Consider the following 59339-nt stretch of genomic DNA (forward strand, 5'->3'; position numbering starts at 1 on the left):
AAACTCTGATCAGCTGGTTTCAACAAAATTCAAACAAACAGAGAAAATTGAAGAAATAATGTTTCATCCTTGATTTAGTCGTGCAACTTTCTGTCATGTTGTAACCCAAAAAAATCAATCAAAATCTGATCAGTGAGCAACAAAAACAACAACAACAACAAGGAAACACATTAAGGGAAAACAAACAAACCTCTGCCTCGACTCCGAAGGTCTCGACCGGGTGTGAAGAACACATTCAATTACAGCAACAGTGGCCACAGGAAATGATTTCAGTCAAAACTGTCCCTACCACAATTAAGCTGTGTTAATTATGTATTTCATTAAGTAAGTGGATTAGAAGCAGTGCTGATGAAATCATAACAGGGTTTGCCGGAGGCCAGGCTGCAGAGAACAGACAGGAAACGACTGATATCTCTCTCTCTCTCTCTCACTCTTACTTCTCTCTTATACCCTGAAATAACCCTATAAATACTTAACACCTTTACCGGCCTATTTAGGCTGTCTTCACCCGCACACAATCACCTGGTCCCTCCGTATCTGCATACCTTCTCCCTGCGTAGGATCATATGGTGTAATTGTGCCATAGATACTGTTGACATCCACATGCTGTTTGCAAGTCCGCTGGAAACGATGAAGTCTCTCCATTTCATCTAAGCCAGTTCATTACCATTCAGGTGCAAAAAGGAGATAAAGCAAAATGCAGATCGCTCTCTCCGTCTCCCCCCTCTTTCTCACCCGTCCTCTCTCTCACTCACTCACATGCACTCTTTCATTCTATCTCTCTCTCTCTCTCTCCCGTTCTCTGTGTTCTCTGATGTTTTATTTGATATCCCACAATAAAGCCTCTCTTTGAACTGCCATCAATTGTGTATGGATTTTTCCTCTGAGGAGAAACAGAGAGCTGTCTGAAAGGGCTCCAGTCCCGCAGGCTGCCTTCATATTGATGCAGAGGAGTATTGCCATCTTCATTGCTGGATCAATCACTCACGTCACTGTTGTTTTATGGCTGGGGCCACTTCACAGAAAGAAGCCTGACAACATCACCGCAGAGGTTTGCAAAACGATACGGCTCTGATAGTTGAGGAGGGTGGAGGGGGCTGCGGGAGGCTTTCGGAGGCAAGAGGGGATGAATTTAGATTCTGTAACTGTCACACACATGCGCTCGCACATATCTCTCTTCTCTACAGCTGTGGGAGCCTCTGGTTTTATCGCTTGGTGTGGTTAAGGCAAATGGGGAGCGTAGAGAGGACTACGGGATGTCGTCAAAACTTGATGTGATCTGTGTCACCCTGTGGATGCAAAATCCTCCTGATGTCCCTCCACATCCACTTCTTGTTTGTGATTTCACTTTCAGTTTTTCATCTTATGTCTGGTGCTTAACCTCCGTGTAGCAACAAAGTCTAAGGCCACAGGGTTAGGGTTAGGGTTAGGGGAAGGGGCTCACTAATCAACTATTTGAAGTATTTATTACCATTTGACCCCTTGTATTTTCCTTCAAACATTTTATCTTCTCACAACCACCAGAGGATGTGTGAACAAAGACTCAGTCAGGGTTTGAATGCTGCTTACAGTTTTATGGAAAACATGAACCCTCAACTGTCTTTGAGTCCATCCAGATGTAAACACAGAGAACCGTCCCTAGCTGTTGCAAGGAAAGGCAAGTTTATTTCTGTAGCACCTTATCTCACACAGGCGTTATTTACAGTATTTAACAGGTTTAAGCAAAGAATAAAGTCTGATAAGATTAATAAAAATAAGATTTCATAAAAGTAAAGGTATTAATACAACTAAACCGTGAGATCAATTAAGAGCATGGGTAAAAACAACAATCTTTAGTTTTTAAAAATGCCTGCAGTTTGGGTTTTATCTTAGATCCAAGTGATTCCAGCAGTGGGCAGCGTGACTCAAAGCCATTTGTCAGAGCTCCTCGAGTGGCTCTCTTGAATCTACAATAAGTTAAAGATGTTAGGTGGATGTTTTCTAATCTTAGTAAGTGCTGGTAGTCAAACACTTTACTGGAAAAAATGCCCCACTTTACAGATAAATAAAAAATGTTGAAAACAAGGTTTGCTTGTAATAAATGGAAATGGAAATGGTTGAAACTGTTGAAGAACGAGCGTCCTGGATCCCGCTGAAATGCTACTTTCTTAATGACTGTGTTCAGATATTTTGACTGGAAATAAGACAAATACACTCGGTAAGATTTTGAGTTTTTGCAGTGAGTGCAAATTATTTGCTACATACACACTCTATTCCAGAGTGTCAATTATATGATGACAACTGGGTGGGGGGTCAACTTTTTCTCCAGGGTGTAAAGGGAACCCAGTATACCGCAGGCGCATGCTTCATTGAGCTAAAGTCTTACAATCCTTACAGTATCTTGCTTGTTCAACATAATGTCTGCAGTCTGAAGTTGACGTTAAGTCAAATCCATTACACCAGCTCACAAGGTGAAAGTACCGCACAAACACTTTTCCAGTCAGGGGTCACCAACAACGTGCTCTAGATCAAAACTGCCAGCAAGACCATCATCTCCACTCTCACACAGACCCACACGATGGTGTACCAGAACCAACGACTCTATCAACAAGCCACAGAGACAGACAGATATGTCTCTACTATACAGCATCTCAGCTTGTGCCTGACAAGCATTAAAGGCACAGAAAAATAAATCAACATTTTACATTGTAGATCCAATACTGGTCCCAATACCAAAATGAATAGATAAGGCAGGACTCAACCTATAAGCTCAAACGCCTCGGCTAAACCTAGGTATAAATTCAAGAGAGAAACATATGGATCCTGTATGGATTTATTTTTTCTGTTAGGTTATTTTCAGGCTAAGATTTGTGGGTGGTCTATGCCTTTAAGTTGCCGCTAAGCTAATCTTTCGGTCTTCAAAGGAGCTTAATGCAAAAATAATTGTTAAAATCAGTCTTACCTTAAACAAATGTACCACAGTGGTCTGGGTTGACTCTCCTCGGCTCCTCCCTGTCACTCACGACGTTGAGATAATGAAATAATCACGCTCAGTATTAGGCCTGCACAAAATAAAGGTTTGATTATGAAAAAGAAAAAGTGGAATAAGTGCCTGATATCTCCTCCTCTCCTCTGGCTCATTGTAACTCTGTGAATTAAATCCAATCTGAGTCCAATAAAGTCATCATACATTTGGACTAATACAATTACTTAGCTTTCAGCACACATGGATTTCAATATTGTTTAACTCCTGTATTCCTGAGTGAAAACAAACAGGATGCTATCATAAAAGCTAATATCAGAAAAAAAGACTGTCACAGCTACACAAAAAGACTATTAGAATTAAATAATGAACTCTATATTCAGTGGTGGAAAGTAACTTAGTACATTTACTCATGCATTGCACTCGAGTAAATCTTGTCTTGTGGACCCTTACAAAAAAAGAAAAATCAGTGTGTATTTGTCTTTATCATGTTTCAGGAATCTAAGAGGTTGTTTGCAGTTCACCAGAGACATTTCCCCTCACATGGTTTCAGATAAATAATTGTTTGAGGCCTTGAGCAGTAAAATTCTCGAACACTTAACACAAATGCAATGATTCATGTAGTAGAAGTGTGTTCCCCCCCCCCTTCTTTTCTACCAAATCTATCATCTCACGACCCCTCAGATTTATCCTGTGACCCTTTCAAAACAGTTCAAATTTACTCCACCTCCTATAACAATAACATGCTGTAACGTTACTAAATGAATTGTAGTATTAAAGTAGTATTAAAGGTATCAAAAAATGTTTACTGTTTAATGCATTTAACATATCACGCACTGCAAACTGAGAACTTAAATATTTTATACTGTTAGCTTAAAACTAACTGCACCTGGCTAACACCAGTGTTAGCGAACATTAGATGACATTTTATATTGAAATGCTAAGTCACAGACACATGTTAGCATTCCTGTGTTGCCCCTCGACACAATCTAATTTTAGAAACTATGAAGGTAAGACAGTAAAGTATTAGTAAAGTGTATTAAGTCTAGCTAGGTGACGACTTTCATTATCTTACAGCATTTGGCGCGACGCGCTTGAATGTAGCTCAGCAACGGTTGGGAGTGACGCAACGAACGTGACGCAGGAAGATGAGTCATTCACCTGAAGTACGGATGAGAAATGGTACAGTCCACTTTAGGGGTGTCTGAAATCACATTAACTGAGTCTTTTAGGCTTGACCATGGGAAATATGTAGTTATGTTTGCAGTCACAGGTAAGACAGATAAATGTTTCAACCCCTCCAGCCTGATGTTTTTGCCTCTTTTGGGGCGGTCCAAGTCTTATTTGCGGGGGACAGACACCCCCAATCACCCCTGTGGTTTGAACCATGGTCCATTTATATGTAGGTCAAATTTTAACAGCCATTAACTAGCTGCACTCTCTCTTTAGCAGGAAGATTCATCTTTAGATTAAAGAGGTCATATTTAGCTAATTTTAAGGTGCATGCTTTCCCTACTAGAATAGACCTATATAAATTAATTTAAAAAATTTAAAAAAAAAAAAAAAAAAAAAAAAAAAACATTTTTTTTTAATAAGGTGCATTGCTGCAGGATACGGGCAGGATGTAGCCAATCAGAGGCAGAGGAGGGCGGGTCATACCAAGCAAGGTAGTGTGATCCAAAATACAATGTCGCTACAGCTGCAAACTATGGCTTCTGTACATCAGTATAAATATGATAATAAATATAAAAATATGTATATTTAAGTAATCCTTGTTTCAGGATCTGCAGGAACAGTGTTTTCCTGTGGGAGAGAGACATTTTACATGCACAAAAATGCTGCATAACACAGTACAGTAAAGGTAAAAAACACAAAAGCATAGTATGACCTCTTTAATACTTTATGGTTTTATAAGACCACTCAACCTTTCAGTGTTTACCACTATGTTTCTTGCATGCACACATAGTAACACTGGCAACAGGCCACAGCCTCACACTAATGTGGATACAGCAGGAAGCAGAGCCTTGCGATGGTTCACGTACTGTAAAGCACAATAGTACTTATTATTCCAGTATTATTGATCTCAGCTTCCTCTTTCATGCTCAGTATCAGACATCATCTGTTTGACTACCTGCTGACTAACAACATCCAATCCCATTCATTCAGCTGCGCCAGCCAAGCTTTTACAAACTGTCATGTCTCACATCTCAGGCTGCTTATGACTTCATTCAACACCACCTTCCACCGCCCCACCTGCAATCTAATGTTTATGTATATTTACGCTTGATCTGATACCGCCGTGTTGGTGTTGTTCCTGGAACATCATAATTAATGTTGCTCCTTGAACATCACGGCAGCTGACCAATCACGTTTCTGTAATGTCACAGCTTTGTGATCAGGAAATAAAAACAAAAACAAGACATACACAGAGGGAGAGTTATACTTCATTACACATGTAAAATGTTGATAAATTGTATATTATAATGCAAACCATGTGTACTATATTACTAAACCAATTACTTTTCCTGTCTCAACCTAACAAAACAACAGAAAACAGAAGAGAAACGTAAAACGATAAGCTTATTGTTAAAATAATAAACATTGCTCGAAATGCCTCCTTTGTCATTTTCTCAAATTAGAATTGATGGCCTTCGTACAACATTAATTATGATATTCTAGGAACAACATCACCACCCTGATACCAGATATAATAATAACAGTCTCTGATCCACTAAATCCTTAAACCTCATCCTTTAGGTTTTAGAGTTCACCCCTTAGAATCACTGTCACCGGTTGAATTATTGAGAGCTTCCTCAAAGAGGAGAGCCTCCTCTGCATAATGTAACTGTATGACCTCAGTCAAAAAACAGCATGCGAGGTTTGCTGTTCAGGTGTAGAAAATGATGTCTGACAAGAAGTCTGACGCACTCAGAGGGGAGATATGATAAAAAACCTCATGAATATTAGAAGATGTTGAATGGTGGTAGTAGTTTCTCATGAGGAAGCGTGTTAGTAAGTTAGTTGAGGTATCTAAGGAATTTCTCTTTGCTGCTTTTCCTTGGTGTATTGACATATTAAGATGTTGTAAGATGTTCTGTATATATCAAATATCATCTTTAATTTGATCTTAACTGCCTTTACTAGTTATGTGATAACATCACCATATGGATCATGTGACTATTAGCTATATGTGCTCTAAGGTCCAGGGCGACCACTTTGTACTTTTGACTGAAATGCAAAGGCACGTTTGTTTTTGTTTTTACTGTTGTTACCATTCAATAGAGATGAGAAAGTAAAGCCTTTCTAGATTCATCATCACCATTTGAGTGCCGCAGACTTTATCAACTATTCATAACTGTACAACCACAGGCGTAAACGGTTCATTTCTATCAATAAAATTGATTTCATATGCTATAACAGGCGTAGGGATTTCAGAGGGACTACTTTTTGTGTTTACCAGTCGTCGGACACAAAGATTTCCATTAAATTTGGAGTGTTTTGGACAGCGTGAGAGGCTCAAGGTTCTTGTGCTCTTGTCAGAAAAAGTGTCTGCAAAATAGTTGGTGAGGTAAATTTTATGGACAAAATACCAGGATGAGCTGACGAACACCTCAGCAGTTTGTTCATAAACTTTTGTTGATCTCTTAGTGAGCCCTACAAGAGACAGATATATAAAAAGGATGGTGAAATTCAAAGTGGCAGAGGCTGACATCAGTCTCTTGTATGGGTCAAGCTCCAAAAACACTAAGGACTTAATAATTTTGGAAAGCTCCCTCGAAAGCCACAGAAGACAATCAACAACTGTGTTCGCAGGCTGAATGGCGCTCATTGTGATGAGTAAACTGAACTTAAGTGTGTAAAATTGGTGGACAGAACTTTAGTTTACAAAGTAGCTTCAGCTGGAAACACTAGTAAGAGAAGAAGACAGCTTTGGTCGACTTTGTACAGCTTGTACATGTCACAGTGAACAAAGAGGCTTCTTCCCTTAAGGTGTTGGTCCAGTTTGACAGCACACGTTTGAACACATCGGGCCTAAAGTTCAGTCCTGGTCGTCTTTGGTCCGGTCCCGGCTCACCGTGGCCTGTTAGCAGTCAGTGAGGCCTGGTCTTTGAGGTGCAGCAGCAGACACCAGAGTCCCTCTACAGCCATCAGTCATCGCGCTCACTCTGAACTCTATCTGACCTTCCCCTCTGCTCTGGAAGACTAGTTGGCCGTGTGCACTCTGGCATCTCCATATTCACCTTAAAGAGACAGAACCTGCTTTTTCCTGAATGAACCTCAGCGGGAAAAGTTCCCCCTCTCGGACACCGATTGGGTGTCATAGCTGACCTAAAAGGAGTGCGAGCAGGGCGAGAGGGAACAGAGTGGAAGTTGGAAAAGCAGTGGAAGTCTTCATGCCTGGTGAATGGCCCTTTAATTCCCTCTCCTGACAGAAGGCAATGGCAGCCTGGAGGAGGGTCAGGACACCAGTTGGCATGAATAGACACATTTTTGTCTCGTCTCCAACTTTCTCTGCTCCGTGCCTCCACTGACTGTAACATCTCATTTTTTCCCCCCAAGCTGGAAGTCTCAACAGCCATTCTCTTGTCATTGGGAGGCGGGCGGGCAGCTCTGTGTCTCTTCACTCGCAGATGAATAGAAAACATTGTGCCAAAAAGCTTCAGAATCACCAAGCTGTTTTCGATTGCATATAAAACACAGAATTTGAGAACATGTTTGAAAATGACAGGCTGATTGGCTGTGGTCATTTCAGGCTGTGTGGGCCTCATTTTTTCCTGTGTTTCATCAGTGGGTGCATTCATCCATTCAGGATAGATTGAAGCAGTAGCCTTTAATAAAGTCACTAGGCTTGAAAATATATGAATAAAATGACATCCACTGCCTTGGATGGATCAAATTGACTTATCCTGGTAATAGCCCAAGGATAATGTGTGCGTGTATGCGTGTGTGTGTGAGAGAGTGAGAGTGTGTCTGTGCAGAGAGCGGCAGAGAAAAAAAAAAGAGAAAAGAGCAGAAACAGAGATGGATATAGAGTTAAGACAAAGGCAGGAAAGACAAGAATATCAGGGAAATAAAACAAACTTGACCTAAGGGGACAGAATTCAATGAAAACCTGGAGCTGGACACATGACTTTGAATCTTATTTGTATTGGTGAAAGTGACCCATCACTGGCGCAAGCGTTATTAGGGATGCTGGGAAGGAGAAAAACAAAGCCATTAAAGGAGAGAGCAGAGGAAGAAGAGTGACAAACTTGATCCTAACAAAGTTAAAGGGTTATTCAACACAAAACATCAAAATTATGAGTCCAATTTCTCCAATTCTGCAGCAATTTGATCGCGCTGGGCCACTGAGGACTCCCAAATCCAATGATACACCAGAGGAGGCATAAAGAGTTGAACGCAGGGAGTAATGACGACAAAGAAAGTTTTATATTTCAGTCAATTACAAGAATAAAAACCACAGAAACTCATATCTTGACCCATCCTAATGCTTTCCTTCCACCCCCCCCCCCCCACCCCACCACCCCCTTCCTTTTTTTCCGTCCGTGCTCTGCAGATGGGTGTCGGACTGTGATGGTGATGGAGTGGTCGTGAACCACAATAATGACAGTCAGAAGCGATGGCTGTACAAGGAGACACATGTCTGTTCTCCGCTCTTCAAACGTCCAGCTTAAACTCCTGCTATGTGTGAATAAAGAGGACAGGAAGTGGCAGTTTGGCAGCTCCAACCAGGAGTGTCACTCTCAATTGCGTCCCCTGCCAGCTCCAGACACATCGCACGGCCGAAGAGGTCACGGGTCTGACTCCTGCTTTTCTCTCGCTCTCCCTCGCTTTTCCTTCTCTCCCCTCTTTCGCATGTTTTACAGGACATTCCATTTCAATGCCACCTACGCAATGCATAACAGTCAAGGAGAAGACAGAATGATGTACGGAAGACACGAGCCAGAGCGACGGCGGCACATTTTTTGAACGCTCCGATAAAACATGAGGCTTGTCTTGTCAGATTACTCTGACACCCTGTGTCAAAATCCCTGCCATGTCTCCGTGAAGCAGAGAAGCAGATGTCCTGAGTTCGCCTTCCTCCTCTGGACAGAGCTGTCAAGATTTGCTCGTGAAGGACACTGAAGACGGCGCAGATGGAAAGAATGAGTTGTCCGAGGGTTTAGCGTGTTTCTCTGTCAGGAACGAGTTTTATGATGAGAACACAGTAAGCTCCGTGCTGAAAATGTTGGTGGATTCTCTTTTACAGGATTTAATCATTTTAACAAATCCCAAAGCTGAAGCCTCAGTCTTAAGACTACAAGACACGTCTGCTAAATCAGCTTGTTTCGAGTAAAATACGTATAATATATCTTAATGGACCAGTGTGTAGGATTTAGAAATGGAATATAATATTTATAATTATGTTTTCATTACTGTGTAATCCCCCCAAAATAAGAATTATTGTGTTCTTGTGACATTAGAATGAGCTCTTTAAATCTGCCATAGAGTCCGCCATGTTTCTACAGTAGCCCAGAGAGGACAAAGCAAACACTGGTTCTAAAGAGAGCTTATTTGCTTTTTGTGCATTTATAATAGCTACTGTAGTTTTTCTGCACACTTGGAGGACGAGGGATATTCAGCTGGTTGCAACCTCACAGCTAGATGCCCCTAAATCCTGCTCACATGTCCAGTGACGCTTGTTTGTAGGAAAATCCTGAAATGTAATCTGTTTCCAAAAACCCTTAAAATGTAACTTAATAATGGCACTAAAAGGTGTGTGACTAAGTAATGATTTTACTTTACTTACAGTTGTAATCCTGGTTGATTCGCTGACTGCCACATAGTACATGCTGGAACACGCTGGAGTACATGTGTGGTTTCCTGGGAATCCGCTGTAACTGAGAGGGAAGTTCGACTACAGCGTGGGAACCCACTGATAAAGAATATATGGAGTGATAATTATGAAGGTAAATATATATATAGAAGGGCTATTGCTGAGAAAACTCAGAAAACAGGGTTTGCATGAATGAAGATCTTCAGGATTATAACTTGAAGGGAATGCAGGAATCTCATAATATTTTTACAGTGCAGTATTGCTTCATCTACTTAAATAAAAGATCTCAATATTTCTTCCTCTACTGCTGTGAACAGTTGGCATGTGTGTACACCCACACTGGAAAAGTCATACTAATGGTTCCTCCGCTTCAAATGTCAGTTCCTACACTCTCTGCTGATAAAACAAAAGCCCCACAGTTACAGCACCGTATGTATTAAATGCAGGAACCTAGATTTAAATCCACTCATAGATGCCATTTGTTTCTAATAAGAAATGGTTCTTGACGATAATAAGCCCCTTGACAAACAGAAGGAAAGTCAAATGGATTTTGATTCCACTCCAAATCAGTCAGTCGCTTCCCACTAATGTAACTTGATCAGAGCACTCTCAGACTGGAGCTCTATGAAATGACAGTTGAGATTAATTTTGTCAGGCTTGTAATCGCGCCTTATTGATGTGTTTCCTGTGAAATGGCACATCGGAAAGAGCAGCTTCAGCCACGGGGCAACTGTGTTTCATACGGTAGTCGTGGACGGACATTTGACGCTGACCCCCCGATCGCACACCTTCATACCGTCAGGCAGACAGGCACGCACACACACGCACAGGTAATGCTCTATTATGCTGATTTATTGAAGGTTAATTTAATCACTCTTGTAATACCTGACCAGAGGGTGTTCTTACCCGTGAAAAACCCAAGTAGCGGGAAAAAAAAGGAGAAAAACATGACAACAAATCAAAAAGTGATTTCATGAAGGTGGCACCAGAGACAGGCCAATCCATCAGAACGGCGGCAGAGTGTGGACGTGTTGCCACGCGTGGTGCCAGGCGAGGTGCCAGGCGGTCCAAGGCACATCCTCCATGCCAGCGCCCTGAGGCTGTGTGTCCTCGTCACAAGGACAGAGAGGTCGTTAGGACCAAATGCACTAAATCACACACCTCCTCCCACCCACTGTCATGGCCGACGAGGCAGGTTGATGCAGAAATACTGGGAGAGGCAGAGCGGCTACTGGTCGAATCCACTGGTCTGTTCTGAGCAATCATCACATCCTCTTATTCCAATTGATACAGTGATGTATGATGTTGTTATGACACTTCCCCCTGCTTTTGAGAGCACCCCCAATGTCAACAAGGCTTTACACAGAGTGAATGATTCCCCCTAAATGCATTTTAGAGTTTTGCACAAATACATTTTCAGAGCTAAGTAAACAATGCGGGCCATTATCTAGATGTATTGTTTATGCATTTTTTCGCTCCGTGGCTGGGATGAGCAAGTGAGCGAGAGAGCGGCACAGAGAGGGACAAAGAAACAGAGAGACGAGAGAGAGAGAGAGAGAGAGAGAGAGAGAGACAGCCTCCTTCTCCAAAAGACATCAGCTCTGTGAACAGCACAGGCAGATTTTCCATTCCGTCAGCATTTTCCTTTTTACGTGCCGAACAGATAGCTAAAGGTACCACTTAATGTGATGGGAGACAGGACTTAATGGATTGATACACAGGTTTTGACATGCTATTTGAGCATGTAGCTCGCTATAATTGGTCATGTCATTGTGCATTAAACTAACGATATATAGAGTAGTGCCCTGAGACGAGTGTCTTTAGCAAATCTGTCAGATATCACACCAAAATACCTCTGACAGCTATCTCGGGCGGCAGCGGCGGCACACTGCAACACGGCAGCATGAAAACCTGCACCCACTAGTGAAGGCACATTTGGAAATCAGACCATCTTAAACTCACCTCTCTGTCTCTTCCTCTGTGTGTCTCTGTCGCTCTCGAATCTCTGCACGCTCGAATCTTTTGTGCCATCCAAAGAAATTATATTAACGTCGATTTTCTTTAATGCCGTGCAGAGTGAAGGCAGTATTTCCTGTCTGGCACCGACAGAGAACAGGCCAGTGACCTTTATATTAGCTGTCATAGACGCGTGTGGACTCCTCCCATACATTAGGAGACAGGAGGTCAGAGGTCCAAGGTGAAGCTAACTCAGCTCTGTCCATGACTCCTTCGCTGCTGTCAGAAGACATCATGTCACCTTCACCAGAAACACTTTCCTGCATTGTCTTCCATCTTGGCACGCGACGATTTAGGATGACTCGGAGCTTGTTTGTGGCCGACGACGTGGTTGTTTATCAAATCGTGATGTCAAGCAGGGGACACTTTGGAACATTTGATTTGTCGTCCCCGTTTAATAGCGCTTAACCCATTTTATCCTCTTCAACCTGTTGATATTTTTAAGACTTTCTCTGATTAACGTGAAGTCATTAAAGCGCGCGACGGAGCCGGCTCCCATAAATCTTCCTGAATTCAGGATTTACGTATATTCAGGATCACGTGCTGCAGTTGTTGTGTGTGACGCAGCTGCCCGCGTCCGTTTGCACAACTGTGCAAGCACACGAAGACAGGAGCGATATATATCAATGTGCTCTAAACGACATCCACCACTATTTGGGCAGCCATTTTGTTTTCCTAAATGCATAGCCTCTCCTCCCTCAGCTGTCTGTCTGTCGGCGCTGTCAGCCACTCTTGTGTGATTGGTCTGATGGGCTTGATGCTCATCACTCTGTCAGGCTAGGCTCGCCTTTCATTAGTCTGGGCCCCTCCATCCGCCACACTCACACAAATCACATTGACATCCAAACTCCTCAGATCCACAGAGCAATTTAACTGATATTCATTAGAGGGATGACAAGAGCTGATGGGAGATCTGTGGAGTGGAGGAGTGGGGGGACTCATTCTCCTCCTATCCTATCCCTGTCCTGTCCGCCTCCTTTCTTCCCCCTTCACTGCTGACTTTGTTTTAGGAGCATTGAGGCGCATCGGCGTCTATAACTACCCAGCCCTCAAGGATATTCAAGACAAAAGAACAATGGATAACACATCTAATCTCCTCTTTATTATCACGGAAAAATACAATTGAGAGGAGTTTTGTGTCTTTCATGCTAAATAATTGGCTGCAGCAGATCTACAGCTTCGACAGTGCTCTCCTCTAGCAGCCACTATAATGCTCATCCAAGCAGAAGTCCAATCATTTAGCCCTCTCCCTCCAGCCCCTCATTAACCCCCAAAGTGTCAACTATCTCATTAACGCCCCCAACCATCCTCACCCCGAGTCCATCACCAAGCCTAAAGCATTCATCAACACATACCATGTTGAGAAAAAAAACAAAACAAAACCGATCGCGTCTGAGAGATAATTCTATATCTGCAAGGACACGGCAAGCTCGGAAAACGCACAAGATATTCAGTGAGGCAGCTCAGCCCCTGTTTCATTTGCATTATCAATGGCTACCGTTCTGAATCCCATCTTTCAATTATCATCCTTTGTTAAGGGCTTTATTCTGCTTGTCAGATGTGAGTCATCACTGGGTTCTCCCACAACGTTAGACCAATGTATCCTAAACGTCGGAGGGCCGGGAGCAAGTCTGAGGCGGTAATGAGTTTGTGTGAGAAGACGGGGTCAGGACACAGTGTGTGTGTGTTAATTAATCTGTTCCCGGGTGGGAGGAACTGAAGCGAGATGATGAGATTTAAGAGAGTAAATGGGTGTGCTGCACTCGGGCTGTCCTCCGTTGAGTGAGCGAGCAGGGTTAGAGGCTGGGCAAATGGCCGTCACCATAGTAACCAGATAACTTCCCCGGCCCCCGAGTCACTCAGTCAGTCAGTCATGACAAGCGAAGCCTGGGAACATCAAACAGAAAGAACATGGTGTCCCCAGGCATCTTCAAATAAGACAAAGGTAGATGGGTGAACATTTTGAAAACTAAATGTGTGTGTTTGTGTGTATATATATGGGTGTGTGTGTGTGCCTTTATCGCACTCTGCACACTGACAAACATAAAAAAAAAACTTTCTCATTACATGGCACCGAGCCTGAATTGTGACTACTCTGATAGCATCAACACCTGCCAGTAATATTGTTAGATCCAAAAGCCTGCTTTGAGGGAATAGCACCTGTCTGTGCATTCTGCACCACTGTCAGCTCGTCTCAGCGCGCGTATATAGGATCCGCTTTATTTTTTCCAAGGGACAGTCTTAGAGTCCAGGTGTGTGCCAGATCTGCTGTCTGTGCCCAGGGCTCCTGATGGCATCCAAGCCCCCGTGGTAATCAGCCCACTCTGCCTGCTGTTGCAGCCCGCCTGCCTCCTCCTCCTCCAGTGGCTCGTTTCAGAAACATCTGGTGGTTTACATGCAGCACACACCACCTGCCAGACGCCTTGCAGGCAGTGGCACCGCTCGCACCTCTCGAGTCCGCCCCACAACAACACGACGACACAGAAATCACCAGGAATATCGAGACAAATTGCAGTTGTGAAGACAACGGCGGATTAAAAATGCTGAGGGTTTTTTTAAGTTCTGCTCAGCATTTCTGCAGATGTGGCTTTCTGAGCAATCTGTCAGCTGATTTGTAAATGCTTAGTCATTACAATGTGGGACAGGAATTGGGAGGGGCTGGGTTTTTGGTTTTTTTTTGGTTTTTTTTTGATGATTTTCCAGTAAGCCAGGTGAAAAATTAGGTAACAGCTTGGAAATTATATGTTGGACAATTCTGTCAGTTATCTGTCGTGTCAGTTATCGCTCTTCATTAACGGACTGCTTTAAAATATCACCTGTTGTTTAAACTGGAGACCCACAATGCACCTTGATCTACACATTTCTCCGGTTGGGAAACACGAAAGAAAACAAATGAGTTATGCAGCAGTTAATTCAATTTAATCATAGAAGCACAAGGCATTAACATATTTGTATTGTTGTTGGGTTTTTTTTTTTATCAAATAACATTTATAAAACTATTGTGCAAAACAATGTCCTTTTAATCTTCTTCAAAGGCTCTGCACCAGTGGATAGTCATAGTCCTCTTAAATTAGGAAATATAACAAGTATGCATAATTTAAACAGCAAGTTGTAAGCTTATACACTTTATATACATTTTTACACAGACCTGGATTTTAAGTGCCCCTCACTCAATGATATAGAACAAGGCAGCTTTTACAATCAGCAAGAAAAATCAATCGGCTGTACAGAGAAAACTATAAAAACAAGCAATGAACTTTTGCTGTTTGGCAGATTCTTTTAAAAGGAGCGTTCCCAGGCGTTTGGCTGTTTTAAAGTGTTTTTTTGTTGTTGTTTTTTTTAAAAAAATGACCGGTTTGAAAGGGCAATTTTAAAATCTGGACAGGACAGGACTGTACAAATGTAACAGTAAAACTTGTTGAACATGCAGTCTACCAGCAAATCAAAAGCAAACTCACAAAAAAATAACAAAATAAATACAATAAAGTTAATTTTTTTTTCAAGTCAAGTTATTAGCTGACCTTCTAGTCAAACGAGCTTCACCGTGAACGTGAAATCATCCGTCTTCTGTTGTCTCACGTTAGCGAAGGTGTACATAGAGAGAACGGAGACAACAAAGCTGACGACAAATCAGGCTGTCTATCTTTGACCTACAGTATATTTTGATTTGAAATAAATGTCTTTTGAAATACAGAGAAATCAGAAATGTTTATAGGCCGAAATAGATGTAAACACCTCGCGCTGACACTTGTAACAGTAGTTCTTTGTGCACTTTCAAATATTCTCTGTTTTTTTTGTTTTGTTTTGTATTTTAACAGCCATTCTACATGTGTTTTCCAGCATGAATGCTGCTGAGAGCAATTTAGTGTTTCTCCAGTTCGCACACATATAGCAGATGGTCCTCTGGAGACTTCCCATGGCTCTTGCTGAGGTGAAGCTTGATGGCGTGCTTAGTGGCAAATTTACGGACACAGAGCTGGCAGCGGTACACTGACCCATTACTACTGCAGTCATCTTGTGATTGTGGGGAAAGGAAGGACTCCAGGGGCACTAGTTTCTCAGTGAGAGTGTGGGAGTCCCTGACAGTCTGTTTGGGAGACAGCTTGGCCAGGTCCCTGATTCTGAACCCTAGGTGGGCTTCCAGGTGGCATACGTACGCTGCCGGGGTTCGGATCTGTGAGGCACAGTCACTACAGAAGAATATGGGCTGGCCAGAGTCCAGGTTCTTGAGGAACTTGGTTCTGCCAGTTCTCCGTAGCTGATACTTGACATTAGCCAGCCAGTGGCTGATGGTGGTCATGGAGAGGCCTGTGAACCGAGACACGTGCATTCTCTCCTGCGGGCTGAGGTCGTTAATGATGTACTTCCCCTCTGATGTCTGCCTCAGGCTCGAGGCAAACTGGGCCTGCAGGAGGAGGAGGTGCTGGGGGTTCCAGTTGGAGTGACGGCCTTTGCGTTTGTGGCCGTGCACGGTCGCGTCATCTTCGTCGTGAGTAGAGCCCACAATCTCGGCTTTCTCAGTGACCCGGGTCCGTGAGGGCGGCTTTGGGACATGGTGGGACTGTGTCAGGTTCCTTAGCATGTCCGAGATATCCGACAGTGCGTTTTCATGCAGAGGGCTGCTGGACGTGTAGGGAGAAACCACTGTTAGCTTTGCAGGAGTAACGAGGGAAGAGGGGGAGATGGAGGAGGCTGTGGATGAAGGGGTGAGGGGGGCTGAGCCAACAGAGCCTCCTCTATCGCTTTTCCCTTTTGTCAGGTCCATAGGCTGGTCGTCACTGGGCTGGCAGAAACTATTATCAACTACACTTTCCGGCTTTTTGGTCTGTGAGGGAGGGGCGGCCACAGCAGCCCTCTCAGCCATGCTCTGGTTGAGCCTGGAGAGCATGCTCAGGGGATCTTGGTTTGGCAAGGCAGGCTTGGCTGCTTTCCCCAAATGAATGTTCATTACTGACTGAAGAGCACTTAGAGGGTTGACAAAGGGCTGCTCTGGAGGAGTATGGCCAGTGATAATGGCGGTACTGCATCTCAGCGTCGAGGTGAGTGGGGATTTGACTGCTGTCTCTCTCTTGGGTTCTGTTGTAGGGGACGCTCTGTCGCTATGGCTTCCCCTGTCGCTATTGGCTGGGGTGACTGCACGCCACTCCCGAGGCGAGTCAGCCTCTCCTCCCTTGTGAGATTCTCCAGCCTCGCTACTGCAGGGAGAGAGATGATTCTCCATCTTGGGAGACAACTGTTTCACCCTTTGCTCTACTTTTGCTACTTTCTCAGTCACTTTTTTCACTAAATCCTCCATCGCCTGGAAGTTGTTGCAGGGGAAGGGGGAGGACTGGCTAAGTGGCGGGGAAATGAGGGGCTGGTTCTTGGCGAGGGAGGACAAAGTGCTGTCCCCTCCGTTGAACAGGAACTTCACTGGGGAGTTCTTGTCCATGCCGCCCTGTTGGAGCTTGAGGGCACTGGGGAACTGGTAGGCTGCGTGGATGCTGGGGTATCCCCCCCAGCTTGGATTGCCACTCTGTGCCTTGTTGATGGCTGAAGTCACAGTGTTTTCCAGTGATTTGAGAATATCAAAGCCACCTTTAGGGCTCTCCTTCAGGTCCTCTTCAGTGAGATAGTTATACATTGAGATGTCATATTTTTCCTCCTTCTCAGTGTCCTCCTCCTTCCCGACTAGAGCTACGACTTGCTTCTCATTTCCAACAGCCTCTTCCTTAGTGCACTCCTCCTCGACCTCCTCCTTTTTGATCTCTTTAAGAGGAGGGGAGGTAGCGGGGGAGGTCGATGTGGTTTGAAGAGGTGGAGGAGAGAAGGTGGAGGGTGCCAGCGGGACAGACTGGACCCTCTGTTCAGTAGGTGTGGTGACCCTCACAGGATTGGGGGAGGTGGCCTCAGGAAGTGTTTTGATTCTCTTTCCCACAGAGCTGGTTACCCTCAGGAAGTGTCCTGTCACCATCATGTGGGTTCTCAACTCTTGTAGTGTATTATGGGAACTGCCACACTCCATACACTTGAGGATCTGGAATTTGTTGGATTCGAACTGCCACGCGTAGCTTGCACCATTCTGGTGGCCGTAGCGGTTGTTGGGAGTGCTGTAGGGGCTGGAGGAAGACTTCTGTGAGGTTTCACTCAGGTCTGCCTGTGAATGCTTAGCTTTGGGGGTTCCTTCTCTAGAGCGTGGTGACGGGGTGAGATCCAACCCCACGAGTCCCCTTTTCTTAGAAGAAATGATTTTGGCTGCCACGGGGGCCATGGGCTCCTTCAGAGGCACTTTCTGGTAGTGTTTGGTCTTGATCATGTGGACACTGAGGTCCTGGAGGGATTCGAAGGAGTGGCCACAATACATGCACTTCAAAACCTTCTGGGCATCCTCCTTCCCTTCCATCTCCAACAGGGAACGCTTACGTGGTTTAGACCAGCGCTTCCCACCACTTCCTGCCCTGTCCTGGTTGTCATCGCGATAGTGACCTGTGTCATTCATGTGGACTGTCAGCTCCACCAGGGTGTCATAAGCAGCACTACAGCCCTTACAGCGAAATTTACTGGCCCCACTGAAGATTGAGCCAAACAGCTTTGGGTTTTGCCTGTGGAGCTGGACTGTACTAAAGAGGCTGGGCTCGGACTGAGCGTGGTGACGGCTCTGGGGAGGATGCTGCTGTAGTGACTTTGCCACTGCAGACTGGTGCCAGTCATAGCTTCCGCTGCTGCAGCTGCTACTGCTACTGGTGCTGTTGCTGCGAGCTGGCTTCTCTGTCGAAGCTGACGATTGCGCCTGTGGCGGTGTGGAATTAAAGTTCAGCGGCGACCACAAGGGGCTGCTCAGGAAGCTGGAGTAGATAGCCTTCATTTGTTCTAAGGTGTCCATGCCTATGGGAGGTGTTTTAGTGCCACCATTCAGAGGTGCCGTGACCACGTTGCTCTCAGCTTTTCTGGAGGGGCTCTCGAAGTCTGAGAGACGGTCACTGGTCTCACTCACATGTGACTCACTGTCCATCTCTTGTCCTGAGAGCTCTGCGGCCCCAGCTGATTCCTGGTCACATGCCTGCTCCTTGGCAGGGTCTGCGCTCTGCTCCACAAACTCATCTTTCATGGGAAGGTCATCCTGAGGGGCTGAGGGCAAGTCGTCTGCTTCCACCTCCTCATCCTCCACAGCGTGCTCTGTCAGCTCCTCAGGAGAATAGGCTGCAAGGAGAATGGAGACAAAGAGAGAAAGAAAGAGATGAGTTAAATTGCAGGGAGTGAACACGCTATGTTAGAATAACTGGAGAAAAAGTTTCCCTGCTATGTGTGCCCGAGGACTCCCAGGGATAAATGAGCCATCTGTGTGGGAGCCTTTAAAGCTGAGCTGAGAAATTACAGTCATCCCATTTCACCTCATCAACCGTTGAGGTGTTATTTTCCTCTAGGCGAGCCTGTATTTATATACTACCCCAGCCACACGGAACTTATGCCTCCCCTCTTTTCACTCCTTCTATTGGAGGAAAACAAAAAAGAAATATCTTGGCAAAAACATAATGCGCCATTTTATTTATCTCAGGGCGCAACAGCTTGAAATGAAAACTAAATCTGAAATTAATGAAGCCCAATCTCACTGTGGCATTCTCCTCTGGGGTAATAAATGAGTTGGATCAACCTCCATCTGTCAGTTAATATGTCTGACGCCTCTTCATCTGCCTCTTCTCTGATTACACACACACATACACACACATGCGCGTGCAGACAAAGAGCGTATCTTGAAGAATTTCAAGAAAAGGATGTCAGGATTTTGTTGGAGAAAATTCTGACATGTTGAATAGACATCCGACAGTGTCATCCAGACCGAAGTGAGTTCATTAGTTTCTTAATGTGCGGAAGATAGTCGATACTCCGGGTTAAAGCTGAATTCTCAAAAGCAAATCACCACAGTCCAAACAGGTGTTGGATGTCATGCGAATGTAAAACAAAGACATTTCACTCATCGTTAAAAAAAAAAAAAAAAAAAAGGAGCTAACAAAATAAAGGGAGGAAGAAAATGAGGCCGCAGGAGAAGGATGAAGATGACGAGGTGAGAGTGAGGCGCGTCAACATGACGGCAATGCATAAGCGATCTGTCACTTTCCATGTTGGCTCCCACTGCTTACATGGAGAATGGTGTGTGTGTGTGTGTGTGTGTGTGTGTGTGTGTGTGTGTGTGTGTGTGTGTGTGTCCCGTGTCTCCTGTGGTGGTGAGCCTACCCACTCAACGCCAACTCACCCACCACTCGCCCCCTTCTTCCGCAGTGTCATCATGCCTTCCCCCCTCCCTCATTTCCTGTCCAACTCACTCACAAAACCGCTCAACTTAAGGAAAAACAAACAATCTCTTAAAAAAAAAAAGAAAAAGAAGCGGACGGCATGCAGACAGGTCTGAGGCCATTCGGACAATATTGTAAACCAAGACAAATGCCACAGAAAGAAGCTGTAGGTATAGTTACAGTTTGTGCGCTCACACGTTGTGGATGCAAAAACAGGCACACACACACACACACACACACACACACACACACACACACACACACTGTGACTAAATCCTTCATTCCCCCAACCGCCTCACACACACACACACGTCCAGTCTAAACAAAAATGTCATAGCTGAAATAACTCTCATTTCCAGTGCTAACAGCCAATCTCTAGGCAGCCATGCGGCTGGCGCTGGTCTGATTTGGGCCCTGGGGGCACAGTCAGCAGGCAGCCCCACTGAGAGGCCAGCCTAATGGAGACCTGGCAGGTGCGGCCCACTCTCCGTCCTCCCGGAGATTTGGTTTGTCACTGGGTATCCATTACCTGCCATTCTCCGCTGATAGGCCCCGACAGCCCTGATCAAAAGATGTCGTCGGGCCCCAGTCCGCTTGGCAGTCAGTGGCATGTCGTTTGTAAAAAGGGCCAAGCAGGGTGTAAATAAAATGACATGATCACTTCCCCGGCCCCTCATGTTCTGGACACAATTATGATAATGTGGATGTGGAGGGGAGGGAGGGGCTCGGGAGGATGGAGAAAGGGGGCGAGGAGGTAAATCGCTCACGCTCGGGAAAACACGCAAGGAGAGATATCTCACTGCTACCAGGGCTGGAGCGACTGCCCACACCCTCCTCTCTCCCCTCGCTTTACTTTCTCTTCCGCCTCTCCTCTGGAAGGATTTCGTGTCAGATTCTCATTTGAAAGAGGAAATCCAGCCAGGATGAGGCAGTTAATGTGTTTGTATCCTGACTAGCTGGTCACAGATGTCAGCTTGCATCAGGCGAGCCTGACACACCGCTTGACCAAGTTGTCAGGTCACCTTTCTCTTCCTCATCAAGAAAATATTCCACATATTTCTTCACATTGTCAAGCTATTTCATCAAACCATTGCTATATCCAATTTCATGCCATGTTATCACATTCGTAAGCCTTCCCAGGCCCCTCTCTGTGCCGGAGCTCGGTATTAAATGTTTTACATTTCATACTAATAGAGCTGCGGCCCTATAGGTTATTGTTCATTTGTCATTAAGCCTTGATAGCATGGAGAGGGGGAAAAGAAGTCCAAAAGGACCGGCTATAAAACCTGGAGAGTCTAGCCGTGCTCCCAGGCAATTTAAAATGCAAAACAAAAACCATTATGTCTGAGCACTATCTGTTAATTTAATCCCCAATGACTGATAATCCATCACACAGGGCGACAACCACATCCAATTATTCTCCCTGGCTTGACTGACAACAGAGGTGATTTATCAAGCTAATAAAAGGTGATGGCAGTATAGAGGCTCCCTTAGAATAAAAAAGAAAAAGAGGAGAGGATTATGAATACAACAATACTCTTGGATGCAGTCTTAACTATTATCTGAGCATATGGTGTCGGGCCAATGTATGAGTTTTCCTAGTGTGTGTATAAGTGAGAGGAAGAGCGATGTGTGTGTTCTTGTAATGATAAAGTGAGCCGATGCCATGTGGGGGAAAGACAAGAATCATTAGGTTCCATGAATGATCCCTTTCTCGGGGATGGAGGGAGGGTGGGTGGGGAGGATAAGAACGGTCGGAGGTGCACTTTCACACAATCAACATCTCAGTCACGGCTCGCACAGAAATAGCAATAACACATTCGCACAAACACACATGCTGACGAAAAAGCAAAAGTCTCACATGCAGAAACACACATTTCACCTTTAATATACGCAACCTCAAACACACACACACCCACGTAATTATAAATAAAGCTAGTCAGTCGGTTATGACACCAGCTCACCACCACCACCACCACCACCACCTCTCTCTTCCTCACACACACAAACACACGTACATGCACGTAGATGCAAGCGATGAGGAAAGACAGTGACATCTTGGCATGCAGGAGGCATTCCTGTGGAGTATCATTTTCATAAACATAAGGGCCGCAGACGAGGAGGGAGAGATCATCTGATAGAAATACTGCAGTGCTGCTCTGACGATCAGGAACAACAGACAGGGCAGGGACAGGGGGTGATTAAGCAGGAAGGTGCTGTGGCTGCCTCTAAAGCAGAGCCTCTCTCCGTCTCCTTCCCTCCGTCCCATGGGTTGTCTCTCCTCAAGTGCTGCTGAAAGCACGCTCTGTTTTTTTAGATGCTGCATTTTAAATAGGCCTCGTATGCAAGAGTGATAATCTGAAGACCTAAAAAGAAAACAATCAATCATCTCCTTCTCGAGTAGAAAGTCCCCGCACTCCTTTTCTCTTTGCTCGACGAATTAAGGCTGCGTGACACGTCCTTAAAATAATATGGCAATAGTTTTTTTTTTAAAGTTTTATTACGAGACGCTGTAATATACGTTGAGATTTTTAAAACCTCCTAAAGCACTTCAAAATCAAGAGGAGATATTTGTAGGGATCGCAAAATATTAACACAATGAGATTTTTGATAAATAATTACCAGTAATGAGCATTTAATGACTAAATGGTTAAAGGCAACATATCAGTACAAGGAGAACAATTCAGAAAATTACATAATTTTACTATAATGCAGATTTTTAAACCAGGGAAAGAAAACACTTATGCTATATTAAGCTAAGCTATCCAAACTCTCAGATCTCATATCACAACAACGCTGTCATTTTGATTTACAGTACTGTACAATATATATTTAGTTTTATTATAGTGCATGTGAATTTGTGAAAGCGTGATCGACCACCTCTTCATCAAGCTGTAACTAACTCCTGTCTCTTTTCTTGAATCTGTCCCTTGATGACCAAAGTGCATATATTCCTGCTCCGACCTCCACAGCTGGGAAAACAGTCTGGGAGCCAGATCACACCCAACAGCAGCGGGATAAACAGGATGTGTCATTAAAAAACTCTACCTATGTCTGACCCTCATCCCCCAATGACTGCTTGGTCTCTGAAAAAAAAGATACAACCTTGCCACAGGCGTCGTGATCTAAAAAAGGTGAGTCCTTTGTCGGCATGAGTGCAGTATTTAATCTGTGCCTTTTTTATGCTATAAAAGGTGCCGCATGGCTGGCAGATGTCTGTTTATTGTTTGTTTTTCTGAAATTATTTGGCAGAATATTTACATCCACACTGAGCCTCTGTTACCTGAGATAATCTCAGAGAAACTGTGTTTACCTGCTTCATCAGGCAACGTAACGCACAATGTAAATACAGTAAGTAAATGTTTTTATATTACACTGATAGAAACCAGGAACAACATAGCTTAAAGGTGCACTATAGTTTTTTATATTTACTATATTAATGGGGTCAAAATATAAACTCATAAATATGTGTAATAAACAAGCAGAACGAGGTCCCCAGGACACCGTTTGAAGTGGGAATAGTGGCAGGGTCCGCCACATACAAACAAAGTAAAACAGCATGAATTTTCAGTGTGTTTGAAAGATTTTTTTTTTCTCTGTCGATTAAAAATTGCTTCCCCAAAAACTAAGTAGCGCACCTTTAATTATCACACCAGGATTTTAAGCAAACACAACAAAAAAAAAAAAACACACTGAAACAAAAAGCTAACGTTCGTACGAGGGTTTCACAGCTTGATTGCATCTTTATTTATAACTCAATCACCGTATGCACGGAGAACTGTGCCGTGGAACAAAGACGCAACTGGGTTGATCCGGGGAGGGGAGAGGAAATTGTCTACATGGGTGGTCCCCGTATAGCTCACTGTAAAGATTACAAAACATATTTTATGGCCTCCCCCCCGAAAATAAAAATCAAGCAACAGGAAATAAAAGAAAGCAGCACAGAGATTTCAGCTTACTTACGACGCAGACGTCGAGCTGCATAAAAGAATTAATGCAGAGATGCGCGGAGGTTACACATCCGTCACGACCTTTTGATCACGTGTCGGCCTGTGATTGGTCAGGAGGCCTCTGCGCAGTTATAAACTGTGTCACAACACGACGAGTGCCTCTTGACATGTGCACGGTATTTCAACTGGACCCCGACGCCCCCTTAAAAAACCAACACGGCCCCTCAGCGGGGGGCTCTCACTGACAGGAAACGGCTCCAGAACACTAAAGGACAGGAAGTCACCTCAGTCTCAATCACAAGAAACCGCAAAACCACCGACTTCCACTCTCTCTCTGTGTCTCTCTCTCTCTCTCTCTCTCTCTTGAGTTTCCCAGCAGCCTAAAACTCTTTAAATAGATTAGAATAATTCAGTCCAAAACAGCCCCATTCTGTCAAAATAGCTGCAGATCAGTAACATACCTAAAATGCCTCTCTGTTGTACACATTTGTCAGAGTAACGCACTCAATCAAACTTAGTTCTCTCCCTCCTCTTCCCTTTGATCCTCACAGGCTGGGCTGAAAAGTCCCACGAGAAAATATGTAACAGGTGATCTGTGGCCACTTGAAAAATTAATAAGTCCTGACATAATTCGCTGCTTCAAGATATGACCACAGAAGGCCGTCATGTGCTGCTCGTTTCGTTTTCCAGGTTTGTAAAACGCCACATTCTACGTTTTGCTCATGTTACAGGCGATCGTGGACGTCTTTGTCAAGTCTTTTTTCTTTATTTGTGTGTGTTCTCTACCCCCTGATGGCATTGTGAATACATTGTGTCCGCCGATTGTAGTGCAGGATGTGTGATATGGGAGATGGGAAAAACAGAGAGATCATTCTGGCCCCAGGCAAAGCTTAGGGCTGAACCTTGTCAATGCACATCGTAAGAGAGTGGGAGAAGAGAGAGACACCCACAGAAAGTAATGCAGAGAGAGAGAGAGACGCTGAGTAGATTCAACCCTCGGCTGCCTGTTATGTTACGAGTGAACCTCAAAGCCACCAGCTGCACACACAGACCTTCAAGACCTGAAAATTCATCTTCTTTATCTGACACCAGATGAGCCACAAACATATAAAAAGGCCTCCCCGCTACTAAACTCTAATGCAGAACGAGCAGGGCAGCAAACTCATAGCTCCGGTCCCCCGGTTTTGAAACCTGATGCAGCCACAACAAGCGATAAACAAAATGGAAACAAACAGAAAATCCAACACAAACAAGCTTCCACAGGTGCAGAGCCAAGGGCAGCAGTGAGGTCTGAGACGGCACCGGGGGGGGGAGGCGCCGTTACACATCCAGCCATTTTCATTCTGACGATTCTTAGTTCCTTAAACTGCCCCACATCTCTGCCTCCGACTTCTTCCCATCAATCTTTTCTCGAGGACTCGTTCCCAAACAAAAACTCCACGAAGCGGAACTGCTGTTTGCTTCCCCATTCCTTCAACTGCCCAGGCCTCATACAACAGTGTTGTTAAGAAGTCACCAGGTTGTGTCAATGAGGCAAAAACACTAAATAAACTGACGCTGTTTTGTAGAGACACACCGAGATCGCATGCAACGGCTGGTTTGACTGGATCAGACGGGGTTTAAACACGTCGATTCAGACGCAATAATAGTAAATGTGCTCAAAGTACACGACAAAAAAACAAAAAGCATCAAACGACTCTGCAGCAGTCAAAGGTTTTTATCGGCTGCAGCTAAAACAGCAGGGTGGACACGTGAATACTCACCGCTGAAGACACGACGCTATGAACATCGTTCAGCCGGCGTTGAGTTTGAAAGTATGTTACTGCACATGTGCAACTCACAACAGAGGTGAGAGAGACACAGAGAGAAACGAGACGTCTCAACTTTCCTGTTATCAGCTCCGGGGGAAAAAAAAATGGCGCGTATAATTCAGAATGTAATAAAGACTTCTTAAAAACAATCTTTAGCGTCTTCTGGATGTGGTCTGATGAGGTGAACCATCTGCTGCTGCTGACTGTTCCCTGCTTTTAACTGGTGCATTCGTGACGACGTCTGACAATGTGAATGGCGTCAACTGCATATTTCAATTGAGTTTACCAGCATTTTAAAAACGGAAGATCTCCAATCGCCTGCATAAACTTCCCTGCACAACTATTTTAATTCACATCACGTCTGTGTGCAGGCAGAATGTACAGACATCTGTCTTTTTGATGTGCTAATGTCACGGCCTTTCAAAAATACATTAAATGTAAATTTAGCGGTGACATTAACTCTGATGATGGCGGCTACAAAACATAACTTTCCTCTAAGGTTTGTGCTGCTTTCCTGTGGGCCTGACAGGGCGGCTGGGGGTTAAAGGTGACTGCAGAGCTGACACTAAATCAGGGGGTCAAACCGGGGCTACAGTGGAGATGAAGGGACGGGTTCAGGTCTGAAACTGGGTTTATGTTTGTGGCTGGAACTGGGCCCGCGGTTAATGCAGCGGCGGCGATGTTGGAGGGGGTGAGGGGAATAAAGTCGAGGCTTGGGAGTGGGACGAGCAAACCCCTCTCACAACGCACAGCTGCTGCCATGATCGCCTAGCAACGAGGAGGTGATGGACGCAGCCTGAAGATGGATGGCCACCATAAATCACAGTGGTGAGTAGGAGGAGGAGGTAGGAGACAGAGAGAGGGAACGAGAAGAGGACAAAAAAAACAAAACAACAGCTTTTTTTTTTTTATCTTTCTTTTCTTTTTTTTTCTTTACTTCTCTGTAGCGGAGTGGCCTCGCCTCGACCCCTTCACTGTACTCTTTTATTCATGATTGTTGGGGAACGCTGCCGGGCCGGGGACTCTTCTGGGCAGAGCTCAATGGAAACTTCTAGGTAATCATTACAGTCAGTTAGATTGGATCCAATGGATCATTTTATAATTGCAATAAACTCCACGGGGGCGGCTACGTGCCCTTCAGTGTCTAGAGTTTTTCATGACTCCACTAACTTTTTGAAGATGATAATAATGATAGACTATACCTTTCATAAAGCAACCCTTCAGGCAAGGCAATCTGGGTAGTGTAGTTGCGGGATAAACATCCCTGGGCTATCTGATTATGGCCTACTGCTGTGGCACTGGTGTCTAGTAACACTCAGAGAGAGCGCTCAGCCATCCATCACACAGTGAGTGTCTGTCTCAGGCTTTCCACCCTGCTTCTTCTCGTCCTGGCTCTCCAGTTACAGCCATACACGGCCGGCCTAAATAATATTCCTCATGATAAATGGCACTATAAGCCTGGTATCCATCATTAATCTGATTTTTAAAGAAGCATCCATCTTGGAGAGAGCCTGTTAGGGCCACGGGAGAGCAGAGCAGCCCGGGTTCATTTAAAGGCCAGGCTGCTGCATGAGTGATACCTGTCAGCCCGGCTCATCAGGGAGCAGCACACACACACACACACACACACACATTCATACGCTATTAAACACTGACGCCATATGGCCACACGCGTGCGCACACACACACACACACACCTCTACAGCGCCCCTTCTTGTGTTCGTCTTGCGTATATCACGAGAACATCACGCCGAACACACTTGTCGGACTCACAAAGTAATATTCTCTCCGCCTCACGCAGACATCCAGACACGTGTCATGGAGAACATACTGTCACTCATCAAAACACAACTCAGTGTAACTCAATCCTCGCTGTCATCTCCAAAAAATCTCCCCCCTCCCAAAACGCTTCTCCTCCGAAAAGGCTTTCAGGAAAACTCACTCTTCCCTGGAAAAAACTCTCACACACACACACACACACAGACGACAGTGTCTCCATTCCTCTTGTCTCTCTCCACTGACTCTGCACCTCATTCTCCATTCCTCTCCTTCTCTTTGTTTCTCTCTGTCTTGTTTTCCCCTTCTTTCACTCTCTCGTTCTCTTCCTCTCTCCCCCCCTCCACCACCTCCCCGTCCACCTCCCCTCCTCTGTGTGTCTGGTAAAGCCTGTTTGATAAATGACACACGTCACCGTGTCAGAAGCGAAGGGTGGGTCAGTGATAAATGACTCTGTTGAAAAGGAAATCGGCTCTCTGGCATGGCCGGGGCTATTCTCCTCCTGGATTGGGTTTCAGGACCCCTGAAGACCGGAGCGGCTCAGTTTCCCCGAAAAAGAGAACACATCCAACCAGGCAGTGACGCTCGCTACCTTCTGGGAGGGGTGGTGGGAGAAAGAGGGGAGAGCGAGCGAAGGTGGGTGGCTGGGAGGTGGGGTTGGAGGGATCCAGCCTGTCCCAATTGTCGCCACAGTGCAGCTGCATCTATCACAACAGCGGTGGGACTATTTTTACAAAGCCTCCGACTCAGTGCCCAGACAGCAGTCCCCGGCTGAAAACCTCGGCTGAAAGCACACTGAAAGGGAAACGGTTTTTCTATTTGTGACACTACTACAGCACTTACACTCCTCTTTCTCTCCCGGAGCCCAACCCTATGGCTTGACATCTGCCAAGTGCGTGTTAAAAAGGAGAGAAGGCCCATTTCACCGCCCCCACTCTTCTTCTCCTCATCGTCCCCACCTCCCTCCTCCTCCTCTTCCTCCCCCTCGCTCCTCTTACACTCTCCCTTTCACTCACTTGCTGGCAGGGTGGCACTGTTATCATTACACAGGCAGGATTTATGGAGTCAGGGCCTATGGCAAAAACAAAAAGGCATCTGTCAATACCTGTGGGAAACACTCTGTCAGCCCTCCTCTTTCCACTGGTGCTCACAGCCTCATTAGGTATGCACTTATCAGACACATAGATCACAGACGTGACTCAACCTCACCGGAATCCAGCCACAGGACTTTCATTAGCAACGGGCCCTGCAAGGCCAAAACATTCGCCGCGCTCGCACCTGCAAACAACGCCAGCGGAGGCGTATTGTTGTTAAAGCTCGCGAGCGCTGTCAGTCCGTATGTCGGTCGAAACAATTAGGTCCCAGCACTCGCTCCCCCGCCGCTTCCGTAAGGGCATGCTTTTCACACTTAAACAACAGGAAGGCAGACAGATAGAAAAAAAAACAGCTTACTTCACTTCGCTGGCTGCTTTTAACAGCCCGGTCACAACACACACACACACACACACGCATGTGTCTGCAACGTGTGCTTCAAACTGCTCGTCTCTCCGCCGGGCATGTTTGTGTACTACGTGTCGTGGAGTAAGTTTGGAGTAACGCTGCGGAGACGGAAGAAAGCGAGCGTACGTAGAGTGCAAACGCAGTTCAGAGAATTATGGCTCGACCCCAGCAGGTGGTCTACGGTTACAATTCCTTTCATCACTATCTCCAGCCAAACCCCCCAAATACACACACACACACACACACATGCAATACCAACAAATCAGAAAGTGCGTGCTCACTGATATTAGCACACACTCACTCGCTCACTCGCAGATAGACATGAGTGATGGCTGCCAGTCTGGCAGCTGTAATCCTGACCCTGCAGAAAGAAGAGACTGTTGCTGTGGAGCCCGGTCCAAATCAGACTAACACCACCCCTCTCCCTCTGTGTTGGACTCACACACACACACACACACACACACACACACACGTATGACCAGACCATGACAGAGAATTTGTGCACACTAAACACACTGACACCGGTCTGCGGACATACTGTACAGGTTAAACATTCCAGTGATATCGCCGCGTCCTCGCCCACACGTTGTAAAGCCGACGCTGACTTCCTGTGAAGTCGGTGGAGTATTTCAACTTTCCGCAGCCGTTTCGACAGCTTCAGGGCTCCGGCCGGCCTCGCGGCGAAGCTAATGGCCGGCCGCAGAGGAAGGAGGCCTGTATTTCCACAGCTGGGGGAGTCTCTTTCTCATGTTTGCTCGGCTGTTTACGTGGCCAGCTGCCCTCGGTTGTTAAGAGCACTCAGACCTGACCCAGGTAGGCAGGCCCATTTGTCACCTGCAGCGGAAAATTGAGTTACAGCACAACCAAAGGCGAGCGGCTCTGTGTAATATCAAGTTGATTACATCAAAGTGGTGGCAAACCTCATTGGGCCGGGCACCCCGAGCTTGTCATCTCCAATCACAGGGCCTGTCAGGACTCCATCAGCCTCACGGCTAATTGGACCAACGCTAATGAAGCAGGCAAAACAAGTTTTCTACTGTGGAGAGAGAGAAACCCTCTCAGACGGAGGAAGGAAAGAGAGGGAGAAGCTGAGACAGTGTGTGGTGGAGAGACAATGAGAGAGCAAAGCAGTGTGTGTGTGTGTGTGTGTGTGTGAGTGTGTGTGTGTGTGTGGAGCGAGTGGTGGTGGTGGTGGTGGTGGTGGAGGTGGAGGGGGGATTTTTCATGCAAGTCTCAAGGTTGCAGTGGGCTGACTCTCCCCCTAAGTCCCTAATCAAGGCCCATCATCTGTCATCCTTTTCTTTGCTCTCTCTATCACCATGCTCTGTGCTGCAATCAATTCATCATCACCCTTTGTGTGCCACTGAACAGTTGACAACTTTATAACTTGCAGCTGCACGGGCTGACTGACAGGGGTGGAAGGGGAGCATGAAAAAATGAAGAAATGAATAGATGAATGAATGAACAAAGAAGCGTGGTTTCAGGGAGAAAAAGTTGTTTTCTAAAAACACAAAACGATCTATATTACAGCCTTTTATTCCCGTTCCGTCAACAGAGAAGGCAGCAGTGTAGCCGGGGAGGAGAAGAGGAGGAGAAAGGGAGAGGAGGAGACGCAAAGGAGAGGAAAGGGAGAAAGAGAGAGAGAGAGAGAGAGAGAGAGAAAAAAAGCCCCATCCTTCTCACTGATCTGAAATCAGAAAGCTTTCAGTCATTCTTTATGTGCTCCCCGCGGCCACTCTGAGCCAGTGAGCATGTACATTAGGCTGGGGCATTTTGATGAAATAAAAGCCCAGGCCAGCTTATGGCTAAACAGAATGGGAGCACTCACTCAGCCTGTCTCTGATTGACCATTAAAGCCATTGATGAATGGGCCTGTCAGGGGAGAGACAATTAAATCAAACATGAAACAAAGCCGTTGTGACGGCCCGGTCTGACAGAGCAAACCCATTCCTCCCCTCCATTACATAGCACACGGCTCCTTTTACAACCTCTAACCCACTCCTCCCCGCCTCCCATACCCACTGCGTGTGTGTGTGTGTGTGTGTGTTCAAAGTGAATAAGTGAGCATGTACACATGGGGAGTGTGATGTTCTCTGCTGGAAGTGTGTGTGTGTGTGTGTGTGTGTGTGTGTCTGTTTGTATGAGTGAGTGTGTGTGTGTGTGATGTCTCACTGTGAAACCACTTTGTCCCCCCTTCTTTCACTTTTTCGTGAGTCAGTTGACCATCAGACAGAAAGAGTGTGTGTGTGTGTGTGTGTGTGTGTATGAGGGTAAAAAGTACACAGGGCCTTTCAAAGTGGTTTAAACGTGACGTCAGCGGCCTGCAGCACATGGTGGGAAGTGATTTTCTGATGCAAATCGGGAAGGATCAGATCAAAGCCGCATGACAGCCAATCAATCAACCGTCAAATCGGACATGGCAACTGTCGATTATGGCTCCTTCCAGCCCACGAAACCTCCATTGTCCGCTCTCAAATTGTTTATCTTATCCCAAGAAAGAGAGAGAAAAGAGAGAAAAAGCTCAGAGGTAGAGGGGCTTTTCTGTTTTCTCTCTCTTTTCTTTTTTCCTCCTCTCTTCTTCCTCCCGCTTGTGCAAAAAGAAGTTATGCGCTTGGATCAAATGCGCACAAAGCCCTCATGTCCCCCCTTCTTCTTCCTCCTCCTCCTCCTCCCCTCCTCTCCCTCCTTATGGCACGCCTCGGGCACTCACTATCAAGAAAACACGGCTGGTTTCCAGAGGGGCTTTTTTTTTTTTTTTTTTTTTAACCTCTCAAAGATCCAACACAGACAGCAGCAGCTCGGATCGGTACCGACAAAAAAAACTATGAGGGGAGGATTCACGTTGGGAACAATAGGAAGCGAAAGTTTACAAGCAGTCAACTAACAGCGGAGGGGAACACACACACACACACACACACACGCACACAAACCCGCACGACCCCTCAGATTGTTGTACACAAAACCTGCACATCCGCTTTTTAAAGGGGGGGGGGACAGTTTCTATGAGGTCTCACAAGAGTAGCCAAGAGTGACAAAGCGCATCGCTAAAGACACACACACACACACACACACACACACACACACACACACACACACACACACACACACGCAAAGTGGAAACGGAAATGCAGTGACTGTAAAGTGAGCTTTACAAAACAAAAGGTAACATCCGCAGTAAAGCTGGATCTTTTTACGCACGCTACAGTTTTTGGACACACGCACGTACCTGCTGCGCGCTTGGGCGCTTCTTGTTTCCTCCGCGGCATGTTTTACTGGCGTGTGTGTGCGGGGGGATTTCCGTCAAACTCTTCTGCTTTTTATTTTCAATAAACCCCCCTCTGCTCCGCGGCGTATCCGGGAAGATCCACCTCTACTCAGTGAGAAGAAGGAGAAGAAGGAAAAAAAAAAAAAAAAGATTCACGCCTTCGTGTAGCAGACTGCACAACATCGGGGAGTCCGATGGGAAGAAAAACTAAAAATCATCGCTACGGATTCAGCAGCCAAAACAAAAAAAGTCAGCGGGGATGAAACATAAATAAAAGGAGGCGGCGGAGGAGGAGGAAGAGTGGAAAGAGTTGTTGTTGTTTTTTTTCTTCTTCTTTCTGTTCTTGTCGGTTGTGATCGCGTTGAAGAAATGACAAGCCGTGAGAAGAAGCCAGCGTCCAGCTCGGCTGCCTGGTCTGGCAACAGGCAAAGTTGAGGGATAAGAGAGATGATCGCGTCACTCACAGCAGGAGAATGGGCAAACCCACCGCTCCGTTAACTCTTTACTTCTCAGAGAGAGGGGCGGACACCACACCGCCGCCGAGTGTCCTCCTCCCACCTCTGCTTTGCTTTTTTCTTCCACATGAATCACAGCCGACAGACAGACAGACAGACAGACAGACAGACAGGCTGCTGCACGATGATCGTTACAAGCCACCAAAACCACAAACAATCCGCGATCATGTCACCGGATTACGCGCCTCGCATTTCACACGGACGCGTCATCCGTGGATATTAAACATCATCACATCTCAGTGTTTGTTCGCTCTCAGTCATGTTTCTGCAGAAATGCGCGACCGACTGACGCTGCACGCTGTTCTGATCATCACCGTGTCCCTCCTAAAGTTGTTCCAAGTGAATTTAATCGTCCTGCTAGTGACAAAAGGCGGATGATATCAGTATCACGTCATAATAAACATAATCAATACATGGTGAATGAAACTTCTGTCATTTAATAAGCATTGTAAAGGTTAATAAATATAATGTTCAACTATTAAGGCATCCAAACACTGTATACAGATGAACTACATGGTGTTTATCATATATTATCGACCATGTACGAGGAATTATAAACATTAAAAAACCATTAAATTGCTTGTCAACACTGAAATAAACTGCCAGGTGATGTTTAATCAAACATACATGTAGAATTTTAACCATGATGAGTGTTACAGAGTGTTACCAGTAAAGAAGATTTGTAAAAGCTGTTAATGATAAACAGCTAAAATGGCAACAACAACAAAAAAAATAGGATTTGGAGTTTCAGTTTCAGACGGTTTTCCTTGTAAAAGTTGTTTTACGTGAGTTTAATTGTCCCACTAGTGACAAAACACACGTTAAAGGCTGAATGTGAACATGCAGAACACACATGATGTTCAATTAGTACTTGGTAAGTTCAATTTCAGTCATTAAATACAAATTGTAAAGCTTAATAAACATCATTTTTTAACTATTATGGCGTCCAAACACTGTGTAAAGTGTTTATTATATATTATTAACCATGTACAAGGTATTAATAACATTAACTGTAACTTAACAACAGAAAACTGCTCAGTAAATGTTTTTTAAAAAGCATTTAATTGGTCGTCAACAATGTTGACTCTCACAAAGTGTCACTAGTAGAATTGATTTTTAAAAGCTGTCAGTCAGGTTAACAATAATTATTACATTTGACTCGTTTTGTGCATTTGTCCCTTAAATGGCATAAAAGTGGATGATGAGTTACAGACGTTGAATGTTTCAGTTTGTAAATTGAGCATTTACATTAACATAGACGACATCATCATGGCACTGCACTGTGTAAACAGCATCTATATTATATATTGTCTATGATCAATAAACAGGTGTCGCAGTGTTCCACAGGGGGGATGTACTGTATGTACACAAACAGGTCATTTATAAATGTAAGTATCCCGATATTAAAGTGATCACAACATAGAATATCGCATTATTTTTGTTATTATTATCAGTTACATTGAGCTTTTTTAACGTTGCCATACAGTAATTTAACAGAATATCATGTCCTGATAGAGATCAAACTTGATATAAATTTGAACTATCATGATATGAGGGTTAGGGTTACAACACCTGCAGTAAACCTGAACACCTGTGCACAGCTGCAGCCCTACCTGTCGGTGATGTCACTATTAAAGGTGCTGTTTGTAAGAAAAGTAGATTTTTGAGTCTCATTTCCAATAAAACTGAGGCTTTAAGATTGTAGGACGGGTCAGAGCCTCAGTTTCAAAAATCCAGGAAGTAGAAAGGAATCAATAAAAATATATATATGTATAATAAAATGAGTCCTATGGTCACATACTGTACGTTATGAACTCTAATTAGCTTTGTAGATGGTGTTTTTCACTGGAACAGGAAGTGCTGATCCAGAAGGCGACGGCAGCCAAATAAACGCCGCTGAAGTCGTGATTCAAAGACGTGTTAGGCCACACCCCCTCCCCACTGCCCCGCCCCCCTCCCCTCTCCCAGTGCAAACACGCCTGAGGGGCCTCCTCTTCCTCGCTAATTTAACGGCGAGCAGTTAAATGTTAGCCTTCATCACAGTAAAAGCATCACTTCTCCTATATATCCACATTAGGGACCAGATCAAAGTCAGTTCAAGGAAGCGGCCTTAAATCCAAGGTAATGAGTTTTTTTTTATTTTTTTCTCTTCTCTCTACACTTGTCTTGCTTTTTTTCTCGAGCCAGCAGTATCTCTCTGCAGACTGGGTCAGTACTGGGTCTCTCCCCCCTCCTCGCCTGTGATGTGTTCATACAATACAGCAGAGAAATCTCAGACATTATGCAAACCAACACACACACACACACACACACACTAACACACACACACACACACACCATCTTTATACTTTGTGCAGCGTCCTCGCTCAGGAGAACGAGACTCACAGGCCTCTCTGATCCGGGCTCGCTCCGTCTCTAAGAGGCTCACGGAGGCCCGGGTCGCTGTCACTTTAACAACATGAAATTACAACCCAAATGGGATGTCAGGGGGGGTTAGCAGTGTCTCTAACAGAACTATGTGAATATATTTCCTCCTATGGACTTGCCCCCATCATGACCTCCCCCCAGGAACAAGAAGTAACCCCGGTGATTGGCGTTTTTACAGCCAAATTAAACCGTCTCCTGCAGAAGCGGCTGGAAGGAGAAAGCAGCCGTTCCAAAATTAGTGAGCCATCATCGTGACAGAAAGTAGCGGGGACATGGTGTCATCCAGCGACTGTATCGATTAACCCATAAATAGTATATGGCCTCTACACTGTGGCTCTCCCAGGCTTACACTGTAAATGGAAGTTATCTCAGCTGTGCATCTGTCTTGCTTTGCTGCGTGTGTTAGAAATAAAAAAATATATATATAAATTTAAAAAAAAAAAAAAAAAAAAAGGCAGACTGCAACCTGGCTGAGTGTTTAGCACATCACAAAAGAGTGAAAATTCTGTGTGTGCAATTAGCGAAATGCAAATCACATCTCGGCTGCTGTTTAAACATTATTGTGCTGATGAAAGTGTGAAAGCATTTTTTTTAATTAAAGAATAAAAAATGAAGCATATATTTTTTTTGCACAGAGGGAATTCAGCCTGATACAGGAAGAGTTTAAACTATCCAGATTTTTACATTTTTTTTTTTTTCCCCGTGTGATTCTCTCTTATCTCAGGTAGCCCTGCTGCATTATTCCCCCCCTCTCGACGCTCTTTGACACCGGGATTATCATAAAAAGAAACGTCTGTCAAAACCCCTGCATTGATTTGCACACAAGTTCGCCCCAATCAATCTCCCCCCAAAAAAAGTTGCGATTAAAAAGCACGAGCTGCTTTCTGTTTTTCTACTGAAATCTTTTGGGCGAGAAAAAAAAAAGGAGAGAGGTCTTTCAATTTCATAGCCTCCAGAACACTCAAGTATTCATTGCGCTCTACTTTTCACTTTCAACCTCTCTGCGGGAGGCAGGACTCATGACATCTATGTATGCTGCTCTTATTCACAATGCTATTCAGCCCTCAGATGTGTGCTGCGAGCGATCCCTCAGCACCGTCGGATCGCTCTCTTACTGGCGTCCTCCCAGTTAAAGGCCCGTCCAGGAAGTCAGAGTGCAATCTGACAGTTTTGTCCCCATTCAGCAACGCTTTGCCCAAACTAAACACCCGTCCTCTTTAACGGGGCAAAGTTTTGCTCCTTTTCTTGAAATTCTTCTTAAGAAGGCGAAGGAGAAAAGGATGCTGAAGAGGAGCTTTTGCATTTATTTCCTGCACACGGACACAAGTGTTTGTCCGTGTGCAGGCTTCTTGTTGGTTTATCTGTGTATTCATGTGGCTATGTTCATGTGTGGGTGTGTGGGTGCGTAATGCATGGCCCCGCTCAGAAGAGTGATTGCTTTATTCCTGCCTTGTTGGTGCTATGGGGGCCACAGCCGTGTCTTTGGGCAGCTGTATGGATGGCTTGAGGAGGTCTCCATCATTCATAAAGCGCGCTCCTACATGTAGAATTGATCTTGCAAAGAAACAGGGTGGCAACAGCAGTTCATCAGTCTTCCCCGACCACAAATCACTCGGAGGTGTCCCCCCCCCGGGGGGAGAGGTGACACCATTGTCAGTGCGGCGGTCCCCTCGGACAACAGAAGGGGCAGGGCAGGAGCCCTCGCTCATGCAGTGGCTCCGAAAGTGTCCGGCGAAATGTGAGCAGCATCCGTGTGGCACATGAGCTCAGAAGAATATCTGTGCTATAAATAATATAAAAGAAAAAAGAAAAAAAAGACTATTACAAGTGCTTTTTAGCTGACAAGGCAGCTAAATCAGGCCATAAAAATAAATAACTGTGAGTCTTTTTCTATTATCTTTCTGAATACGCGTTCCCTCCTAATTTACTGTCAGAGTTTACAGATATATTCAGAAAGAAAGAAGGAGGCACAATCGCTTTATTAACTCTCATTTCTCAAGAATCTGATTAATTTTGAAAATGCACGCCAGGCGCTGAAGTCAAACAGGTTTTATAAAGGATGCATAATTAAAGCTACCTTTACTCATAGTGTTTAATATATGCATCTCTGCCTATTAATAACCCAGATCATTAATTTGTGTAAATCAGCTATGTATGGCACCGAGTAATTTCCACTCCTGTAAAGAGAATTGGGGGAGATGAAGCTCTTTGCCTTTGGCCTTGGGTTGCACATTACACTCATCTTACATTAGGGCACATGCTCCTCCTCCTCCTCCTCCTCCTCCTCCTCCTCCTCCTCCTCCTCCTGCTGCTGCTCCTCATACCGTTTGGACTTTAGCCATTGATCTTCATTCTAAAATAATCTCTTATCATTTCTCATTGTAAGCCTGCAGAGAAACCTTTTCCAGATCCCGATTCATTAGCTTCACACTCAAAATAGAAAAGCTCAGGGGAAAAAAAAAAAAAAAAGGTGGACATGCGATGAAGGTTTTTCAGAGTGAGCACCTTTAAAACCTTAAACCACTCGTGATCTTTTCTTCAGAGCGTTGACATGCTACGTATCTCTCTTCCGGGTGGCGTTCGCTGCCCTCAAGCGTGAACTGCTCGCTCTAAAGAAATTACGTTTTGCCCGCTGTGATGTTGTCACTCCCCTCCCTGGTTTTCAGACCCTTGTTATCAAGCTGTATAGTTCAGTTTTCAGTTCATGTCTTCATTAAAAAACATTAACATTCACAAACTGAGCGGGTCAGGCATTGAAAAGGTCTCCTTAACATTTCTCAGCGCTTCTCCCCAGACAGCCAACAAGAGGAGGAGGAGGAGGAGGAGGAGAGGAGGAGAGGAGAGACGAATAAGAGGGATTTTTATAATTTTGTGTTAAATTATTATGAAAAATCTGATATCCTTTAGGGTTTGGTAGATGACTCCACACCGTTTCAATTAGCGCACTTCTGATTGTAGAGGCAGAACTCAGACGATTGATCAAGTCTCTCCCTCTCTTCCTCCTCTTTCGCTGCCTTCGTTGCCCAAAAGACCCTTTTAAAATATTCAGGTAGATTATGAATGGTTACACCACCATCTATTTATATCTCCTTTATTGACAGTATTACATTTATATGGAGTCAAGGTGAGGGATTTAATTTAAGACTCTCGCAAGAACTGCTCAGAATACTTAGAAAAAGACTGATGACGGAACAATGATTTATATGATTAACACTTCTCGGAGAGAGGAAGTTTAACGCAGGATCAGTTGTGGCTCCGTTATGGATTTTCTGGGTATTGCTGGTATATTTCAATAAGTTTTTAGGAGCTATGGTCTCACTGAGTGACTAATAATTGTGGTGTTACCTTGTTATGGAAATTCAAAGCTACGTCTGGCACATCGCGCCTCTGATGTCACGTCAGTCTGCTTAGCGCTGTCAGCTCGTGTTTGAGAGAGGGCTGATTCCTCTCTTTCCCCTTCCTTCTCAGGCGGGGAACATAAAAGGGAGGATGTTTATGATGGACGGGCAGCTTTTTAAAGAGAAGCATCACAGGGGTGTTGGATGGGAGGGATCCGAATCAGGACGGCTGTGATGTGACGAGACAGACAGGAACATCCTTCTCCTCGTGTCGAGGTGTCAAGCTGAGGGAGTCTTAGCAGAGTAGACAGTATCATCACTCTCCCGACTGAAGCAAGAATTCGCAAGGGAGGAGAGAAGTGGAGGGACAGTGGTGCAGAGAGGCGTCTCTGCCATGTTGGTCTGAGTTCTGTGTCAGGTCGGACTTCTTTTCTTTTCTATTTGTTACCTTGTTCTTTTAAAAATCTTGAAATATGTGTGTCTCCATATTATATTACTGTATTAATATCAATTTCCTAATTTAATCTTAATATCTGTGCACCCAAAGAAAACCTGCCCTTAATGGATTAGGGTTGTTTTTTAAGGTTTGTTTAGCTTTTTTTTGCTGAGAATTACATGAGAAGTTTCACGTCACTCTCAATGTATGAAGTCACAACCTGCAGATGGTTAGCTTAGCTTAGCTTAGCTTAGCTTAGCTTAGCACAAGAGGTCAAAATTGAGGGGGAAACAGCTAAGAAAACCCGCATACCAGCACCTCTAAAGCTCACTAAGTAACATGTTAAATCTTGTTTCTTTAAACATTTAACAAACAAAAAATTGTGGTTTTACAGGACGTTACGTGTCAGACCTTTCTTTTGGCGGGGTGCAGTGACTTCCTGAGGTCTTGTCATCACTGTGAGGCTGCCGCAGAAACAGGAAGTCACCGCTTCAACTTGAGAAATAGTCAGAAACATATTTATTTTGAGTCTTTAATGCTTAAACAAAGCTAATCAGCTGGTTGTGTTTGTATCATATTTACTCTTCAAAAATGTTTCCAATCAATTCCCACACGTCAAATCTAGTATTATTTTTCTGTAAGACGATATTATAACATGTGAGTTGTGTGATGCAGTAACACTCTGGATATAATTTGTGCTCGCTGTCTTCGTCCCTCACAGGAGATAAATCAGGCGGTGAGCTTCAGAACAACTCCACACGTCTCATGTCGATGGACGCACTCGGTGAGGCGCCGCTTCCTCTTGAATTACAACTGAAAGACATTCCTGTCTTAGAAATAATCTGCATAAATTTACACCTTTTTTTTTTTCTTTTAAAAAATGTGAATGTTCCGTCTCTCTCCTGCTCTGCCTCTTATCCTGTTTGGTAATTAGCCTTTGACCCCCCCGGGCTCACGCAGGCGTGAAGATTGAAGGACAGAGATAGTTTAAGCGATGGATTTGTCATAGAAATTTCTCATCAGTCTGAAATCTTGAGGGCAGAGCTCCCAATTTATTACATTATAGAGCACATCTTGTAGCACTATCGCTTAGGAAAGGAAGTGTCAAGCCGGAATCTGGCTTTGACTGTCGTGCCAGCTCCATTTACCTGGGTTTTACAGCGTGCCCCTTGACTTTGCCATGTGTGGAGAATCACTAGACGCCGGTGATGGGCGGTAATTCCCTCGCCTATGAGTGAGTGATCAGAATTCTTATTAGCATCTTTACACGCTGATGGCAGCCTGTCACTCCAGGTGCCAAGTGGTCTCCTTGGACTGCAGTCAGTCAGTCACAGGGAGGAAAGAGCGTCACATTTTCATCCTACTGGAGAGAAAAACACGTTTAGTTCCATCAAGAGCACAGAAAAGGATATTTAGTCGATTTATATCAGATCTTTGCACCGGGGGGGGGGAACATGCTTTTTTTTTTCTGCTTTGATGTCCAAATTAATATTTTATGGTGATATGTTTCTGTTCGTGTGATGCACATGTTGGCAGCAGGAACCTCCTTTTAGCAGAGAAGTGGATCTTTCTATGTGCATTCTCTGTTAGCAGCCTCTGATTCTGTTGTATTGGTTTCTCTGTCTGTAATTTCACGAGATTAATGACACTGTCACACACTTGTGAAGCGTCCTTAACTAAGATTCAGCGGCATAATGTCCACTCCATCTTTGTTTCATTTTTTCCCGTTCAAACGGCATTCCAATCAGCATTAGGCCATCTTGAATCCCTCCTCGTTCTGGCGACTGCGCAGCGACGGTGCCAGTGTTAGAGGGGGGAATGTTTTTGCCAAACAGATGGAAAAGCATCACTGTGTTGCACACACACAGACACACATACTTCCCCTCTTGGTGATTTCACGGCCTGCATTGACATTCAGTCATTCATTACAAAGTGAATTAATGTGCCAGAGTTGCAGTTTCCCCTTAAAAACAGATGTCGCCGGAACATCTAATTAAGCAACACACCAAATCATTGCTTCTCGGCCATCGCCAGCCATCCTGCTCCTGCACCAGCAAAAAAGTCCCTCTCAGAAAGCGTCTCGCCGTGCAGCGACGCTGTATCTCGTCTGGATCGGCCCGGGTAGGTGTTGTGGCTGTGACCTCGGCGCCCAATAACCTAAATCACCATTTAAATTATTCACACAATAACGACACCGGAGCACTCCATTATGAACATTATTGCTGAGAAATGGGCTCGGCTGAGGTGAAGGATGAGTCTTATCTTTCGCTGTCAGTCGGGGCATTAGTCACGGTAACGGGTCCCTCAGACCTGTGTTCGGGGTTTTCATTGAGCTTTACGTAGCAGATTTATCACAGATCACTGGCTGATGTCAACGTCCCAACAGTGAGATGAGATGACCGTCTAAAGCTGTTTAGCTTCAGTAGTGTAATTCAAGGTCTGGATGATGCAGTATGTGGATAAAGCAGCCCGGTCGCAAGGATGGAATGATGGCAGTTAACATTCCTGCAAACCGCTGATACAGTACGATCACATTTGTACATGTCAGAGGCCCATACGTAGCGTATTGACATTTACGCAAGACGTGCATGTTTATCACCTGACTGTCATATCGTGACGTGAAGGAAATGTTGGAGGAGTAACAGATGAGAAGGATGTGAAGCCAGTGACCGCAGCTCGAGACTGTGCTTCAACATTTGCAAGCATGACATCACTGGACGCCTCAGGACAGGATTTGACATCTCCAGCCGTGTTTGTGGTGACAAAAAACAGATATTTTTGACCAAAACCAGATTTATTCTAATCCTGGGAAAGTGTCTTCTGTGTCTAAACCCAACCAGAGTGAAGCACAGCACTGTCGCACCATTAAAATGAGGACTGGTCTCCTAATTCTACGTGTCACTTCAACATGTCCGTGGTTTGCAGAACATCAATTATTTTGGTGATTAGGTTCGGATATAGGCACGCCATCTGTGAAATCGTGTATAAAATTATATCAAAATTGCGTGTCATGGGTTTTATACAGCGACGAGAGCAAATTCTCCACTGCGCTACTTTGACGTTAACATCTACATCGACTGAGTCTCGGTGGTAAATGAAACTTCACAGACAGAAAAACTTTCCATTTGAACCAAACAAGACAGAAGAACGGAAAGTGTTTTCTCTGTCATTGCTCTTTTTTTCCCCCCCGTCAAGAAGCCAAACTCAATTTATGTCAAACAAGGTTTAAAGGACCTTGGGATTAAAGCCATAAACTGGCTGCTGTCAGACCTGAAGCCCTGCTAACAATTTAGTGCCAAACCGGCGTTGTTCAATATCATTTCATATTATATCATGTCACGACACAGTGACAGCTACACATCAGCCCAGTCACAGCTGGTTTGCCCTGAAGAACTCCTCCGATGTCGGCTCCAATCGAAGCTGACTCCACTTTGCTCTGATCTAAAATGGGAAATCTATCTGAAGTACTCTGCGGGGAGCGGCTACAGCTTTTGGTAACGAATGCTAACAGGTCGATCAGGTAATGAGAAGAGATATTTGGGTGGGTGGGTGCGTCGTGGGGGGAGACCGGTGCTGTAATAAGCCTGCCAAAAGCCTTCACTGGCTCCATTATAACAGCTAGAGACAGCGTTAATGGAGTACTCACCTATACAGAGATACAAAACAGCTACGGTGAAATCAACAGCATACGACTGGGATGTTTCCCCTTTTAGCTGCAAATGTGTTTGCGGCGCCAATTAAAGCTCGGTCCTATTTAAAGGCATCAAAAGGCCACGTCCCATTAATGTGGATTCATCTGAAAACGCCGTTCATGTGTCAGAAGTTTTACCTGCGGTAGCTAATTGTCCTCCGTTGGAAACAGGAGTGACTTAACTGTAAAGCGTTGAATCAAACTTTTCACCCCTTTTTTTTAAGGGTTCAGAGAGTGAATCGTCGAACGTTTGAAAATCAAATGACAAAAATATCCGATTGAAAGCATTTTCAACAAAACAAGAGAGGACAGAAGTTGTTTTATCCACACAGGATCAGTTTTATATAAAAAAAATACCACATTCACAGCAACAACCAGCATCTACAGCAAGTTGTTTCCCTGCATAATTTGGTTTATATGTTTTATTATAATCATCTTATTTCATCTTAATATATGTGTTCAAATCTCCAAGTCAGCTGCGCTCATTGCAGCTGAATGATCTCAGTGTGATGTTATCATTTATTATATTGCATTTATATAAATAGCATGTTTATGTTCTGTTTGTCGGGGGTAACGCTTTAATAAACTTCACCCGAAAACAATCATGGTATCTCACAAACGCTACGGCAATACTAAACCTGCAAAAAGTGATCAGTTACTTTGTACTGGAGGCTGAAGGATGTAGTTAAGATTACAATCATTACATATATTGTGCAGGTCAACGTGCCTAATGTGTCCTAAATAATATGATCTATAAAATACAAGGCAGGATGACATAACATATAATATATGTATTAAATGTGTATAAAAACACAGAATATTACATTTAAGATGAGAAGGTCACACAGTAAAAACAAAGGTGTTATTAATATTTCCGTTGAAAGGGAATATAATAATGATAATTCTGAATTGCTACCTGTTAACTGTTCCTTTAAGACTGAGCCTCGGGGAGTGAACAGAAATATGAAGTTACGTAAGTGGCAAATACTCAAAACTGTTCTTCAGTAAATATTCTTACTGTGTAGTTAAAAGGCTTTATTCAGTGTAAGATGCTGGAGGACGGAGATGAATGTTGTTGTTTTTCTGTACATCTTTAAATTCATATAGAAACACTGAACAACAGAGAAAACATGTTGCTACTTAATACGGTGACACACAACACGACCTGCATGAGTTTGAATAATAATAATCTAATATGTAAAATACTGCGTCCTTCCATTAGAGGTGACTGTACACAGGATGCTGTTCTGTTCCCTGGTGGTGACGTTAACACGGCGTCTCGCTGGTTAACTGCGTCTCTTCCTCGTGATGAAGAGGAGCCGGTTTGTTCACCTGGGTTTCATCCCCTCGCCCAGAGACACGTGACCCGGACGGTTCAGAGGACGCGTGGATGTGCTCGTCTTTCATATTGTTAACGCTCACATCACTCCTTTCGTGTCATTTCCACAAGTTCTCATAGGCCTCTTCAGCACAGGCATGGTAGGTGATTGGTCAATAAAAGACTCCCATTTTAATCTCATTCCTTACACTGCACGTCAGTATTCCTGTCGTCGGCCTTGAGTCCCTTTAAGTCAAACCTTTTGAGCGGAGAGCGATAGAGGAGATGCGAGAGTGCGGGAGCAGAAGGACGATGGGACAATTTGTATGATCGGAGGAGAAAGGCAGAGAAGGAGAGTGACAGAGGGAGGGTGAAACCTCCACGTGTCCCATGGTGATTGGAGACATCACTTACACAAACAATGAGGCGGAGGATGACAACATCTTCTGCATGACGAGTGTGTTTGTGAAGGCTGTCCTCACACAACGAAATGGCACTTTGAATCATCCTCACGCCCCGGACGCATACGCACAGCGACGCGCACAAAACACATCCAAACACACATCCACTCACAAAGAGATTTCACTTCACATTTTCCAGCCCCGTGTCGTATGAAGTGCGCAATTACGAGTGGAGGGGAGGCGACGCGGGGTCACTTTGTAAGGGGAGTATATGCCTTGTTTGTCAATCAATACACAAGCACTCAGAGTGGAGAGATAAATGCAGGTGTTAGAATTAGAATGAGCACATCTGGAACACATGTTTAAAAGACCTCTGCTCACTCGCCTCCCCTCCCTCCCTCCACTCTTTCTGTCTTTCTCGCCTAAACATAAATGGCTTTGACAACTCACTGGTCTATGGCCCCTCCACAGCACTATCCTTTCATTTGCCTTCCCCTTTAGGGTAATGTGATTTTACACTGTGGAAGTGGAGGCTCTCGCACATCCAGGGCCGTTGGGGATCGCTGAGCCGAGCAGACGAGGCCCGAGTGCTTCAGCGTCGGCGCTCTGACCGGCATTCTTAGATGTGATTAGCATGTCGAGAGGAGTTCAAGAGTAAAACGCAAACAAGCAGACTGATTCAAAACGTCCAAAGCAACAGGACATGTATTTTCAATGATCTGACATTTGTTGGTCCACCGCTCGATGTGGAGAGAGGTTTCACGTGTCCTGGTAGGGTCTCCCAAGGCGAAGTGGACCTGAGTACGATGCATGAATTGGCGTGAAAGGAGCTGCAGTTCCTCGCTGCATATTGTCGAGCGGTAGAAAGAGCACAACACGTTCTCCGGAGGACGAGTGTGCAGACTCAGAGGACGGCTCACACCTTTGCCTTGGAGAGGTCTCTGAGGAGGAGCTCCTTGAAAACCCGTATGGGGAACCAGGACCACTGATACGAGTCCAACTGAGAGCTGAGTGTGTTTATCGCAAGAAGACAAATACGCTTTTTAGCGGCTGCTGGCGCCAACATGGTTTCTAATATTCACTGACAAGATCTCAAGTCTCAGTGTCAGACTGAAAACTAATGTGTGATCATTCAAAGTACAACATCTTTTATGCAATTTTAGACAAAAATATTACAATTTAGATAGAGAGAGAATAAACTGAATAAGAATATTATGTTTTAAGGAAATGATTTTGTTCCTGAGCTCCTTTGCAGATGGTAAAAAAAATCAAACATATTATCAAATTTTCCTGCTTTCTGTTTTTGTCCCTGTAAGAGAGTAATGAATCTTAATCCACAGCCCAGTGAGTGGCCATCTACTCTGGCTTGAGGATGCTCTATATGTGGAATAATCAGGACCACTAATTAAAGCAAGATTAATTATTTCACTCGATCTCAGTGTTCTTGTGTGTTTTCATTCTAATTTTAAGATGCTTTTTCTCCTTTGTAACACGATTTTTTTTTTTTATTAAACGAGTCACTTTTATTTATACTGATTATTTTCTGATTACTTCTCGCCACACATCTTTCACGCATGACAAAAAAAAAAAAAAACACACTCAAACGTGTGTGATCACTGGAGAATTAGACTGCTTGCTTCCTCTTGCCCTTTATCACTCAGAGGTCAAAGTGCAGAGTCGCTGCACAAAAAGCCGACTGGAGCTGATCGTTCTTCAGCACTCAGTGGAGCAGATGATGCAAAACATGGCGGCACGAACACGGACCTTCAGGACAAACTACCGTGCGTAGCGAAAAGCCCGGTTATGAATCAAGATGTGGGTCTAATTGTGTGTTATTCCACCCGAACAAACGTCACATGTGGTGCGGTCACTGCAGCACACTGCACGCTGTTTCGTCACCACGACACAGTCGAGCGCCGCCTCACACGTCTCCTCCTCAGGTGTGGTCCTCTCAGATACAGACCATCAGCTGTGCAATCCACCATATTCTGCTGCCAGGCTAATAAATGGCTCGTGTCAGCGGCAGTGTCAGTCTATTGGTTGCTCATTTTGAGTTTGTCTCGGGGTTGGAGAGGAGCTTTTGCATTCTCCGGCGCTCTGCTCAGTGACTGGCAAAGTCCTGACTTTATTGATTTCTTTCTTCACTGCTCTTTGTCAAAATATCCAACTGCAGACCTTAAAGACCTCCGCCATCGCTCGACATCTGCAGCCACACACGGCTCCTCTTATAATGGTCGACTCCTGCACTTTGTTTTTTCTTTTTTTTTTTTCTGAAGGGGGAGGAAGGGATGATAGGCTGTGTGAGTGGTAGATGATTGGAGAACACAATCTAAACCCTCGCTAGCTCTCTCTCTCTCTCTCTCTCTCTCTCTCCTTCTCCCTCCCTCTTTCTCTTCTCTGTTTTTCCTCTGTATCTCACTCTCTCTCCTTCCGTTCTGACACAGAGAAAATATTGTACACTGACTGGCTCCCATTGAATCCACGTTGTGATTCATCGCCCAATTTCAAACTGCCAAGCAGCTAAATTGCACCAGGTCTGCCAAAATTCATCCCAGGAACACGCAGGAGATGTGAAAAATTAAATGTCATCGTGGCACAGTGGAAAACTTTCACCTCTCATCGAGCAGAATATGCTCGCTTCATTCTGTACTGATGGATGATGGCCCGGGGCTATACTTAACCTACTTAGTAATGTCATGTACCGCAGAATGTGTTTACTTTTGAAAAATAGTGAGAAAACATAAACTCTATCAGAGCCTGACATCTACGCATTCTTCCTCCAAATAAAGTGGCTTTTTATGTTGATGCAGGAATGAATTTTCCCCCTCATCAGACTTGTTTGCTGTATATCATGCGCTAACGCTGGGGGTGTAAAATAACGTCGGCGAGATGAAAAGACAGACGCCGCTTCAAAAATATTAAAGGATATCTGTTAGACTTCACTGAGTTAGAGATCTGGATAAACTGGGAGTGATTATCGTCTTCTCGCGCGGCTGCTCTTCAGGTGCCAATTTGGGCGGTTTTATCAAGGAAAGTTACGCCGTCCGGACATTTTGAAGGCATAAAGGTACATTATTGAGCGTGAACGAGAGAGGGTTGAGAGACAATGGGTTGAAAAGCAGGAGAAAGGATGAGGTTGGGAGGCAGGGAGAGGGTAGGAGGGCTGAGCGATGACTGGCTACTTTAGCAATTAAAATGTGGGGCAAAGACACAGAGGCTTGGTTTGACCGAGAGACTGCACCATTCATCATCCCAGCTGCCATAAAGCAGCAGTAGATGGAATCTTTGATTTGAGCTTCACAGGAACATAAATCAAAATCCAAACCATGGCCTGTCAGGGCCATCGCCAGAATAACCCATTTGAGAGAGGGAGAAAGAGGAAGCGAGGGGAGGTAAGGTTGGAGAGAGTAAAGGTAGTTACTTTTCTGGCTTTGCACTCCATCCCACATGTACACACACACACACACACACACACACACACACACACACTCACAGACAGATACAGTTTACAGACACACACCTTTGTCCCTCCATATGTATTTGAAGTTCAGACGCAGCTGCCTTACACACACACACACACACAATATCGAATCCAGGGATCATTGATCAAGTGGCTGGGTCCTGTCAGTGGCCAGTGGCGTGCCTGACCCGCCCCGCCCTGCCAACATCTCCCCGTCCACCCCCCTCCTCTCTTCATACCCTCGAATACAAGGCAGAGAACAAGGAAGTGAGGTCATGCCGCGTGTACACCCATCCATCTAAATAGCATGACAACGACAGCTAATAAATCATTCATTCATTGTTTAATCTATTGTCTGCCCGGGCAAAAGTCATGTGGCTGATATGAAGACAGATTTACCCCATGCAGGTGGGGCCCGTTGGAGAGGGTTTTTTTTTTTTTACTGTTACTGGTTTCCTTATCAATTAGTAATGTGTTCATTATACCTTGGAGCAATTAAAACCACTAATGATTGAAATAACATGGAAGGTCTTTTATCAAGTCAGTGCCAAAGTAATTTAAGCCAATTTAGTCATACATTTTATTTTCGCTGGAGGCTTCGTGGGGTTTCAAACATTGTGATTTACTGGTGCGTAGTGGAGGTTGACTGAGAGATGAATGATCGCTCGTCCACGAGTTATTTCAACATCACGTTCACCTGCACGTACGTGGGAGAGACTTCTAATAATATATTCATTTGGGATGGGAGGGAGGCTCGCGGGGATGAGGCGCTCTGCTCACTAGCAAGGTCAGCGAAGGTTCACTTTAAATGCAACGCACAGTCCCAGAAGGATGAATATTTAGGTTCATCTTCTCCACTGCGAGCCATGTTTAATTTATTATAATTACAGAAAGTCTGAGTGAAGGCAGTGTGTTATGAGCAGAGGTAACAACCCTAACATAACCCTATTACGGAGGGGTGACGTTCCCTCAGTGCAGGAATCAATGTAAAACATGTGACCTGAAACAGCTCAGGACAGGTTAATGAGGCAACATTTGGGGATGTGCATCTCATTACGGCAGCCGGAGGGAAGGTCACTAAACGCCGTTGTTTACCTTAGCCCGACGCCGCACAGACTCACCCTTGTAAAGAGCCGGGGCGAAAAAGTACAAAAATACCAGCGGATCGTCACGCTGCCGTCGCCTGACTCGGATGCAGAAACGCTCGCGTTCCATTTGGAAAAGGTCACGCGGCGAATGTCCCGCGGGCGAGCGCGGCTGCCGTGTTTGACCTGTTGTTAAAGCCACGATAGCGATTGTTTTTACGCCAGATGAGTCTGATACACAGAATGATTTAGAAGCCATAAAAAGCGATGAGGTAGTGTTGATCTCTCAGACAGCTTATCGCCGCTGATGAATGATTGAGGCTCGGGGACGGGGGCTCGGAGACGGCGACGGGAGGCCGCGAGAAGGTGCGTTTTCATTTATGTGGCGGCGGAATAGCAGCCAAAAGCGGTGTGTGGCACTCGCGTCTGTGCCCGCATGCGGAGCGTGGCATTAGTCAGAGTGTGTAAAGCCCTACCAGTCAGACGGGAGATGGGTTGAGGGAGATGAATGGGAGGCAGGTTCACTTTATTACTGTCACTCTGCTCTCTCCCAGTCTGCCTCAACCTCCCCACTACCACCCATCCATTAATCACATGTTACTGCCTCCTCCCTCCCTCTCTCACTGTCTATTTCTCCTCCCTCCACCTTTCTACTCCTCCTCCACATCGCTCCAGCTATCCATCTATCCCTCCATCCTTCACAATTGCATCACTTTCTTTTTTCCAAACCCTCACTTTACTTTCTCTTCCTCGCACGCCCTTTCTATCGTCCTATTAAGTCCCGCCTGTCTCCGGTGTGACACTCCCTGTCTAATCCTGAGGCCAACGCAGACTGGAACGAAATCAAATTGCAGCATTATGTAAGACAGAGTAACGTTTAATATGACATCGATCAGCATGAAGAAAATAATTATCCTCGACTGGATTTGGTTGCACCAGCGTTTTGTAAATTCGTCGTTAAGTTTGTTTGTGAAGTCTCTCAGAATTTCAGAAGAGGCTAGGAGCGATCATTAAAACGGAAAATGTCTCACTAACAGCTTTAGTGGTTTGTTAATTGGTTGCAAGGAAACATTTCACGCACCCTCCAATCAGAAGCAACTAAGCTGTGCAAAACAGGAAGTCACTCTCTTATGAGCCCATCCAATTGTTTACCCATGTACTACGTACGTACCCACCCTGCTGCTACACTCTGCACTCATAGCATATGGTGGATGTATCGCTAAAGCTACTAGCGAGCTAGTGGCACAAAAATATCATTATAAAATCATATTTACTCAAAAGCTTCTTACAATAACCATGTTGGTTGTTCATGTTCATTTTAATAGTGTGAGGTGTTTTCTTACATGGTAGCGAGACATGAGGTAATGTGTTTGGTTAGCGATGACATCAGACAGACCTGGAGCCCAATGAACGAGCCGCTGAGTGAGGAACAGCCGTCTGTAGCGGCTAATGTTAGCACAAAGCACACAAGCAGAGTAACTGTAGCGCTGTAGCCTTTTCTGACTGAGGTACACTCGTGATGACTTTATTCTTGTGTTTACATTGTGGCATTTTGCATTCAGCAGAGTTTACTGTATTTATTAGTCTACAAAGCCTTTAGCAATGTAGCAGCTAGCAGTCTGCGTTGGGACAGTCGGGCAGGAGGTGGTCATGTGTTTTGGGGTGGACCTGGAGGGAGACGGTGGGATTTCTTTGGTGGATACTTTCAAGATTTAACTTTCTTTTGCTGCTTTTCACAGTCTTACCAACATTAAGCACCTTTAGCAGCTTCTGTCTGAAATTTTTATTTACATTTGCATCCACGGAGAAATATCTGCTTCAGAGTTCAGAGAATTTATGCAGTTTAAAATGCGTGCGATATACATGTTCATGCTAACCTAACCTAGCTTGACGTTATAAGCATTGTTAAAGACATATTTTGTTATTCTTTAAGTGTAAGGCTGAATATTTCTATTTTCCTCTTCAATCCAAAGGCTCAGTTATCAGCTAACAGTAGCTTTTTCAGTCAGCTAGTTAATTTAGCAACACAACATTCATCCGTTGCAGTTAGTGGGTATAAAAATGGTAACCGCATTTCTTGGTTTGTGTGGTGCTCAGTGTTTATCCCTCAGCAAATCATTTAGTAGGAGATGATGCAACCGGCTGCTGGTCCACAAACATGCATGTAGCTGTGGCTGAGACGCTACAGATCGGTGTGGAGCAGCAGCATTAGCCCTGCAGTGACGCTCTCCCTCTGTCCCAGCAGCTATCAGCCTCTCTGCAGCTCCCATGGGCCACACGTCAGACAGTACTGCTGTGTTGATGCTTTTGCTACATACTGTATATATATATAGCCAGCTAGCTTTGCCTCTCTGGGGTACCTGGATGAGCTGTGTGCTGTGTGAATACCAGTGCTGAGGGGGAGGAGGGAGGGAGGGAGGGAAGAGAGGCCCCAATAGGCCGGCCATGCTGCCGCTCCCCCGGATCCTATCGGCTAATGGGTCGGCAGGGATTTGGGGAGGGGGGTGGAGGTGGACAGAGACGGATGGCTCCTGACAAACTCACACTGACAGCCAGTGAATACAGGGCAGCCTAGCAGAAAGGTCAGAGCAGGGATGGATAAAGGACCGCTTGACTTTCAAAGTTTCACCCCGCTTGGTGCCACCGCACTGTCAGCGCCGAGAGAGAGAACGTGTTTACGGCTCGTCGGTTGGTTTTTCTGTCAAGTTAGCCGGGCGTCCGCGCGCTTACTGCCTCATCTTTACACGTCCGGAAGTTTCAGATTCCTCCCAAAACCATTTACATCCCACACAAACAGATTCATGTAGTTACAGGCAAGAATAAAAATAAAAATAAATGACAACACATTTTCTAAATGGCTGCTGGCTCTGGAAAGTCCAATTCCAGGTGCAGCACATATATGCAACAGCTCTGACATTCTCATTAGGTCGTCGGTAAGCTGTGTACCTTCAAGGAGAAAGAATCAAACCTCCTCTAAATGAACTAATCTGGTGTTCGCCCCAGAGGCTCAGTTACTGTGTGTATGTGTTTGTGCGTAGGTGATGTGTTTATTGACTCCAGCAGAGGAGTGGATAAGAGGAGAGCCTCTGACTGAAGAACACTGATCCAGTCAGATGTCACAGGCCCTCAGAACTGCCTCTAATGGGGCCCCAGGGACTCTGTCTCTCTTTCACCCTCTTTCACTTTCTCTCCTCACCTCACTGTGCTCTCTACAGCGTCTGTCTGCCCACCGACATCTTGCTCCTATTTCGCTTTGGGAGTCGACTGTTAGATGTGTAAACTACAAAACCGATAAAGCTGATGAAACGCAGAAGTCCACAATCAAAGGTTTCTTTACACCACGTTTAAAGAGCAAGATTCGTGACGCATTTAGTTTTTTTGTTTCATGTCTGCACGCAGTCAGTCATTTTAAAGGAACAGTTCACGCACATTTGTGAGGTAAATATGAAGCTGGAGCTCGATAACAGTTAGCTTAGCTTAGCACAGCGAGCCAGAACGTAACAAATCCTCCCAGGAAAATCTAAGCTGATGTTTTTACCTTTCGGTTTTTGACAGGATTAAAAAAGAAACCCAATATAATGTGTTTTTTTGTGAGATATGCTGGGAGGATTTTGCTAGCTAACCAGCTACCGTCTGCTATCTCATACAAAGCAGACTTATGAGAGCAATTTCAATCTTTTCAACTAACTCTCAGCAAGAAAGCAAATAAACATATTTCCCAAAATATCAAATGTTTACTTTAACACGTATTTAAACTCTAATTCTCCAGCACAGACAAAGAAAAAAAGCTAAAAGTAGCTGATTAAAATTTCCCTTTAAGAGAAGAAGGTTACGTAAAACAGTGTAACAATGCAGATAACTAGCTCTGCTAACAGTCGGCTGTCAGTGGAATAACATGTAACATGTGTTTAGCATTAAATGCAACTTAAGGTTCATATATTATCTGACAGTACAGACTGAGTAGTGTTTCATAAGGTTAATTAGCAACAATGTGAATATGAACCAACTTTTGCAGGGACTTCACTCACGCCGGCTCTGATTACGTGTGAAACTGTCCACACTTAACTACATTTGATTTGCCTACTTAGCGTGAGCCTCATCATGTGAGATCAGCGAGGACACCGCTCGTCAGCGCGCCGGAGGAACCGGAAGGGACAGTTCCCGGCAGGACGTCCACTCCTCCCACCGCTCCCAGAAGGCCATGCTTCAGCCATGTGTCCATCATCACCGTCGGGAGGCGTCCATTTTTGAGTCCTCGCGTCCTGCATCTGAGGCACCCCTGTCTCTTTGACAATCGTGTGACCTTTTCCCCACGTCAGGTGTCGCGCTCGGTTACGTCAGGGCGGCGGCCAAGTGTCAAAATGTGGTCCTGTTTGTGTCTGTTGACTCCGTCCATGGTTTTACCCAAAGAGCACTGCTTTGGAGTGAAATGTGATGTGAGATGACAGGGGTGACACGGACGGGGCCGGCCTGGCTGTGTTCGACGAGGTGGCCGCGGCTCGGTGGGAAGCGTCCTATTAAGACAGGACACACACTGTTCATTACCAACACGGTGGAGAGCTGATCTCCACAACGCGTGCACCCATGTTTAAGATTAAGAGTTACAGTAAGACTGTAGAAGTCAGTGTCACAGATTGTTGTGAGATTTAGTGTGTGTGTGTGTGTGTGTGTTTCTTGGCCAGCTCTCTCGTGTAAAACAGATTTAAATCACAAAGAGGCTGTAATCTGGTTAAATGAATGTTTATGAGAGTGTTTCTACAGGCACAATAGTGGACATGCTGACCTTATACCCCCCCGAGAGGCTCCATCTCACACCAGACAGACAGTGTATGTCTCTCCACTGTGTCATAACCCCTTTTCTTCTCCCTCATTACATTTCTTAGGGTGGACAAAACACATTGTGCTCACACACCATTGCCTGATCATGTTAGAGTTGACTGGGACACCAGAGCTGTGGTCCACTGGCCTCCCCCGGGGCTTCTTCCTTACCCCCCACTGTTACCGTACAATCGCAGCAACGAGGGGTCAACCAGCCTTTGATTCGGCCAGAACCTCCATTTTCCTGCACGTCGGCCAACATGCTTCCTCTACAGACTATTTTGGATGCTATGAATCATTATCAGTGCCACGATTTCCTGTGAAGTACATTTTAAAAGGTGGGGGGGCTTTACAAATCAGCAGTTTGTTTCAGCACACAGAGACTCCTCTGAGTGGTTTATTTGGACGCACACTCGCTCCAGTAAAAAACGTCTCTAACTGATGGTTTTGTTCCAGCGTTTAAACCTGTTTGAAGGACCTGTTTCAAGCCTCGAACATTCGGTGTTAATAGGGCAGAACGGCGGGGTGTATTTGATAACCACAGCAGCTACAGTATGACATCCACAGCCAAACGATGGCTACCAGCTCTGCAAACAACCACCACACCCTCGATCCATTTTTATTGTATTTGAGCAGCAGTGTTATATTTCCTGGCCTCCCCTTAGCACCACACACACAGGGCACTCCAAACAAAAAATCCATACTATCGACCCGCCAATGTCACCACAATTACTCTTCCCAAACAGCCATTGAGGACAAATTACATCTGCACTGCCTTTTCACCCGGTCACTATGGCTGAGCAGTGGCCCCCTCACACCACTGCCTCCCCCTTCCTCCTCCTCCTCATCCTCCTCCTCCTCCTCCTCCTCCTCCCAGCCTCCCCGTCTTCGTCCCTCTATTTGCCCCCTAACTGAAGTCTGGATGGAGATATGGAGAGAGGGGTCACAACAGGGGACGGCACAGCAAAAGAGCCAGCAGCGTAGACTAAGCATAGCAGAGACACTTCATGAAATATTGCTTTCGCTTATCGCTGATCACACAATTTCAAGCCTTCTAGGCAGCTGCCACTAAATGTGCAACAGTTATTCTGCTTGAACACTCACTTATCAAAGCAGAGGGTTTTTTTTTCTCTTTTCCCTCCTTCCATTGACATGTAGCGTGGGCAACCAGGGAAAAAAAAATAATAAAAAATTGCCTGGTATTTGCATACGTCGCATCGGAATAGGTGATGTTCAAATATCATCTTCCTGCCTCAAGCTGAGAGCTGCAGCTTCCTCTGCACCCGGGCAGGCCTCCAGTGGTGAGAGGTAATCTCGCTCTGAGGTGTGAAGAAAACCACTTCCCATGTTTACATGAATACAGAAGCCCAACGCCACAGAAAACCCTCTGGTATTGATTTCCCTGTCTGTACACACTGCCAAAATCATTTATTCACTATTGGCAGCGGTGCTAGCAACAACCAGCGTTTAATGCTCTTAGCTATTAAGTTTCTTTGCAAGTAATCTCAGAGAACGTTGTCCCCCCTCCACCCTCCAACTGCAGACAGGGTGATTGAATTTTCCTGATGCTACGATGGCCCAGGAGGACATTTAAATGACTCCTGGTGCAGGTGGTTGTGTACCTGGGTGTCGGGGAGTCTGAATCTGCTTCAGACGGCGTGTGTGTGTGTGTGTGTGTGTGTGTGTGTGTGTGTGTGTGTGTGTAGGTCCCCCTTTCTGAATCAGGATCATCCGTCACCGCCCACACACACTCTCACAATGCCTTTCACCTTCATCTTAAACAATGAAATGGGTCTACACTCTTTTAACTGTAATAGCTCCGATGCCATCTACTCAGTATTTCTCCTCACAGGGAGCGCTCGTGTAGAACTATTTCTCTCTGAGGCACATCGGCGGCTTCAGTGATATTTTCTGCAGATGTGAGGCTGGAATCAGAGCGGTGTTTCCTTCTTATTGTTCCCACAGCGGGCAGACACAGCATGCAGAGGTGTTCCTGCACAGACAGAGTGCATGACTTTTTTTTATTAACATGTAAAAGAAGGAAAGAAAAAAAACAATAAATTCTCCACCTCAGCTTACAGGGATGAATATCTCAGAACTTAATCAGAAGCTGACGGAGTTCATCGTGTATGAATGATTCTCATAAAAAGCTTTAAAAGCTGTTTTCCCTCACCGAGATTAAGAAGAAAAGTAAGAGGAATAAATCTTTTGTTTCATTGGAAAAAAACAAGTCATACATCAACAAAATCTCATATTCTTTGAACTTGAAGGATTTGAATGGCAGAAGATATTCGACTGTGTCAGCGTCAGAGAGTCGTATAAACAGCACGTCACCGGGAGACTCTCATATTTCTTCGCGGGAAAGAAGATGAAACCCTGAAGCTGCACCTCGGCTGCGTCGTCGCTTTTAGCTACGACAGAAACCAAAGCGGACACGTCCAACACTTTTATAACGCAAAATAACAACAAAGATTAATCCAAATAAATCCAATCGCCTCAGACTCACATGGCAACCCATTACGCTCGCTCTCTGCGGATCCGGCATTAATGCACAAATCTGCATTATAACACCAAAGCTCCACCTATCAAGAGCTTGTGTGTGTGTGTGTGTGTGTGTGTGTGTGAGGGAATCATTCATGCATCTGTAAGTGTGTATGTGTATGATATATGGTGATCAGTCACAGGAGGGGTTTTTACTGCGTGATTATTTCTGCTGTGACACTAACGAGCTTCGGCTGCAGATCCACTGCAGACCAATTACAGTGGAGAAGAGGCTGCCTGCTTATTACACTCAGATAATCAGCGGGTTTTACCCTCCATGTTACAGCTCCTGCTACACATGAACATTTGATTTTTTGCAGGACGTGCATGGCTGAGTGCTGCATTAAATGTGCAGTGTTATATATTTATATGTATATATATATATGTGTGTGTGTGTGTGTGTGGGTATGCTACCGCCCTGCTGCTCCGATGGACAGCAGGCCCATTGTCTGTGATGCTGTGCTGTCTATATTGGGGAGCTCCAGCTTGTTGATTTATCACTCCTGCATTGTGTTCTCAACTCGATTGTATCTTCGGTGCACCAATGTGCCACCTCTGCATGTGTCAGATTGTGGCCGGGCCCATCATGAAGGATTTGTGACTGGAGGGTTTTGGTGGTGGTGGGGGCGAACCTTACGAAGAGGAGAACCTGCGAGGAAGGAGAAGATGAGGGGAGAAAGAGGGATCAAAATCTCTCTGTGCTCAGTGATTGGGTTGTTCTAGACAGCACTGTCAGCACTTTCCACAAAGAGTTGCAGGAGAGCAGGGAGGGCGGTAGGGGAGATCTTTTGATGTATACTGTACCAGTGTTGGAGCGTGTGTGTGTGTTTGTGTGTGTGTACGCGCATGTGACGCACTCTAATCACCTTAATTATTTCCTCTAATTACCTGCAAACAGCTAATGAATTCCTCAGGAATCCTATCATGTTGTGTATGTGCTCACATCATCATCCGTTTTGCACGGCTGCCATTAATTTGCTCATAAACAAATACAATTAGCATAAAATGTTTCATTACAGGCTCATATATCTGGTTTAGTCTCTGGTTAGGAAATAAAAAAAAAGCACACACACACACACACACAAACACCATTTTGTTGCATTTCCTCTCTGGCTTCATAAACGGTGTGATGAAACAAACGTGCTTCAGGAAAATATTTCACGGTGTGTGTGTTTGCCGTCCTTCGGGGACGCCGATGTGTGCACAAGAACACACGTTTGCGCTCGTCTTGCGATTGTATTTGTGTGTGTGTTTGTTATTTTTATTTTTATTTTTTTTTTCTCCCCCCTTTGCTTTATAAATTTTCCATTCAAGGTCGTCCGGAGAAGGAGGGACAATGGACTCGGTCCTGGGTGGACTGATGATGAATGTGTACATTTCGTGACAACAAGAGCATAATGACCTTATTCTATAATGAATGGATTCATCATTAAAAATCTCTGGCCTGCGGCAAAGTCTTTTTTGCATATTCTGATGTCACCTCGTTTCTGAACATCACATGCATTTGTAGTCTTTGCCTCTGGTGTGCTGTGTGTGTGTGTGTGTGTGTGTGTGTGTGCATGTCCAAGTGCGTTTGCGTTTCTGTTTGTGCACGTCTAGGTGAGTGTGTGTATCCTCTGCGGTGCGCCAACAGTCCAGACATAGCTAACTACACCACCCATTAACTCGGTCAGACGCTCCAGCAGGAGCCGACCGGTGCTCGATCACTCCTGTCACAGACATGTTTATGGAAATACTCTTGTTTATGTAACTAATGCCTTCGTGATTGCAGAGTGTATATGCAGCATCTTTCCTCAGATAATTAGCGATGAAACCCCCCCCGACTGAGGTTCTGTCCTCCACAATGTCACCAAAGCCAACAGCGAGTCTCCGTGTTTATCCAATCATGAATCCAGGCTGCAACCGTGTTGTGAAATTCTCCCCTGCAGGTTACGGATGATGTGAAACGTTAAGAACACAGCTTTTAAAAACTGTATTTATTGATGTTTCTGGGCGACTATTTCACAACTGACGTCAAACCTCAGCTCTGAGGTGACATTTCCTTGATAGCAACAATAAAGAAAAAGAAAAAAAAAAAAAAGACAAACTGCTCCGAGCGAATTCAAGCAACGACATGTTTGATTTTGTTAGCGGTGGAAAGTAATTAAGGACATTTCGTAACTCTTAATAATGTGCTCGAGTGCTCTTTTGAGGTACTTGTGTTTTGCTGTTTCCACTTTACGATACTTTAATTACTTTATTACACTCTTTGCTCCACTTTAGTTTTCTGACAACTGCAGATATTTTACAGATTTAGAGATTTATCAACAAAACATGTTATTTACTACAGTTAAATCTTATAAAACCTAGTGGCCATATATGAGCATACCGTACATCTATACGAGCCTGAGGACGACTTGTTTAACGCTGCTGGACTTTGGATTTCTTTGTGAAGGACTCGTGTCACATTTTTCGTTGATACGCACTTAAAATACAAATACAATAATACATAATTATTTATTATATTTTGTGTTAATAATATGCATCTGCAAATTAACTGGTTATAAAAGCAGACAAACAGATGCAGTGGAACAAAAGTATAAAGACGCACATCGAATTTTTTGTTGGCATCTATCTGCGTGGGTGCAGACTGCAACCAACTGAACACCCCTCGTTTCACCCCGCTCTAGAACCAGCGTTTGGTTTGTCCACTCTGGGCCACTGTAGAAATGTGGCAGTGCAACATGCAGGAGGTAACACAAATATGAAGATTCTTAGTTTCAGGTGATTATGACTAATGAAAAGATCATGTGTGTTTATCATATCATATCACATACATGGACAGTATCAGGCCCGCTAGCAGCTACAGTTTGTATCTCAATCTCATACTTATTCTGAATCCAAACCTTTTACTCTCCAGGTTTTTCCTCTGCCTCTGCCCTCCTTCAGTACTTCCTCGCTGC

At 44.9% G+C, this 59339-nt stretch overlaps 1 protein-coding gene across 1 annotated transcript; it reads right to left on the reverse strand.

Annotated features, from left to right (window-relative positions):
- Window positions 1-14692: 14692 nt before the first annotated feature.
- tshz3a (teashirt zinc finger homeobox 3a) lies at window positions 14693-33133 on the reverse strand. The gene is made up of 2 exons (XM_037108241.1): window positions 32329-33133; window positions 14693-18974 (listed from the first exon to the last, which is right to left on the reverse strand). The coding sequence occupies exons 1-2, from the start codon at window positions 32366-32368 to the stop codon at window positions 15658-15660; spliced, it is 3357 nt and encodes a 1118-aa protein (XP_036964136.1). The 5' UTR covers window positions 32369-33133; the 3' UTR covers window positions 14693-15657.
- Window positions 33134-59339: the final 26206 nt, after the last annotated feature.

This window comes from Acanthopagrus latus, chromosome 8 (genome assembly GCF_904848185.1).
Source record: "Acanthopagrus latus isolate v.2019 chromosome 8, fAcaLat1.1, whole genome shotgun sequence".
Taxonomy (NCBI): Eukaryota; Metazoa; Chordata; class Actinopteri; order Spariformes; family Sparidae; genus Acanthopagrus; species Acanthopagrus latus.

Excerpts from the sequence above, each read along its gene's own strand:
- tshz3a (XM_037108241.1), bottom strand. The coding sequence starts at position 32,368 with ATGCCGCGGAGGAAACAAGAAGCGCCCAAGCGCGCAGCAG. Across the intron at positions 18,975-32,328 it reads AGCGCCCAAGCGCGCAGCAG|CCTATTCTCCTGAGGAGCTG; the intron begins GTACGTGCGTGT and ends TTCTCCTTGCAG.